Raw genomic sequence first — 72089 nt, 5'->3', positions numbered from 1 at the left:
AGTCAAAAACTACTTTTTATTAACCGACTTCAAAAAAGGAGGAGGTTATCAATTCGTCGGAATCTTTTTATTTTATTTTTTATTTATTTTTATTTTTTATGTATGTTCCCCGATTACTCGAAGACGCCTGGACCGATTTTGAAAATTCTTTTTTGTTTGAAAGGGTATACTTCAAAGTTGGTCCCATTTAAATTTGGTGAAGATCTGATGAACATCTTCGAACATAGATACTAAAACTCCTCAACGGATAAGAGTAAATTGCTCGCGATCAGTGTAATAGGTGCTATTACACTAGGTAAACAGTTGATTTTTAACCAGTCATAGCATAATTCCATGGGACCACTAAAAATTGTAAAATAAATTTTTTTACAAAAAAAATAAAAACCGACTTCGATACACAAACACTAAAAATTGAAAAATAATTTAATTTATTACCGAATATTTATTATTATGTATACAAGAGTTAATATAGTTCCATAATAATATTTTTTGGGGTCGGTGCTCGGGGGAGTCCAGAAAGAAGCAGATTATGCCTATAAGTTATCTTTCATACGGCACACATGCGTACCGTATGCCTGAAACACGCCAGAATCATCAGTTTTTGAAAATTCCATGTTTTTGACGATAAGTCAAAAACTACTTTTTGCAGAAATAGGACGACAGAGTCGACAGCCTCGACTGACTGCAGAGTTGACTGAAACCTGCCAAACCATAAACCATTCAACACCTGTCGGTGTTCCACGGCATTGCCCGTGCAACGTACGTGCTTCGCATTGACATTCGCGCGAGCGCGGGCACTCACCCGCACTTTCACTCGTCCGGCCGCACCCCGCTTTGCCCCCTCACTCCCACCGCCGGAAAACGGGAAGCAGTGACGTCTTTGCTACCGTTTTGCTGTATTATGTAATATTGTTGATACTACTTGCGTATGATGAGAGTGCTGACATATAAAAGAACCTCTCTGTCATTTATTTCATTTATTCAGATACAAGTTAGCCCTTGACTGCAATCTCATTTGTAGTGGTGATGCAGTTTAAGTTTAAGTTTAATGAATCGCCAATTTTTAGGGTTCCGTACCTCAAAAGGAAAAACGGACATATAACAGACAGGCTAAGACAGTTAAATATAAAGATATAGGTATAGTTGGTCATAGTTATGACTGCTTGCATAATAATAAGATCTCGTGCGCATGCCAGCAGCTACAATATGTAGATAAATACAAGTACCTAGGGTTGCACATAGATCAAAATTTCAATTGGAAAACTCACGTGGGGCAGGTGTGCAACAAACTGAGGTCGGTGTTAGGTAAGTTTTATCATCTCGATCGAGTGCTAAGTAAACGTACAAAACTAGTTGTATACTACGCACTTGCTGACTCAGTTATCAACTATGGCCTTAGTATTTATGGAAGAACTTTTAGTACCTACCTAAACGAAATTAAAAAATTACAAATTAGACTTTTAAAACACATTCTAGGAAAAAAAGAGAAAAAAAAGTATAAAGGGAACTATGAATGTGTTTTTAAAGATCTAAAAATATTGCCTGTACATAGTAAAGTAGATTACCTAATAGCTAGAGAACATTATTTTTCAAAAAATTTAAAAACCCCACGAAGCTTAGGGATAACGCTAGAAGTAATAGGAAGACAAGATTCATGTTACCCAAAGTCTGTAACTACTACGGTGAAAGGTTAAGTGAATATTTGGTACCTAAAATTTACAACGGCATAGAGTGGTTAAGGGAAGAGAATAAGGTCAGTGAGGGGGTGCTTAAGAAAAAGTTAAAGGAACACTTCCTTAGGGACCCCCTCACTGTTTAATTTATTATCAATTTATTATCATTATTTGTTTTTTATTTTAGTTTATTTTGTTTGTTACCTCAGATTGAGGATTGATCTCTAAAGCGTTCATTTCGCTGCAGCGATCAATCCTTAATCTGAGTATAAGTTTATAAGTTAGAATATAAGTTTACATATATAAGTACAATTTAATACGTAGATTATAGTTATTTTTAAGGAGCGCCAGCTCGCCAACAAACTGGCTCACCAGTTTGGCGAGAAAATAATAATGTAAATATTTGGTGTACCTACGCTTGTTATAAATAAAAAAAAAAAAAAAAAAAAAAAAAAAAGGAACCCTTATAGGATCACTTTGTTGTCTATCTGTTTGTCTGTTAAGAAACCTACAGGGTACTTCCCGTTGACCTAGAATCATGAAATTTGGCAGGTAGGTAGATCTTATAGCTGACATTTGGGGAAAAATCAGAAAACCGTGAATTTAGGGTTAGATCACACAAAAAAAATTAAATTGTGGTCATGAACTAATAATTAGTATTTTCAACTTTCGAAGTAAGTGTGTATATCAAGTGGGGTATCATATGAAAGGTCTTCACCTGTACATTCTAAAACAGATTTTTATTTATTTTTATGCATCATAGTTTTTGAATTATCGTGCAAAATGTCGAAAAAATACGACTGTAGTACGGAACCCTCATTGCGCGAGCCTGACTCGCACTTGGCCGGTTTTTTTCCTTGATTTCACGTCAACCATAGCCTTGAGGCCTAATATTTGACATAGACATAACTTATCGTTACAGTTTGGAAATAAGTATATATTTTCTATATTGTGTCTGGTCTGGGCTATTCTGTATCTGACTAAAGCTAAGGGAGTAAAATAGGGGTTTTAAATTTGTGAGTCGCGGGCAAAAAAAGGTGCCTACTTTCGGGCCATGGCCAGGCATCGTCTAGTCTACTCAGCCACATCATCTATCTAGATATTTTGATAATAAACAGAGCTGTCATACCTTAAATCATTTATCATCGTATTTATTTATCTAATCTAATGAACAAAAATGAAACAGTTTTGAGGTTACTTATTATACGCGCTCCGCGTATAAAAGTAACCTCAATGATACATTTTAATTAATAGTTGTGACCGCGAAAGTTGTCAGTGGCCAATAGGGTCACCATTAAGAATTAAACCTTTTGTCTCTATTGAATATTAAAAATACAAAATGTATTTTTTTAAATGAAAATATATAATATAAATATAAAACTTAAAGCTAGCTAAGATTATCTAATTACTATACAAATCATGCCCGCGTGGAATGGTGCCAAGAATACTGGCTGCATTTCCGCGCTGGACAGCCAGGCTAATCCGTTGCACATAAAATGAGCCAGCCCTTCTGTCACCAGATGAGGCTATTAATCGCGGTGAAATGTCTCGTAAATTTTTTTTAGCAGTAAGACTCCATGGCCATGGAGCATGGAGCAGTAGGTCTCAAATGTATTTTTATAGGTGGAGCATTTTAGTCGTACCGATTTTCTTTTCGGCTAAAATTGTTCAACCGATTTTGAAGGGAGGGATAGCAAATTGCTTCCCGGATACGGACATTAGACTAGGTACTTTTTATCTTAGGAACTCATAACGTTCCCATGGGATTTTTAAACACCTAAATGCACGCAGGCTTAGCCGCGGGCATCATCAAGTGTGCTATAAATTATATGTGTCGCAATATTTTTTGTTACACATTCCGTGAAAATTTCAACTATCTACCTATTACGGTTCATGAGATACAGCCCACTGACAGACAGACAGACGGACGGTAAAACGGATGGACGGACGGTCGAATGGACGGACGGACAGTGGAGTCTTAGTAATAGGATTGCCACCATTCGGGAACCCTGGAAAGTAATATAAAATTTGAAAAAAAAACTCTTGTCCACAATTAAACCGTGTAGTTGCCACCCCTAGTTGCATAGGAGTCAGATAAATAGAAACGTGTGCCAACAAAGCGGTGCACTGTACCGTTATGCGTCTGCCGATTCGAGGTCGCTTTCCCATTTCACCGACGCATCGCGGTCACCTCGATTTTATACACTCAGGGTTGCCACTCACAACTTGCTAATAACTTAAATTTTATTGCTTGATTCCTTGTTAACTTACGTAAGTACACCTTTTTACCCTATCTAGAGATCGCTTTAAAAATGCGAAAAAATAAATGTGAAAGTGTGTCTGTCTATCTGTCTGCCGGTCTGATAGCCACGACCCATCTATTTATGACGAAATTTGATTCGTACATAGCTCGCATCCCGGAAAAAGTCATTGGCTTTTACCCAGAAAATTACGGCCATCATCGATTTGGTATAGAGCTTGCATCCCGTAGGCGTATATAAGCTACATTTTATCTCGGAAAGTTCAAGGATTCCCATGGTATTTCTAAAACAGAAATTTACGCGATGTCGCAGGCATTGTCTAATAAGAAGGGTATTTGTTTGTTGGCTTATCCTTTAATCTAGCCGCAACGGATAAATGTGATTTTCACATGGATATTTTACATACAGTTTGGGACAACCCTATAAAGTTGTTTGTATACCGACGATTTAAAAGGGCTTGTTCAAATTGAAACATATTGCATGACAGAACTCTTTGATGAAATAGCATGATTTATGTTGTTTGTTTTGTAACTTATTTTATGCTAGAATTAGTCTATGTATTAAGTATGTTGTACCGACATAAAGCTGTGATAGCCTAGTCGCATTTCTCGCATACGCACACATTTACTGTAGCTTACTTCCGATATGATTTAAACACAAGCATGAGCCACTCGCCTTCGTGAAATGGAAGAACTATAACAAGCGGTTATGTCGACAGCTGCAACAATCGCGAATGTTCGCCTCAGCACAAAAACAAGAAGAAAGTGCATCGGAGGAAAAGTGGTGAAAATTGTGAAATATTTCCCGCCTCTCACGATTTAACGTTGAGGTGTGGACACAAACGGTTGAATTGGGTATTTGACTCCAATTTTTTTATTACTTTATTATAAACTAGAATAAAAATGATGACGTAAACTGAAAAAAACTAATTAAATCGATCAAATAACAAAAGACACGCTCACCCACACATCCTCTGCGCTAACCTGGTGCAGGATAGCGCGGGTGACGTGCGAGTGTGGGGGGCGTCTCCCCGCCTCATGCCCCGATTGCCATCGCCTGTCGCGTATTATAGTTAAACTAGCTTATCCGCGTGGACTACATAAATTTCAAACCCTTGGGGGTTAATTTAAAAAATCCTTTCTTAGCGGATGCCTACGTCATAACAGCTATATGCATGCCTTTTCAGCCCGATCCATCCAGTAGTTTGAGCTGCTGTGCGTTGATAGATCAGTCAGTTCAACGATCGGTACGCACTTATGCAGTATGTATGCTATGCTGTGTGTTTCGAGTTACTATAGTGAAATTATTGTCAACTAGCTGACCCGGCGAACTTCCTACCGCCTAACAGTCGATTCTTTATTTTTTTTAATACTTACAATTTTTTAAATTTTTCTCTCTGTAAGAACCATCCTCGTACTTCAAGGAAAAGGAATACAAAATATTATAAAAAAAGAATAAGCTAAATCGATTCAGCTGTTCTCGAGATTTGCGATGCGATCAGCAACTCATTTTGCGATTCATTTTTTTACAATTTATTAATAATAGTAAGATCATAATCTTCTATTACAGAAGCGAGATCTTCATAAAAATTAAAGAATTATCAAAATCGGTTCGTACTCTTAGTACTTCATTGAAAACGTATCATTTGAATGTATGTATATGTTCTAAAAGTGCTAAATTATAGCGCACACTAACATGTGTATACCGCCACCTATCGGCAGGAGAGGGAACGAAGAAAGTTCAGAACATTTAAAATTTTCCTGTATTACATGACTGATTGTATAGTAAGTATGGTTTTTCTTATTTATAATATTTTTTATGATTCTTATTCCTGCAAATTCAACACAAACAAGTGCGAGTTGAACTCACGTGAAGAGAGTTCCGTATAGTCCGCGACAAGTTGAAACGGCAATCGGGGTACGAGGCAGGAGGACGCCCCTGCACATCCGTACGACATCCGTGCTGGCCCGCACCGGGTTAGCGCGGGGGCTGTGTGGGCGTGCGGGGCGTTACCTCTCCGATTGCCACCTCGATCTGTTGCGTACTACGAATATGTAAGTTTGTACGCAGTTCTATGACCATAGACTTATTATAGCTTTTCCTGTAATATAAGTAAAGAACCATTTTTTGAGTTCCGTACGTGTCCGTCGTAACTGTCAAGAAAACCTAAAGGGTACTTGCCGTTGACCTAAAATCATGAAATTTAGTATGTACCAAATAAATAATAAAATATTTGTGGCCCTTACAACAAGCCCTTTCAGCCCTTTTTGATAGTACACACGGTACAGTTTGCAAAACTTTGTCATGTAATTTTCATGTTTTTAGGAAACAATTATCTGAAAGAAAGAAAGAAAAGACGTTTATTTACAAAACTGTAAATAAACGCGTAGGTATATTATGGTTTTGGTTCAAGTACCTACTCTTGAACCAAAACCAGATATATTTTTACCTAATATTATCGTACCGGGAATGCTAAATCGTAAAGCCATGTTCCGCTACATTGCTGCCGCGACATTGCTCGGAATGTAATGTCATATAAGCTTATAGAAATTGTATGGGGACCAGTAGTGCCGCGACAGGACTGTGACAGCTGGTGCCAGCACTGTTGCGGCAGCGCTGCTGCGTGCAGCGTAGTTCGGAATCATACCTTTATCCAAATGAGTGAACATCAAACAGCAAGCATCTCCATCAAAGAAAGTGTCACACCACGTAACGCCGGTAACTGCGTGACCCCATTCGGAGCACCTTTCTCCGGACTTTCACCGATTGTGTGGCCCACTTGCTTTGTTACGAGCGCTTATGTCGACCGTGAATTGCTCAAACTATCCCAACAAGATATTATAGCTAGCTGAATACGGTATTTGACCACTAATCCACTAAGCGCGCGTTTTGACGTTTATTAAAAAGTTACTGATTTACTTTTTAATAAACGTCAAAACGCGCGCTAGTATGCGAGATTCTATGAAATACTCGGGGCGATTGTCTAAAACCTGCATCAATCATTATTACAATCTCAATTGTTCTGATTGGCTGAATTTGTGCGATTCTTGTTGCAACAATGCATTGTAGCCAATAGTGAGCGAGCATTAACCAATCAGAGATGAATGCGATCGTGACATTGTAGCTGTCAAACAACCGCGGTAGGGCCGCTGGACTGTGACATCACATCATAATGACGTAAATTTTTAGTTTAATCGGTAATTTAAAATGGTTATTACACTTAAAACTAACAAAGGACGCGGACGCGAATCACTGAGAAATAATTTATTTTTGCTATAGTCAAATACCCAATTACGTCTGCAACTACGTATGCGTGATTACACAAATTTCAAACCCCTTAGGAGTTGAATCTTCAAAAATCCTTTAATAGAAAGAAGAAAGAATTACCGGATGTCTAGGTCATAATAGCTATCTGGATGCCTTTCAGCCCGATCCGTGGGAAGTTTGAGCTGTGCGTTGATAGATAAGTCAGTCAGTCACCTTTTCCTTTTATATGTTTGGACTAGCTTATCCCCGCGACTTCGGCCGCGTGGACTACACAAGTTTGAAACCCCTATTTTACTCCCTTAGAGGTTGAATTTTTAAAAACCCTTTATGAGCAGATGTCTACGTTATACCAAATTTCAGCCCGAACCGTCCAGTAGTATGAGCTGTGCGTTGGTAGATTATTCAGTCAGCCAGCCAGTCAGTCAGTCACCTTTTCCTTTTTTATATTTAGAAAATATAATAACAATATAATAATAAATAAGCTTTACTGTTTATATTATTTTGAGGTTTTGTACAGTGACTTATATCTAAACTAAAATCTAACAAAAGACACTAGGTCCAAAACTCAGCATAGTCGAGTATTGATAACAATGCTCAGCGCTGGTTTTCAGTTTTTAATTAATTAATATTGATCAATATTGAACACAATAGCACCGCACCCGTTGCGATATCTGTTTATTGATATTAAATCTATACTAATATTATAAATGCGAAAAATGCGATATGTCTGTCTGTCTGTCTGTCTGCTAGCCTTTGACGGCCCAACCGTTCAACCGATTTTGATGAAATTTGGAAAAACAAAGATAGCTTGCATCCCGGGGAAGGACATAGGCTACTTTTTATCCCGGAAAATCAAAGAGTTCCCACGGGATTTTCAAAAACCTAAATCCACGCGAACCAAGTCGCGGGCATCATCTAGTACAGAACAAAATAAAACAAGAACTCAAAAAAGACTTAGTAAGTAAATAATAATAAGAGTAATATTATTAATCACTGAAAAAAGTAGGTAGTAACCTGTACAACAATATAAGCATACATACCTGTAATTTAAATGAGAGCTAGATGATGCCCATGACTTCGTGTACATTTAGTTTTTTTTTTAAATATCGTGGGAACTCTTTGATTTTCCGAGCAGGGTTGCTTTTACTGTGAAAACTGTAACAATTTCTTCTTGCTTTGAGAAAAGCATCAAACATAGCAAATGTAGAGCACCATATCGGACTTTCACCGATTCTGTGTCCCACTTGCATTGTTACGACGCTTACGCCGACCGTGAATTAGCCTAACACCGCAAATCCATGACGGAATTAAAAAGTTACGATCTGACGACAATTATGTTGTTACAATCATCTGGTGACAGAAGGGCTGGCTCATTTTTTGCGCAACGGATCAGCCTGTCTGACCAACGCGGAAATGCAGCCAGTATTCTTGGCATTATTTCACGCGAGCATGATTTATACAGTAATTAGCTGATAAGGCTAGCTTTAAGTTTTATTGTAATACTAGCTTACGCCGACCGTGAATTAGCCAAACGCTGCCAAACAGGTCTCAGTGACCAAAGATTACTTAGGTATTACAAGTTAGAGACATTAATATGTTACATGTGGAGACCAAAGTCTTCGAACAGTGCGTGTTGCCAGGGATCATATATGGATGCGAGACATGATCGCTAACCATGGGCCTCATAAGAAAGCTCAGAGTCACACAGCGGGCGATGGAGAGAGCTATGCTTGGAGTCTCTCTACGTGATCAAATCAGAAATGAGGTGATTCGTAGTAGAACCAGAGGAACCTACATAGCTCAACGGGTTGTGAAACTGAAGTGGCAATGGGCAGGGCACATAGTTCGAAAAACCGATAGACTTTGGGGTCCCAAGGAATAATTGCGAACTCCGCGATGGCGGAGATGGTGCATTGTGCTCCACACAGCAACAAATTCATACTGCTTTGGGAAAAACATCAGTACCCTTATTATAAATGCGAAAGTGTGTTTGTTTGTTGGTTTGTCCTTCAATCAAGTCGCAACGGTGCAACGGATCGACGTGATTCTTTGCATGGGTATAATTTAAGACCTGGAAAGTGACATAGGCTACTTTTTATCCCGGAAAATCAAAGAGTTCCCGCGGGATTTTAAAAACACCTAATTCCACGTGGACGAAGTCGTGGGCATCAGCTAGTCAAATACAAAATGTAGAGCACCATCGGACTTTCACCGATTGTGTGTCCCACTTGCATTGTTACGACGCTTACGCCGACCGTGAATTAGCCTAACGCTGCCAAAACAGCCCCCCAATTGTGTAAGAATAACCATTTCATGGTTATCGCAATCGTCAAGAAATTCTGCCCTCTGATTGGTTGATTCGCTGTTTCCATTTTTTCACAGCCAATCAAAGGGCAGAATTCTTGACGATTGCGATAGCCATGAAATGGTTATTCTTACACAATTCAGGGGCTGGTATCCATGGCGGAATTAAAAACCAATTCCAATGACGTTATAATAATATTTAACATAAAAAATAAACAGTTATTAAGCTTCTGCTATTTTATCTGCTTCTGTTTATTTAGCTGCTATAACATTGTTACTAGGTAGGTACTTAGGCGCTACCTAGGGACTAGGTAGTCACATACCTAGTTCAAAAAACCGATAGACGTTGGGGTCCCAAGGTACTGGAATGGCGACCGGAAAGCTTAGCGTTGGAAGACTCCCCCCATTAGATGGATGAATGACATCAGGCGAGCAGGGAGCCGCTGAATTCAGGCGGCGCGAGACCGTGGCGTGTGGAAGTCCCTACAAGTCCCTAGATACAAGTGGATGTCTATCGGTTGTTGTTGATGATGATGATGACCTAGGGGCTAGCTTCTCTAGAAAATGTGAAGATGCATGATATAAGAAAGTATTTTCAGAAATACGAACCGGTCGGAGCCGGACTGGGTCACTACTCAGTTAGTTGAAAACACATAAGTATAACAAACAAGAAATAAAAGTAATTAAAAATTAAGCACCTCGGTGCAAAAAGTACGTGCGTCAATGTTTGTCTCGCGCGAATCCAGGGCGAAAGAAATTTACAAAAAAAAAACATTCTAATGTCATTTTACTTTGCGTCGAACAGCGAACTCAGTCATTGACCGCTTGCGAGTTCGACTTCGATCCGCTCGATCGTCGAAAATGTTTACATTTCGGCAAAGTGTCAGTGACACCAGAATTTTCTTTGACGACACCACTGTGAACTTAAGGCACTTTTCCTACCGCCGACGATTAGCGAAAAACTAGAAACAAGTTAGCGAGCAACGCGAAGCGAATGGGTAGTTGGGATAATTTTGTCGCTGGGCTATGTGCGAGTTTGACGGGCAATTACTCGCACTGGTCGCTTGGATAGGCGACCCTTATATTATACTTTTAATTCACGCAAACTGCGAGAGACCGCCAAAAGAGCGCCGTTGCATGAGTTTTTTTTTTGTTAGCTCTTGTCGCTGCGGCGAGTTCTCGCCACAGTGTGCATAGACAGCGATCAACTATTAATATGTTTATCTCTTTTATTGCCACGGAGTCACGGATTGTACGTTGCTTGAGCGAGAAAATAGTTGATAGCTAGTGGCTTCCTCGTCGGCGGAGGGACAAGTGCCTTGCTAACACGTGGGAAGTTCATCTTCGATTTTCTTTTTACCTTAAACAAAAGAATAATATTACTAGGTGACTATTATGACTGGGTTTCGATCACGCACCTCTAACTTTTCGGAGTTGTGTGCGTTTTTACTTTTAATAAGTAATTAAAATCATTTGCTTTACGGCGAAGAAAGCATCGTGAGGAAACCTTCATACTTGAGAGTTAATCACTACAATTTTCTCGGCAGCATGTGAAGTCTGCCAATCCGTACCTCACTTGTCCGGCGTGGTGGACTAATGGCCCTTCTTTTTCTAGGAGCGGAATACGCCCTTCCTAATAAGGTAATTCGTTTCCTTTTTAAGGTAAAATAAATAATACCTACATAGACATTTTACTATATTACTAGCTTATGCTCGCGACTTCGTCCGCGTGGACTACACAAATTTCAAACCCCATTTCACCCCCTTAGGGGTTGAATTTTCAAAAATCGTTTCTTAGCGGATGCCTACATCATATTAGCTATCTGCATGCCAAATTTCAGCCCGATCCGTCCAGTAGTTTGAGCTGTGCGTTGATAGATCAGTCAGTCAGTTAGTCAGTCAGTCAGTCAGTCAGTCAGTCAGTCAGTCAGTCAGTCAGTCAGTCAGTCACCTTTTCCTTTTATATATTTAGATAGATTTGCAGTTCCAAATGAATCTATCACTACCCATATTATAAATGCGAAAGTGTGTTTGTTTGTTAGTTTTTCCTTCAGTCACGTCGCAACGGAGCAAATCGACGTGATTTTCTGCATTGGTATAGTTAAAGACCTAGAGAGTGACATTACCAGAAAATAAAAGAGTTCCCAATTGATTTCAAGAACTTGAATCCACGTGGGCATCAACTAGTACTTACTTGATAATATTATTCAAACGCTACTTTTTTGCGGTTACTACAGCGCGCTGTCGTCAGCTGAGAAAAGTCTCAAGCTGACTTTGTACCTACCTAATACGATACTCATCTAAGTAGAACGTACGCACACGTTTTCTGAACTGTATGTTCGCTAATCTGTGGCCAGTATAATGCTCATGGACTCAGAATAGCTAGATGCCGCAAGCAGGCGTCCAGGCGTGACTGAAAAAGCCAATCGCCTATTTTACTTTCTTCCGCTGTCATTATCAAAATCATCTTGTCAAATACGAAAAATTTATCCGCCCTTCTGTCGAAGTATGTTGGCTCACTGATGCGTAGCGATTGAAACTTGTGATTGCGCGTTGTAATCATCACTCTCTATGACTAAATCACTCATGGATTTGTTTTTTTTTTTTTTTTTTTTTTTTTTTTAGTAGCGCCATAGTAGTTAAATACTACTATGGCGCTGCTAGAGCATTATGCTGAGGCCTTTTTAGCTAATTCACGGAAACGTTTTTGTTTTATGTTGTAAAATACGCTTTATATTTTCTAATTCGTAGTTTTAAGTTTAGTTTTAATTTTGTAGTTTCTAACATAATGTATTTTGCAGTTTTGTTCTCGTTTTTAGGGTTCCGTACTCAGGTACGGAAAAGGAAAAAAAGGAAAATTTCATGATTCTAGGTCAACGGGAAGTATCTACCCTATATGTTATCTTGACGGACAGACAGACAACAAAGTGCGATCCTAAGGGTCCCTTTTTTTCTCTCAGGAGATCCGGAACCCTAACATAGGCACGGTTGGTTATAATACTATTTAATGCTAATTTATAAACTCGATAGCTCACCGGTTATAGGAGCGGACTGAAAACCGAAAGGTCGCCGGTTCAAATCCCACCCGTTGCACTATTGTCGTACCTACTCCTAGCACAAACTTTACGCTTAATTGGGGGGGGGGGGGGAGAGGAATATTAGTCAGCAATTAGACTAATATTCTTTTAAAACAAAATGAACATGCGGCATCTAGCTATTCCAAGTCTGTGGTAATGCTAGTATGAAATACAACGGTGCAATTATTCAGGTCCCGCTGTTCCAGATTCGAGTCCCGTTACGCGGTGAAAGTGGCGTATCTATGCAAATTACGCAATCACATATTATTCTGTTATTTTTGTTTATAATAATAATTTCCAAAAGGGTTATCAAGTCAACCGGGGACCCGAGAGCTGGCAGCTACCTTGGTCAAAGAATTAGTTTGGCCATCCAAAGGGGTGATGCTGCTAGCATCTTGGGTACAATGCCTCGCTGCGGTGGTTTCGATGAGGTTCTAGATTTAATTTAATTTATTTTAGTTTTATTTATATATATATGTTGTTTTTCCTTTTTAGATTTAAGTTTATTTAATAGAATAATTGTCTATCTTTCCTATTGTAATTTAAGTTTAGATGAACCAAAATAATAATTATAATAATTTTTTTATTTTGCAAAATTGTGGGTAGGCAAATAACAGATAGTATTACAATAGCTAGACCCAAACACAACTTACTGCCGCAGACAGTGTGCAAAATTATAATGCAACTATACATAGATACTTTGTGTAAAGAAAATACAGTACCTACCCGGCAGAAAATATTATACATCGACCTATTGTCTCGACTATCGTTGAGACCTACAAAACGTCACATAGGTATGAGCGACAGAGACGCTCTACAAAGCCGAAATCTCATTCTAAAGATCGATGTACAATATTTCTTGCCGGCTACTGTAAGTGACGGTAATAAACTAGTTAAACTTGACTTTCAACAGTTTCCCGTATTCTTGAACGTGCGGGCCGCGGCCACAGAGTAGTTAATTGCATAATTTGCATAGACGCTGCACCGCCACTTTCTCCCGCTAACGGGATGCGAATCTGGAACGAGAGGCCTGACACTGACAGTTGGTATAGTCCATACAAAATGACGTCTCACGCGCCATTTTGACTCCATGGGTCAACTGTCATGTCAAAAGTGTGGTTCACCCACGGTTCACCTGTAAATAAGGACTAAAATCGTACTTTTGACATGATATTTATTATTTTTAATTTTCATGGCGGCTATTTTGATTTTTTTATTATCTGTTGTTATAGAGGCAATAGATATAATATACATCTTCTATATATATTAATGAATCGCTGAATGTGTTGCTGATCGCAAATCTCGAGAACAGCTGAACCAATTTCGCTAATTCTTTTTTCATAATATTCCTTGAAGATCGGGGATAGTTCTTACGGAGAGAAAAATTTTAAAAATTGCCTGAAAAAAGAATCTACTGTTAGGCGGTACGAAGTTCGCCGGGGTAGCTAGTTCCGTAAAAAATTCAACTCTTTACCTATTACGGTTCACAGGGTACATACCTAGTTCGAATTAACCGTAGGTTGGGGTCCGAAGGTGCTAGAATAGCGACCTTGCAGCGGAAAGCGCAGCGTTAGAAGACCTTGTAATAGGTAATAGTTAAGTATTATTTCTTTATATTAAAAATGTTACTCACTCAGTTAATACAGTAAGTATAAGTTGTACTAAGGTAAGTAATTAATCTTCGATCTAACAAGCCCACGCCAAACGCTAAGTGAAGCAAATCCATCCACTGTTACAATTACATCATTTCATCCGTTACAGTTATGCGGCTTAGATTCACAAGCAGAGCGCAGCTTTCCAGCGCTCTAACAAGAATGATCTAACGTGACAAAGCGAAAAAATGATGCCACCAGTCCGCCATATTGGTATGATCGCGGCCGCAAAAAAACTAACGGAATAAAATACCTAACCGCCGAACGGAGAAAGGCTTTCGATTGTCCCACATTTCACCGCACGCGAATCGACATAACAAGACTCCAAAGCGGTACAACACTAGCGTTCCTAATTCAAATCAATTTACCGTCTTAATTATCTGTGGAATACCAGCTAATGTTACTTTGACAGATTAAACAGACGTTTACGCCGTTCCTAAAACTAATTCCAAAGAAACCAACAGCTAATCTGTGTAAAGCCAGAAGAACAAAAAAAAAAAAAAAAAAGAAACCAACACGCAATAACATAACATAGATCCGTCTGGTTCTAACACATATAAATTGTATATCCGTCTCGCTCTGTAGCCGACATTGAAAAAGAAAGCACTAGTTTTTGCCGCCACCATTTTACTCGAGAGTATGTCGAAGAAAGCTACCCGAGTATGTAATATTAGAAACGTTGGTTTTATACAGTTGCATTGCATTAGTGCACGTTGCATAAGAAAATTGCATTTCCCCGACATTCTACTCGATGCTAGTGAGACAATTTCATTTTTCCTTTATGCAACCCATTTGAATAAGATTGAAAATGATGAGTCTGCCATTGTTGAGATGGCTACTTATTTTGCATCAGCATAATTGAATGAAAATAAAATACTTGTTTACTTATTTATTGTATGAATATACAGGAAAATAAATCTTTGTTAGTGAAAATCAAGAGAATTGTTTTCATTTCCTCATAGATTAGGGTTTTCTATGAAAATTCGTAGGTTTGGACAAATTTTGCAGGATATAGGTACCTAGATTTTGAGGTTCCAAGGTACTAAAATGGCGAATTCACAGCGGAAATCGTAGCGTTGGAAGAACCCCCTACTATGTGGACATGGAGACACCAAACGAGTCGCAGGGAGCCGCTGTATTCAGTCGAAGCAAGACTGTGGTGTGTAGAAGTCTCTTCAAAAGGCGCGAACCAGTAGTTAGTTTAGTTCAACCAAATACTCGTAGCACCATTGCAGATTTGTATGTTAGATAAGTAAATCGGATCGGTAACTGCATAAACAATGCAGGGCAGCACTGCTTGTCTCCCTTCAACAAATGTGTTACAAGAACCGGATTCTTGCTCCAGTTCGAGCCGTACTTTATCTGCGCCTGCCTAGTAACTACTGCCCACAAAATTCACTATTTTGGCGGGTAGTGAGAGAAAATCCAACCGTGAACAAGACAAACAACACAAACTTTCAGGCTCAAAATGGACTAGAACCCAGAGGTGTAAAGCCAGTAGAAAAAAAACTGCCTAGTAGATACAGCTTTAATCCTCTGAAGAAATACCTGTAGAAGAAGCCCTGTGCTTTAACCGCAGTGAAACTGAGTAGGTACAGACCGTTCACTACGGTTCACTATAATTTTTCCCCTGCCGTCATGTTGGCACCATTGCTTTGTTTACTTTATTCCTTAGGATCTAGGGTTTATTATTGTGTGATTTGCAATGGTACCAACATAACGTCAGGGGAAAAATTATAGTGAGTGGTCTGTAACTCTGTAGTGTGGCTGTGACGACGGTACATTTTAAATACTTGGGGCATGTGTTAGTGTTAACACACACTAACACTAACACACACTTCGATGTCTTCGAAGATGATGAAGACATCGAAGAGGGGCGGAGGGCGCTACCTGTAAAACAGAATATGATTGCTCACAGGTTTGTGTGTGTTTAGAGGTAATGGAAATGAAATGAATGGAAGGAACCTTCCACAAGAAATTGGAAACATGGTTTCTATCACAATCGGTAAAAGTAAAGTTCTCCCTTATAAATGGGAAGGAGCTTTCAGGATTTGGCGTACGTAGAGCATCGTGTGTGTAAAAAGTCGTAAGTTTTGAGGTGGGTAACTAGGAGATGTCACGGCTTTCTTGCAACTTGACTTAAATAATTGCTATTTTTAATGGCATCGTACAAGCAGATTCATTGCCTACTGTTGTTGTGCAAATTGAGTGAACTCTTAGTTTTTTAATCATTTTTTCTTTCTTTGGGGGTAGCATTTCGAACTTAAAAACACAATATACAGTTATTTCTACGCTGTAGATACGGCTATAAAAAGTTTAAAATGAAGGGCTATCTATTCTAGTAACTTACTCTATTTTTTATACCAATAACCTTCACGGCTCATGGTTCTAGCCTTTTTAACCATTTCTACTTTTTTTTTTTAATTAAAAAAGAAGTAGCCAGATATTATTTACACCCTTTAACAATAATTTATAATATGAATAATGTAATACTATACCAATAATAAAGCATAACATAATAAATAATTGCCACATCCTACGTAACACTCCATTAAAGTCAGAACGTGCCTTGGAACCGCACTATAATTTCTCGACGCAAAATCAGAAAGCGCGGCAAACTTACACCGGCCGGCCGCCATTATTATTTAAACGTCATTTTACACTAACACCAACCAAACAAGAAAAACTAAATGTTCTCTATCCATTGCCGTGTCTTCACTAAGTAATTTTTTTCAACTTTTTTTAATATAATTTTCATCATTTTCTTGTTGTATAAATCTCTCCCAAATAAATAAATCTAAGAAAATAAATTATTTTCTAAAATTAATCCGCTAACGTGAGAGACGGGATGTTATTTCTTCTTTTGTAATTTCTTTATTAACTTGAAAATTACTGAAAATACTCAACAAATCAAAATAAGAACACCTATGTTTTTTTTTCAAAATTCTAATAAATTATGTAAGTATAAGTAGAACTAGTTTAGCAGTTTTAAAACCAATCTGTCACTGTCCAAACGCACATTTTTGTAAAAAAGATATTAAACTTTATTTCCGATTTTCTAGTTTTCCGACCGCGTTTGAAGTTCAAAGTCACGGCCATATAAAATAAGCAATGTACATCTAACCGAGAGAAAGTCCCAATAAGGTTACTCACCGAACATGTTCGTAATCTCGGCGAAATGGTGAAGCGAATGTGGGTCAGTGCCTCGTATAACGGCCTGCACTGGATGTCCTCCCGCGTAACGTTACGTGTGGGAAATTATTTGAATTTGGAACGCTAAGTTTTTTTTGTACGCTTTTATCGACCGCCATTGTTCTTTTTCATTATTATCTGTGCTACAGTTCTAGTATCGATGTCAAACCTTTGTGTACCGTTATGTATTGTTGTAGAACCTTTTTGGTTTTGTTTCAAACTTGACGTTTCTAGTTTACATAAGTAGGTATGTAGTCAGATTTTTTAGGCGTGTCTTTAGAGTTTCGAAAATCTTTTACCAGATGGAAACTTAACGCGAACGCGAACGAACAATTACTTTTGTCCGTCTTTCAAATAGCCGCCAAATTTTATGTTAGTGCCATAGATTAATATTAAAAGCTGTATTTTTCTACGTCAAATTTATTACTGATTTTCAAATTTTCAAACTATAGGTACTCTATCCATGGATAGAAGTCAGTAGGAGGGCTATGACAGAAACAAAAATCTCAGTGGGCTTTAACCATTTTGAGACACCAACCAATCACAAATGTTTTTAAAAAACGTTCGAAATTCAATTCGAAAACTTAGTTTTGTTTGTGAGTGGCTGGTGCCTCAAAATCTTCCCAAAGTCAACCTTAGTGACGTCTGAATTTTAAACGGGTCGTTCATTAGTATCTAAGCGGTGGCGCTGATTTATTTGGTTCCAAAACCGTGAAAAACTTTGTTCGCTTGGGCATATCTTGTCATTTATATCGATGTACGTTGGGATTTTTCCATGACAAGCTATCAATAAAGTCGTATAGGTGGAGCCTAAATAGATTAAAGCTTTTCCCGGTTTAAGCTCTCCAAGCTGTAATATTGCTAGTAACTGTCAATGTTAAATAGCACTGCGATCGAATAGTCTTAATCGTTTGTAATTTTCTTGTAGTAAAACTTCTTTAGGCGCAACTTGAAAATTACTCAGATCTATTTATTCTTTACTAGCTGATGCCTGCGACTTCGTCCGCCGTGGATTAAGGTTTTTATAAATCTGGTGGGAGCTCTTTGATTTTTTGGGATAAAAAGTAGCCTATGTTACTCTACGTCATTTCAACTAAGTATATCTATGGTTTGTTGGTTTGTCCTTCAATCACGTCGCAACGGTGCAACGGATTGATGTGATTTTTTGGGTACCTATAGATAAAGACCTGCAGCACGGCTAGCATGGGCCGAAGATAAAAATTATATCCCCCGATTTTATCCACTGCACAGGAGATAACATTAACTTCTCCACCCCTCAGAGCACGGCAACAGGGGAGAGGAGAAGTTTATCCCCGTTTGACATTTCACGGGGACTCGGGGGACTATTTATCCACCGTCTATAGCATGGGGCCAAATAAAAGAAGATAAACTGTCCTTTTTTGACATTTGAGAGGGATAATTTTATCCTCGAGATTTGAGGTGGGTATAATGCTCATAGAACTTTAACTCAATTATTAAAAGATCAAAAAACATGTCTCGCGCTTTTTTTATTAGTTTGAAATAGAGAATTTAGAACGAAAATAACATGAGCACGTAATTAGTGATGGAAGTAATCCCTTTGAATTTCCCGACGCTGAGTTCCGACACTTGTTTCGGATGGACAAATATTATGTGCTGTACTTGTGCGAGCAGCTTAATGAAGCACTAAAGCCGATTAATTCGATGGATGGATTCATAAAAGTAAGTACCTAAGTACTTACCTATTACCTAAAACCATCTTGTGCAAACGAATAGGTACCTACTTAGGTAGGTAGTAGGTACCTACAAATAGGTCCTACATGCGGCTATTATCTATTTATTCTACGTCCTCACATCTATAAGACTCTTGGCAGATGGTAGTTACCAGTGAGATACAAGTCAAGGTCATGGGATGACTATTGCCCGCGACTTCATCTGTGTGGATTTAGGTTTTGAAAATCCTGTGAGAACTATTTGATTTTCCAGAATAAAAAGTAGCCGGTGTCCATCCTCGGGATGTAAGCTAACTCTGTAGGTACTAAATTTCATCTAAATCGGTTAGACTGTTGGGCTGTGAAAAGCTAGCAGACAGACAGGCAGACACACTTTCGCATTTATAATATTAGTATGGATTATTGGAAATATAAAATGACACAATGACTCATTATAATAAAATCATTTATTTGAACAAAATAGGCAGGAGTCTAATTTAACAAAACAATTCTTAAATTAAAATACACACCTATATCATAGTTAAATACATAATGATACACAAACACAATAACACTTTACAAATTATAATGGTTCATCATAAGTGTTTTGTAAGAGTAAATATGTTAGCCTATTATACTTTATAGACTATTTCAGTATATCCTCTTACTCTTAATTTATTATTATTGAAAATCATTAATGTATAAATTGTATGTTTCAGAATTCCAATGGAACAACCAAAGGACAGACTAGAAAATGTAACAAATAAAGAAATCTCACATATCTATGGATCAAACCAGACTGCTAACTGTTGCCCGACAATAAAAGGGAAAAAGGGATGGAATAATAAATACATATTTGCATTAAAATATATTTCTTTAAGTACCTATTACCTAAAACCACCTTGTGCAAACCCATCCTTATATCTACTACTACTACTAGGGTTCTGTAGGGTACCAATGGGACCCTATTACAGTCTCAGCTCTCCATCTGTCTGTCTCCTGAAACGTAACAGTAGGGCGATTGTCTAAAACCTGCATCAATCATTATTACAATCTCAATTGTTCTGATTGGCTGAATTTGTGCGATTCTTGTTGCAACAATGCATTGTGGCCAATAGTGAGCGAGCATTAACCAATCAGAGATGATTGCGATCGTGACATTGTAGCTGTCAAACAACCGCGGTAGGGCCACTGGTTAAAGTTGAAATTTTGTACTTATTTCTATTGCTGCTATAACAAAAAATAAGTTTCTTCAAAAAATAATTTTGCTTTAAGTACTCTTTCTGTGTGATTGAGTAACAAACACAAACTCTTAGGCATAATATTAGGAATACCAATTAAAACAATGCTTATTTGGATGTACACAAATCTCTGATGTTAACTTAACAGATCTAAAAGTAGTGCTATTATCCTTAAGAAAAGGAAGTAACAAGTTTAATGTTCAATCAAACCACACTGCCATAGAATAACTTCCTATATTCATAACTATTTACAAATTACAAAAATGTACATATCCTCTACTTACTTTTTATTTATTTATTGGCATTTATAGGAAAACTACTCGGGGCTATTGGTTTTATAAAGTACCCACTGTGTACAAAGTGGGTTAAACGACAGTCTCACCATAGTCCACCACCGACACTTCAAAGATTTCCTGCCATAAGATAAAAAACATTGGCTTGACATGCTTATAAAGAAATTAGGTTAGTTTAATAGCTCAAACCATACCAGCTTAACCAATTTTAAGTGATATTGAACTCTTCTCAGTGCAGTGTGCTAAACTGTTAGTTTTATCATCATCTCAAACAATAATGAAAATATTTTATGTTGATAAGATGTGTACCTAACTTACCTATTCCAATAGGTAGGTACCTAAAGTTATTTTGAGTTTGTTATACAAGACACACATTTAATAGAACTAAATTAATACACGCATCTCTCTGGCTGGCCCATTATGGAGTCTTCAGGTCCAATTCCTGTTGAGCATTTATGCCCAACAGTGATAATTAATATTGAACACTTATGTGCTCATATATGTGACCGACGGCACTATTGAGACATTTCCCGGTGGTCCTACATCCCGAGCTGCCTCATCATACTTGTCAGTCAGTGGCCAGTGCCCTTCTTCAAGTACATATTTCCATGTCTGCAAATAAAACAACAATTTATGCATTTCTTTGTCGCTAACAATATCAATATATTATCACTTCAATTTTGTGTACTGACTAACACAAATTGTCTTTGTGATACTTACTGTGATAGCTAGGAATTTCAACTATTCGATTATTTTTTAATTTGGATAATTCAAAAGTGGAGTTAGGTTAGGTAAACACAAACAATAACAATACTTACGTGCATAATCTTCTGTGAATGTTTTTTAAACTATTTTACGGCTCCGGCTTCTAGCTCTTTTAAAATAAAAAGCAGCCACAGACGAGTTACGAGTAACGAAAACGAGCAAAATCAAAAGCACAGATAAAAAATAATAACACTTTGACATTAACCGAGGACTAGTCTTTCCCCGCCTTATCACCGGGGATAATTATATCCAACCCTGTGCCCATGCTCGGAGAGTGGAAATAACTATCGGAGGGGATAAAAATTTTATCCTTTCCTCGGGGAGAAAATTTCCCGGCCCATGCTAGGCCTGCAGAGTGACATAGGCTACTTTTTATCCCGGAAAATAAAAGAGTTCCCACGGGATTTTTAAAAAACCTAATTCCACGCAGACGAAGTCGCGGGCATCAGCTAGTATTAGTATAGATTTCTTAATTTGCATTCATAATTTTTAATCATTCATTTTAAAACATTTGCCAAATAGTACAGCTGTTCTGAGGCCACCATTTTTATCTAGCCTTTTTATCTTTTTTAGTAGTAGTAGTAGTATCTTTGTTTAAGTACAAAAAAGAGAAAGGCAAGTTGAAATATGATTAAAAGCTCTATTGTTTACTTACTAAGACTCATTATCAAAACTAATAAATTTTATCGTGGTTTATGACTATATTTTATTTTGATTTGTAAAGGTGTACAAAGTAATGCACAGGTAAGTAAGTATACCTAGAGATACTTAATTTACTTGTAATAAATTATCTCTGTTATAAACGTTTGAAATGACACTGTATTGAGCTGTAGAGTACTGCTTTAGATGCTTCAGCTGTTATTTTTGGGTTGTGATATTTAGCTATATCACTAAACTTTTTAAAATTTCAAAGCAAAGCAAAGCTTTTAAAGCAGGCGTTAAGATATTTTAACGAGTCTTAAAATATAGGCATTGGCCACTAAAACTTTTTTACTTTGCAAAGTATCAAAATGACTAGATTTGACTGCGCACTGCAGCTTTCACTGCATGTGGAGGTGTCTAGACTATGTTCGTTATTATTAATTATTTATTAATTATCAGCAATAATTACTTCTGAACCGGTCGCGTAACTGATATCTGAGATTAACGGTCAAGATTGACCGGTTGTGTTACAAAGGAATGATTGTCGTTTTGATGTAATAGAGATAAGGGCGTCTTATCAGTACCCTTATTATAAATGCGAAAGTGTGTTGGTTTATCCTTCAATCACGTCGCAATAGTGCAACGGATTGACGTGATTTTTTTGCATGAGTATAGATAAAGACCTGGAGAGTAACATAGGCTACTTTTTATCCCAGAAAATCAAAAAGTTCCCACGGGATTTTTAAAAAACCTAATTCCACGCGGAATCAGCTACCTAGTTTATCAATAAATGCAGGTATAGTACGCGACAGGTCGATATGGCAATCGGGATGGGGACGCCCCGTAAGTACTCCCGCACAGCCCCTGCGCTAACCCAGTGCGGGATAGCGAAGGTGACGTGTCTCGATCTCTCTACCATGTAGTCCCGTTGTCCCCGTTAGCCGTATCCCCGTTAACGGGGACATCGGGATTTGAATGAAATTACTAGGTATACCTACTCCATAAGATATTTATTTACTAATTTATTAATAACAAATAAGTACAATAACAAGCGTCTGGGAAGCTTCGAGTTGTCTTCTTGTCCAAAATTTCTCAGAACTTGAAGATCAAATACTTCGAACAGTGCGTGTTGCCAGCAATGACATATGGATAAGAGACATGGTCGCTATAACTATGGGCCTCATAGGAAAGCTCAGAGTCACTCAGCGGGCGACGGTGGAGAGAGTTATGTTTGGAGTTTCTCTACGTGATCAAAACAGAAATGAGGAGACCTGTAGGAGAACCTGCCGGTCGATTTCCTAAAACCTGCATCAATCATCTTTTTTTTTAAATAAGAATATTAGCCATGTTAAATGACTAATATTCCCTTTACCTCTCCAACTAAGCGTCAAGCTTGTGGTAGGAGTAGGTACGACAATAGTGCAACGGGCGGGGTTTGAACCGTCGACCTTTCGGTTTTCAGTCCATTCCTTTACCGGTTGAGCTATTGAGGCTAAGAGGCTAATCATTACAATCGCAATTGTTGAAATTGGCTGAATTTATGGTATTCTTGTTGCAACAATACATTGTAGCCAAATAGTGAGCGAGCGTCAACCAATCAGAGGTGATTGCGATAGAGTTAACTGACATTGCTCAACGGGTTGCGAAGCTGAAGTGGCAATGGGCAGGGTACAGTGTAGGTGAAGCCTCAGGTTTTGTTAAAAGTTTCGTAAATGTCGTGAACTGTGGCTCAAGTTTCTCGCTTGATGTTGCAACCCCCGAAATGTCAAGAGCAAACGCGGCCGTTCACCCAAAGTCAGGTTTCCGCATTTATATGGCTACACGGTTACTTAATTGCATGTAAGTGATAAAGAATTCTGTTATGATTCACGTGACCTTATTTACGGCATTTTACGGCCACTAAAGTCAATTTACGTGTACACGCCCACAAAAGCAAGCCTATAGTGCCTAGCATACACAATAGGCTAACTAGAAACCGTAATGAGCTTGCAACTCCTACCCTCCGCCTCAGGAAAGTCCAAAAGTCATTTGTGAGTATGGGCATAACCTTTTATAACAAAATTGCGCAAACTATTTTGGACTTGCCCTTACACCCTTTCCCCTTGCCCTTAAGTTTAAAAAATCTATTAAAAGTATGCTCATGAAAAAGCATATTACACAATTGAAGATCATCTATAATGATAAAAGAGCGTGGATTTGACCTGCAGCTCGTTCCAGCAACGCGCGGGACTGCAAATACTTTCTTATACATAGCATAATATTTTATATCAAATCTTTGAAAAGAGCCGAAATTATGCTGGTTCTTCTCGGTAGGAAATGCATTCCGAACTAGTGGTAGACGCATCTAACGATTTAAAAATACTTACTTATAAATGTGTAAAATGACTTTTTAAGTTTTTAACAAACTTCAAAAAAGGAGGAGGTTCTCAATTCGTCGGTTTTTTTTAAATGTATGTTCCCCGATTACTCGAAGATGCATGGACCGATTTTGAAAAATTTTTTTTTTTGAAAGGGTATACTTACAAGGTGGTCTCATACAGCATTCTGTCTGTCTGCATGGCATCCCTACTTAGGTACTCACTTAGTTTTAATTTAGGAGCGAATCCAAACCTCTACGTCCGTAACTCCGTAGCCCGCTGTAACTTGTAAATGTGAAACTCACCTCTACCTGCTAAGTACCTAATATACCTAATACCTACATATTATTTTTATACAAACTATAGAGACAGAAAACTTAAAAACAACAGAGCTATATCTGAATTAGGTATACTTAAATACGTTGCCATGCATATAAACAATGCATTCAACTGAAAACAGCCTCAATAGCTCAACCGGTATAGGAGTGGACTGAAAACCGAAAGGTCGACGGTTCAAATCCCGTCCGTTGCACTATTGTCGTACCTACTCCTAGCACAAGCCTGACGCTTAATTGGAGAGGAAAGGGGAATATTAGTCATTTAATATGGCTAATATTCTTAATAATAAAAAAAAAAAAAAAAAACAGCAGTCAACGGCCTATTGCATAAGCCATTTTCCGACTGTCGCTTAACCGGACGACGGTGAAAAAAGAACGCACAAGTACCATCATTTCCTGCCGGCCAATTTTCCGCTCATGTAATATTAGCGTAAAAGTTTACAATCAACTTTCCGTACTCGTAACCTGGCATTGGCATTGCGTGCGTATACGCAACACGCACACAGACACGGGTACGCACACAGGGACAATACTACGTAGCAATACGAAAGTGTGACGTATCCCCCCCCTTTCACTCACACAAACATTTATGTATACCAATATACAAATGAAATGCAAGCGCGTATAATATCTGTGCAAACAGATACGCATCGTAGTATTACGAAATTATAGACCAGAATAGCTAAATTGTAAAAAATATTCGTTTGTCTTAAATCTCAATTAATTTGAAGTAAGTAAGTACTTTTTTAGAAATTAACCTTTTAAAAGCCATTTCGAGAACTTCCTCTGCCCATTCTCCAAAAAAGCTCTCAATGAAAAACAGATGTAATTAGATACAAGGTAGGTAGTAAATGAGAAACCACTCGGCAATCACTGAAGTTTGACTTTTAAAAGTTTAGGATCCTTTAGATAGTGTTTTGAAAGAAACGAGTCTATTTGGTGATATATTCTTTTGCACTCGAAGGTATTGAAAAATTGGGTAGCTAATTATTTATTTATTAACACATAACACTCCTTCGCGTTGTCTTCAAAAAAATTCGATTTTTTTTGTCGTCTTTGTCCAAATGAAAATCATCAAAAAGATTACCACACACAGTCTATTAGATTTTTTTGTCTACGTTACGCACACGACACAAACCCATCCGTATAGAGATAGCATTTGTATGGGAGTGTGGGTAAAGAAAGGTGTTTAGTTGAGTGAAATGGGCACAAACATTATGTGTGATGTGTGTTAGCGTTAAACGCACAGGTAATTATTAAGATAAACGGTTGATCGCATGTTTTGACAGCCGGTTGATCTAAGTAGTTGTTTATTTGCATTTCGTTCTAACATCTAATCTATAAGACTGAGTGAACTAGAGTAAGTTAGAAATACTTAGGTAAATCTAAAGAGGAAACTCTCAAGTTTTCGGATATGGATGAAGGAAGTCTTTAGGAAGTAATAGGTAATTCTAAAGATACCTATAATGGTTTCAAAGCCTACTAATGTAGGTGAAGCCTCGAGTCTCGTTTTGTTTTACAAGTTTCCTAACAGTCATGAACTATGTCTGGGATACCTACCTATAGTAGTCTATCTACTAAACTATCCAGTTGGATAGAATAGAATAGAAAATAAAGATTTTTATTCAATTAAACTTACAGCTTTTGAATCGTCAAATGCATTTACTTACCACTGGTTCGGAATGCCATTTTATCCGAGAACCAACCAGAAACTCGGATTTTTAGTATATCTGGTAATTCTACCTATCTTTAAGATATGAGTGAATAGGCATCTTCTAGACAAGCGCGCTCCAACCACGATTCTCGCCAAGCGCAAGCCTATCTCGCATTAAAAAGCGCAAGCCTATCTATTAAAAAAAAAGTAAGTAGTGATTACTGCAATACTGTTCGACGACAAAATAATTAGTTAGCTACAGCGATAAATCGTTCAACCATAATATCATTATCAAGAAAGTATTGCGAGCTATGACTTCATTGAGTCAGTCCCACTTTTCTCGGTTTTCTCTTAGTGAAAGGGCCTGAGTACCTACTCGAAGGTTCTATGCTCATGCTTGAACCGGAATTGCGGCCAGATTAAATACTATTTTGTATTAGTTATTACTGACTGGCTGTCTAACTGTCTTTCCACTGACTTCATAGCTTTGAAAGTTGAAACATTGTAATCATATTACCTATGTAGTATATGGGACAGTATTTATAAGGCAAAATTGTCGTGGTTTAAGGAAACCTTTGCCCATTTTCGGATTAAGCCGTAGCGGCTTTAAAAAAATCGTAGACATTACCCGACGATTGGAAAACGGTATTTGTGAGTAAGTATAGTAACAACATTTTGAAAATTTTATTATTTATTGCTTTAGCGGTAATAGAAATAGACAGAATTTTGTGTTTATTTTATTTTATTCAGATACAAGTTAGCCTAGTTCAATGCCTAGTGGTTAGGACGTCCGCCTCCTAATCGGAGGTCGGGGGTTCAATCCCGGGCACGCTACTTTCCTTACACGCACGCGGGACTTCTAACTTTACGGAGTTATGTGCGTTTTAATTAATTAAGTATCACTTGCTTTAACGGTGAAGGAAAACATCGCGAGGAAACCTGCATGCCTGAGAGTTCTCCATGATGTTCTCAAAGGTGTGTGAAGTCTACCAATCCGCACATGGCCAGCGTGGTAGACAATGGCCAGAACCCTTCTCACTCTGAGAGGAGACCCGTGCTCTGTAGTGAGCCGGCGATGGGTTGGTCATGATGATGATAACTGTATATGAAGACTGCCAATCTAATAATCTAATAATGATAATGACTAAGGTCAAACCCTTCTCATTCTGAGAGGAGACCCATGCTCAGTAGTGAGCCGGCGATGCGTATATCATAATGATGATGATGAATCAACAACTAGCATCATTCATAACAGCTCAGCACGCTGTGCGGGCGTGCAAACTGCAGCTCGCCAGCGCACCGAGAGGGGGGAAAGGGGGGCCTAGACCTTTCTCTCAAGTTCTGGGTCACGCCGGCTTACTTATGTAAGATTTGTACTATGTTTACGTTTGGTTAAACTAGGTACCTATAGTCCGCGACAGGTTGAAATGGCAATCGGGGTATGAGGCGGGGGGACATCCCGCACACCTGCACGTCACTCGCGCTCGCCTGCACCTGGTTAGCGCGGGGGTTGTGCGGGTGTGCGGGGCGTTGCCTCCCCGATTGCTATCTCGACCTGTCGCGTACTATACCTATTGTGAATGTTTTTGTGGCTTCTTCATCTTCAAGAAAACTGGTCAAATACCATTTGGACTTGCACATGGAGGGTTCCGTACCATCGTACAAGACAACACTACAGTGCGACAAGGCTATCTTGGCGCGTGGCGAAAATCGGAACTAACGTTGCCGTCAAGTGTCCCCTTTGTTCTTGTTTGAATATTCTAAGCCTTTTCTTCTCCAACAGCGCCCCCCTGTCAATGTCATTCAAGTGCCAAGAGAGCCTTGCCGCAAAATGGCCGCCATAAATTTTTAAAAAAAAGTAGATATACCTACATAATACTTTTGAAAAAAAATTGTATGGCGGCCATTTTGAAATTCACCATCTTGGTTATGTATTATTTGTTGTTGTATCGACAATAGAAATTACACACTGTGAAAAACTCAAACAGATAACGGGAAATGAGATACAACCCGCTGACCGACAAACGAACGGACGGACGGACGGACAGCGGAGGCTGTAATGGGCTTCCGTTGGCACCCTTCGGGACGGGTAAGGGATTCTAAAAATTCTGGTCTACCTAATGTAAATAGAAAACATCAATCATTACATAGTTAGGTAAGTACACAATGACAATGACGGAATGACATTTCGGCTTTGTAGAGCGTTGTCTCTGTCACTTATACCTATATGACGTTTTGTCGGTCTCAACAACAGAGACAATGCTCTACAAATCCGCTATCTCCTACTAAAGGTCGATGTACATTATTTTCTGCCGCGTACTGTACGGTTTTAACAACTGATAGACGTCCACAGGTGGACATCTAGATCTCTTCTCGGAATCCAGCACCCTCCTGCAACTCGTATGATGTCGTCTGTCCACTCTCGCCATTCTAGCACTTTGGGACACCAACGTCTATCGGTTTTTCGAACTATGTGCCCATTGCCACTTCAGCTTCGCAACCACAGGTTGTCATTGTAATATTAGGTAGAATGACTAGATCCGTTTAGCCTAGATATTATTATGTCTATGACCTATCACTGGCCGCGTGAAAGCGAGCCCTACCGGCTTTCCCTTCACGGCCTGCTTGCTTAAGCTAGGGGTGACACCGAAGGAAAATTAAAATATAATAGGTATACGTGGCAGGAAATAATATACGGTCAGCCTTAGAATTCGAGTAGCATTTCTATTGCAAAACTATTGCATCAAAAACCAGTCGCCCTTATCACCTTTTCTATAAACACGCCACACAAATACTCAGATGTGCGCACAATTCGCGCTGTGCAGTGTGCAGTGCAAGCGAGGTGCTAAACGAGTTTTGGCCTTTGACCTATACAATGAGATTTCAGCTTTGTAGAGCGTTGTCTCTGTCACTCATACCTATGTGACGTTTTGTCGGTCTCAATGACAGAGACAACGCGTACTATTAGTAGGGCACCAATTAGTGTTGTTACTTATACCTACTTATACCTACTATCTGCCACGAAGATTGAAGTCCACAGTTGCAGCCCTAAAATATTTTAGAGGTATTGTAAGTAAATTATTGTTAATAGATAAAGAGGTAGGTAATATAATGGTAATTTATCATCCATACTAATCGTACGTACCTACCTAGGTACCTAGTTTACTAGTATATCATCATGATCAATCCATGACCGGCTCACTACAGAGCACGAGTCAATATTGAGAGGGGCTAAATAATATAATACCTACCTAGATATTATTATTACAAAGCGCTCAGCGATGATAGCTTGAGACATCGGCCTCCTAGTCGGGGATACGGACGGGGTGATAGGTACGGGATTCGATCCCAGGCACGCACCTTTGATCTTTCGGCGTTATATGCGCATACCTAAACAATAACTTGCTTTAACGGTGAAGGAAAACACTGTGAGGAAACCTTCATGCTTGAGAAATCTCCATAAAACGTTCTCCAAGGTATGTGAGATATGGATATCCTTTTGTAATAAATATTATACTCCTCCATGTAAAACATTTTTTTCAACCGCCATCTGTATAAATTTATCTATACTGTCTACTCGCTAAATTGTTAAACCCGCCATCTATGTAAATGTGTCGGTATTACTTGTTAGAAAAATGAAAATGCGCCATCTATCGAACTAATGTAAGTTCTGTATTTATTATTATAATTTTCTTTTATAATAAGTATGTAAATCAATAATTAATATCTATCTATTTATTTTAAATTTATTTATTAAAGTAATCAAAGTTAATAAATTATTGTTATCAGGCAACCTCTACAAATGCAGTTCAAAAACTATTTTTTCGCTTTGGTCACCCAGTAGGTCAATCAAGGAAGTGCAGGGGATTTGCTGCCCAAAATTATTATTTTCTATTTAAATTTTTCAATGAAATGCAAATAATTAAATCGTTCAACCCCTCCCCAAGATGATACCGAGATGAATGTCTGTGTGTACGGCACAAGGGAACATAATTTTCGCAGGATAAGAAAAACAGGTGTGACAGCAACAGAAAATACCGCATAGAGGACCTGAAAAATAAATTCATATTTAAAATTTCATGCTGAGCTGAGTAGATATTATTTTGTAGCGTTGTATGTTAAAAGTGAAAAAGTTTCGGTGTTTTATTAGAGCGATTTTAATATTGAATAAAATAATTGTATGCCCGTAAGATTTGACCCACTTACACTTACGGTGCCTTGTGGGTTGACCTATTGGAAGTGAATGCGGACTAAAGCGAGTCATGTTATTTTTAGGATGAATCTTCGCAGATAATTAAATATTTATAGAATGTCTTTCGCAGTGCACAATTACAATTACAGTGGATATGGGATTTTTACTGATTGAAATATGGTGAGTCCCTTTGTTTAGCTGACAAAAACAGACCCCATTCATACAAACCTCTTGTTACTAAGTACTAACTATTTTAATAAAAGTTAAAGATTTAATTATATTATACATACATGTGCATAAAAATAAATATATTATTATAAAAAGATATTAAATATTATATTTTTCTATAGGTATAAACTTAGATTTAAAACAGTAGGTAACTGAACTAACAAACTCAATTAGACTTTAATAATTAAAAGTTTAAAAAATGTAAGATTGAATAGAAAATTAATAGATTTAAATTAGGTACTTAACTACTAATGTTCTTTATCATAGTAAAAGAAACACTTAAATTTTGAGATACTTTAAGTTTTTTAACCCTTTTTTACAGGTGCAATTGATACTACAAAACTCCTAACAAGAATAACAAAAGAAATGTAAATACCAAAAGCATAAGAACAGCTGAGCATGTATGGAACAATTAATAAGGGATCAATTTATCAATAGACATCCTTATATAAAAAAAATACATTTGCAGCACCGAACAACTACCTAGGTACTAGAAATATTAAAACATGATTGATGTAAACAATTTTTTAAAATCACTATTAATATTCCTAAATTAGACAAATTAACATAGAATAGACTACTTAAATAATTCAACCAAATCCTTGAAGAATTTTTGATGTAAATTTTTTGAATAGTCGTTAAAATTCTGTAATTAAGTAATAAAATTACATAACTCGTAGAATGTATAAAGGAATTATTGTTACAAAAATGGGAGGTGAAATTGTTTTTGTATGAAAATGTGCTGTATAGTATGGAGAGCATGTGTGAGAGAATATTATATTGAGACTACAGTAGGGTGGATGTGGGCCTTATGCCCTAAGGCCTGACATAGTCAGTGATGAAGAAGCAAAATGTACGCACTCTATCGTTAATTGTGTGCACGTTTACTTATCTACTGGTCGGTGCAGCGGTCTTTGATGCCCTGGAGTCTACCACTGAGAGGAACCGATTTGAAGTTTTACAAGGTATATTTTTAATTTTTTTTTTTTAAAGAATATTAGCCATGTTAAATGAATAATATTCCCCTTTCCTCTCCAACTAAGCGTCAAGCTTGTGCTAGGAGTAGGTATGACAATAGTGCAACGGGCGGGGTTTGAACCGTCGACCTTTCGGTCCGTCGCGTCAGTTTTCAGTCCACTCCTCTACCCGTTGAGCTATTGAGGCTTATTTATTTGTCAAAGGTACAACCCATACTAATATTTTAAATGCAAAAGTGTGTCTGTCTGTCTGTCTGTCAGTCTGTCCGTCCGTCCGTCTGTCTGTCTGTCTTAGCCTTTCACGGCCCATCCATTCAACGGATTTTGACGAAATTTGATACAGTGACAGCTTGCATCCTGGGGATGGACATAGGCTACTTTTTACCCTGGAAAATCCCACGGGATTTTCGAAAACCTATATATGCCACATATGCTTGTCCACTATATATATTGAATATGTAGTGGGCATGCATGGACTATGCAAGTTTCAACCCATATTTTATATACTTTTAGGGGTGGAATTTTCAAAAAGCCTTTTTTAGCAGAGGTAGATGTCATAATAGCTATCCGCATGTTTACGGATTATGACGTCATTATTCACATTTACAGCGATACAGCGTGACGTTCATGTTAAAAATAAATAAAAATCGTTTTTTTTTAAAATTATTCTCTGGAAAGATGAATTCTAGCCCCATAAACTGCCGCTATACAAATAATCTGTCTGTCTGTCATTTAATTACTACAATTCAAGACCCTTTTGTTAAACCTAAGATGGGAGATTGTTATAAACATTTTAAAATTTGCAGCGATTGAAGGCATGATAATAGAGAAGTACAATATAACGGAGGAGGATTTCCGCGTAATGGAGACGGTGGTGCTGAAGTCTGAGCCGCACAAAGCAGGGCAGCAGTGGAAGTTTACGGGAGCCTTCTACTATGCTACCACCGTACTGACCACTATTGGTAAGGATTATTACGTATCAATTTTCATGCTATCAAATTTTTTTTTAAATTTAAGTACAGTATGCGGCAGAAAATAATATACATCGAAAGAGATAGAGGTTTCGTAGAGCGTTGTTTCTGTCAGTGTGACCGACAAAACGTCACAGAGGTATGAGTGACAGAGACAACGCTCTACAAGGCCAAAATCTCATTCTAAACTTCGATGTACATTATTTTCTGCCGCGTACTGTACTCATAATAATAATTAGTCTCATAAGAAAGCTCAGAGTCAGTGGGCGATGGAGAAAGCTACGCTTGGCGTTTTTCTTTGTGATCAAATTAGAAATGAGGAGATCCGTAGGAGAACCAGTGTAACCGACATAGACGACATATTGCGAAGCTGAAGTAGCTGTGGACAGAGCACATAGTTTGAAAAATCGATAGACGTTGGGGTCCTAAGTTGCTAGAATGACGACATTGCACCGGAAAGCGCAATGTTGCAAGACCCCCTTAACAGACAGACAATATGCAGGTTGCCGCTGGATTCAGGCGGCGCAAGACAGTACAAGAGACCTATCCCCAGCTGTGGATATCTATCGGCTGATTTTGGCAGATGACTCACTACAGACAGTCGACAGGCAACATTAATCGAGTCGAAGAGAGTGGCATGAGGAAACCCCTACAAGAGACCTATCAGCATTCTATCGGTTGATGACGACGATGATGACTTATTGTATTGAAGCAGGCGTTACTTTGCGGAAGTCCATGATATACAAGGAACCAAAAGCTTAATTATTCGCTATTATCTGCTGAATGTTTTAGCAAATTAAGTTTTTGGTTCCTTGTAGGTGATGATATACATTTTATTAGCACAAATATTTTATGATAATGTTTTTTTTTTCAGGATATGGTCACTCAACGCCGGCGACGATTGGTGGAAAACTATTCACGATGTTTTACGCGATTGTTGGGATTCCCCTAGGTTTGATCATGTTCCAGAGTATTGGCGAGAGGGTTAATCGACTTAGCAGGTCAGTTGTACACTGTACAGTGTTACATTTTCATTTTCACTTTCACTTCTCTTCATTTTCACTTTCACTTGTTTTCATGTTCACTTAATTTTCATCTTGATTTATTCTAATTGCTGCTCTTAGCCAGTTTAAGCTAATTTTATTAGCCAATTAGTAGCGCAAGGCAAATCTACCACAAGTTTTGGCACTATTCCATATGTGTAAATGTTTCCACATTAATTAGTTTAGGTATGTATGTAATTATGTTAGGTAGATAATGCTCGCGACTTCGTTCGCGTGTATTTAGGTTTTTAAAAGCCCCACTCTAATTTTTCGGGATAAATCTCTGATTTAAAAAAGGAACTCTGATTTTTTGGGATAAAAAGTAACCTATGCCCATCTCCAGGATGCAAGCTATCTTTGTACCAAATAGATGATGCCTGCGACTTCCTTCATCCACCTAGATTTAAGTTTTGAAATCCTGTTGGAACTGTGATAATAACTTTCTGGCACATAAAGTAGCCTACGTCCGTCCTCGAGATGCAAACTATCTCTGGATAGGCCGTGAAAAGGAAAAAAACAGACAGACACTTTCGCATTTATAATATTAGAATGTATTGTACTTAGTTATTTTAGTAAAAGATTTTTATTATTGAAGTTTTAATATATCCCTCACATCTTCATTTTGAATTACTTTTAATTTTCACTTTCACTTTATTTTCACTTCTTTTTCACTTTAGTAATTTATATCGGACTGTTTTGTTCTTTCAGCGTAATAATCAAATCAATAAAACGCGCATTAAACTGCAAGCAAACGAGTGCATCAGAAGTAGATCTAATATGTGTGGTCACTACACTATCGTCTCTGACCATAGCGGGCGGCGCCGCGGCATTCTCTAAGTTTGAGGGATGGAGTTACTTCGACAGTGTTTACTATTGCTTCATCACCTTGACTACTATAGGTAATAAATAATAAATAATAAATAACAATAATACGTTTATTCGCTGGAATGTAGGTACATATAGGTTTTACATCAGTTGGGTTGCCACACATTCTACCAGGTCCTGGTGTGCAAATGGTAAATGAATATTATAACATTAAAATTATTCTAGTTCATTACATTGACAAAATCAAAAATTCAAACATTACTCAATCAGATGAAATAAAATAAGGATTTCCATGTCGTAGTTAAAAACAAAATAAAATATACAGTGATAACAGAGTATAAACCAGTCATTTAAAAAAAAGCAGGACAAGAGCATAGTTTGTCAGCGCATATAAAAGTCTAAATTCATCAATTATATAATAATGATTTATCCATGAAATAGTCATAAATTTTGTAATACATTTTTTTAAAAAGAAGATCACGTAGTTTCCGCTTGAAATGTGGTATACTAGGTGTGTTTTTTAGTAAGTTTAACTATTCCAAGTTACAATTTGACTACAATTTCGAAAATGAGGGTAGATTGGATTATATTCTTACAGTAGATAATACAGACACAGTGTAAAAAAACCCATACAGTAAGTAACTCTTCATGCTTGTGCCAGCTAGACTGGTCGAAGCACTTTGTGGTCATCACTTTGTCACTTTCACACTTTATCACTTTGACTACTATAGGTAAATGAATATTTAGATTAAAGTCGTCGTCTCATCCGTTAGACTTTCACCCTTGTCCCTTCCAATGTACAAAGTGTTAGATGCCCGCGACTTCGTCCGCGTGGAATTGGGTTTTTAAAAATCCCGTGGAAACTCTTTGATTTTCCGGGATAAAAGTAGCCTATGTGTTAATCCAGGATATAATCTATCTCCATTCCAAATTTCATCCAAATCCGTTCCGCCGTTTTTGCGTGATTGAGTAACAAACATCCAAAAATCTAAACATCCAAACATCCAAACATCCACACATTCACATTTATAATATTAGTAGGAGTAGGATTGTACACCAAAACCAAAACAATAGAAATATAACAAAGATAACATGTACAATAGGGTGTGTGTATATTATTGCAGGTTTCGGTGACATGGTAGCGCTGCAAAAGGACAACGCACTCAACCGGAAGCCGTCATATGTGATGTTCGCACTAATCTTCATATTATTCGGGTTGGCCATAGTAGCAGCGTGCCTCAATCTGTTGGTGCTTCGCTTCGTCACTATGAATACAGAAGACGAAAAGCGCGATCAGCAGCAGGCTGAGCAGGTAACTATATAGCTATCTCACTCCACACACACTCTAGGCAAGCTGATAATCTGTGCGAGTGAGACAGCAATACAATCTCACTTCGGTCTTCGGTCTTCATACGGAAGATGAAAAGCTCCACCAGCAGCAAGCCGAGCAGGTGAATATAAAACTATCTCACCTGTCTTTAAACTATCAGGTAAGCTGTGGAAGTGAGACAGCAATAGAATCATAATCATAGCATTTCACTTTAATCTTCATACTATTCAGGCTGGCCATAGAAGACGCGGGTCTCAATGAGGACGTTTCAGGGCAACGTTCGATAAAATTTTCATAGATTGCGCTAAATAACCCCCCACTAAAGATGAAAAATAATATGTACCTGTTTAGGTCGTGTCAATCAATGACATAGATAAAGAGTAAGAGCTAGCGTGCACTGCAATTTTCCTTACGTTTCTTCTTCTAAAGCATAGATCATATAGATATAGGTATTATTTTTCATCTTTAGTTTGTTTGTTTGTTTGTTTGAAAAGCGCCATCTATGAAAATATTATCGAACGTTGCACTGAAACTTCCTCATAGGGATCCACACGTTACCTATAATAACACAGTTCAAGACAGTTAAGGTACCTCTAACAAAACGTCGAGGCTTCGACGTCACTGGCAAATGCTTGTACAGTTCTTGCAATTCACGAAGGCGAGTGAATTTTACTTGTGGTTACGTCGTTTACATGGGCATTGCGTAAGTGTGCGTGCATGTCGGACCAATCAGTCGCGAGTAAGCGCTCGTAAACGCACACATTTAGGTTACCTTACTTATACCGATACGACTTAAACACAAGCATGAGCCACTCGCCTTCGTGAAATGCAAAAACTATACGTTTGACGCAAGTAGCCCTATTTTTCTTTGATTTCATGTCACAATAGCCATATTTGACATATCGTCGATGCAGGATCAAACCGAGAGTTTCCTCAATCTAGTTCAGTCTGGTAATAAGCAGCCCCCCAATTGTGTAAGAAGTCGATTCGATAAGAAGTCGTGTAAGAAGAATTGTGTGTCGCAATCGTCAAGAATTCTGCCCTTTGATTGGCTGTGAAAAAATGTAAACAGCGAATCAACCAATCAAATGGCAGAATTTCTTGACAATTGCGATAGCCATGAAATGGTTATTCTTACACAATTGGGGGGCTGTATCGAAATTGTTCTTTTATTATTTGTATATAATTTTGTATGCAGGCCCAGCAAGTAGCGGTACGATTAGAGGGTGACGTCATAACAGCTGATGGGGCGGTTCTGCGCGGCGTCGCCAGGGGGACTCGACTGCCTGCGCCTTCCAGACTTATTAGAGCTGGTCAGTATCTAGGCTACTATACTAGGCTATCACCGCCTATAGATACTTTGTGATATGCAGGGTGTAACCAGAACGATGGCAAAAACGAAGACAGGTGATAGTACTGATGATTATTGATTACTGATATGATACCACAAAAACTGGCCAAGTGCGAGTTAGGCTCGCGCAACGAGGGTTCCGTACAACAGTCTGCTCGATAGTTCAAAAACTATTATGCATAAAAATAAATAAAAATCTGTTTTAGAATATCCAGGTAAAGCGCTTTCATACGATACCCCACTTGATATAGTTATCTTACTTTGAAAATTGAAAATACTAATTATTTGTTCATGATTTTTTTTTGTGATGTAACCACAAATTCACGGTTTTTGAATTTATTCCTTTACTTATGCTATAAGCAGTGGCGTGCACAGGAGTTCAAGCCAGGGTATGCATTTAGGTATGAACTAATTACACGGCAGGTTAAAATGAAAAATAAGCATTGATTTATTACAATGAGGGTAAGCAGTGCTTTTATGCCTCTATGAGCTGCACGCCACTGGCTATAAGACCTACCTACCTTTCCAATTTCATGATTCTAGGTCATCGGGAAGTACCCTTTAGGTTTTCTTGATAGACACAACGGACAGACAGACAACAAAGTGATCCTATAAGGGCTCTTTTTTCCTTTTGAGGTATGGAACCCTAAAAACTGACTGAACTTCTATCAAACTTCCGGTATAAAAATTAGCCTTTGTTCATCTCTGTGACAAATTGCGTCAAAATCGACTGGGCCGTAAAAAGGTGACAGACAGACATACTATCGCATAATATTAGTATGAACTATGGATTAATGATTTTAGGCTTATTTCGTTGTTTAACGACATTAGAATGTAAATAGTAGATGTACGTACCACGATGATTTTGAGAGCTCGATCCAGTAGTTTGAGCTCTTAGTTGATAGACCAGGCAGTCAGTCAGTCACCTTTTCCTTGTATACATTTAGACTAGCTTATGCTCGCGACTTCGTCCGCGTGGACTACACAAATTTCTAACCCCTATTTCATCCCCTTAGGGGTTGAATTTTCAAAAATCCTTTCTTAGCGGATGCCTACGTCATAATAGCTATCTGCATGCCGAATTTCATCGCGATCCGTCCAGTAGTTTGAGCTGTGCGTTGATAGATCAGTCAGTCAGTCAGTCAGTCAGTCAGTCAGTCAGTCAGTCACCTTTTACTTTTATATATTTAGATTAATTAATTTTCTTTCAGGCGATTCGTCAGCCATTCCTCTGTACTCGGACGACGAATATTCGCCGAGCGTATGCAGTTGTTCGTGTAATTGTTTTGGACCTAATAAGTAAGATTTTTTTATTTATCTACTTCTTTTAATAGTAGTTTATGAAACGTATCGGCAAGCGCAGTGTGGGACGACCTCCAACCCGCTGGACTGACGACCTTAAGAAGGTAGCGGGAAGTGGGTGGATGAGGAAGGATCATGTGTGGTGGCGCGCTCTTGGGAAGGCCTATGCCCAGCAGTGGACGCAAACAGGCTAATAATAATGTAGATAGAGTACCTAATAATGTAGAGTTTCATACACTACTTTATTTAAACTCATATCTTAAAACCCAAAATATAAAATCTTGGTAACATATTATTGTGTCATAACTCATAAGCTTTTCTTGATAAATATGGCATGAAAAAAAAAATGGAAGTAAAATTCTTCACAGGATTTAGTACCTACCAAGTATACAATTTCCGCCATAATAAAAAATTTATCAACAAAAATACAGTGATTAATTATTAAAATTATATACGGCGTCTGGCGCCAAAATTCAGCAGCCGTGCGTGCGATGAATGACGTGCGAGGCGATGTAAATCATAGACAATAGAATTTGTCTTACGTAAACGGCCAATGGCGACGCGTGGACTTGCCTACGTGGCTCCAAATAACTAGAATCCAGAGCCATGAAGCAGGCCGAACAGTATTTTAATGGAAAAAAAATATTTTAGAGGATAATTATTTGTTTTTCATTTTGCTGACAAAACAGTGCTTTAATATTTTTTTTTTCATATTAAAACTGTACGCGAATAAAGTATGTCAATAAGTGACACATTTTGGTTTCGTAATCAATATTTTATGAGCGTAGATAAATAAATTAAGTGAACACACACTTATCATCACATTAACACATTTTACTTTCTTTTCCAGATCTATACCATACTGTGACCCGCTGTCGCCTGTTCAACCGACAAACATAAAGCAGATAAGAGCCAAAAACTACCGGGAACTAGGCAGCATACCGCGCTACATAGAGAAATCCTCCTCCAAAAACCATTCACAGTCTCTCAGACTTAACTCCGCATCAGGTTATCTATACATGAACGCAAAAACAAACGATTTTCAAATAGATCCGGACGATTTTCGCGAGATAGTCGCGAAACGACGCGAACAATTACGCAAAGGAATGATGTCCTACGAAATTTCCAACGATCAGTATCTAAACCCATACAAAAACAGTTTCAATCGCGAACTAAGCCCACACAGCTCTTCCTTATACTCAATGAATATTAGAAGCGGAAATCGATCAAACGATCCGTTAGTAGACGATTACGATTCCGAGAAATCGAGTTACGCGAAAAAGAAGCTAATGAAAAACATTGCTAGGAATACCAATAACAAAAGAGTAGAGAATTACTTTTACGATGACGCGGTGTTGCATTTCGATGACGAATACGCGTTCGATGGATCGATTATATTCGCGAAACGGAGAAAATCGATTGATAAAAATTGGGACGATTTTACCTGCGATCTGCCCAAAAACTCGATGTATACTGATCAAGTATCGAATGATGGTAGCTATGGGTACTATTTGCCTGATGATGAAGAACAGGGGCAGTATTTTGTGAATGATACACTGACGTTTAATTTGCCGCCACACCGAGCTAGTATTTAGTGAGCGAATGGTTGTAAAGGCAGGTTTACATAGAGATAAGAAACTTTTTTTTTTAACGCTGGAAAATGCGTTTACGCATCCCCCCCCTCCTGGAAGCCAGCCAGCTAACCAACTGGAGGGAAGGTATGTGGGACTCGCCGGACGACCGGAATACCCACTAAAACCCAGTGGCATTCCTGCACGGCGTTCCCGTGACCGGGTCACGGGAACGCCGAAGCAAACCACCGCGACCCAGTCGGCGACATCCGCCGAGGCGGACCCACCCCCGAGGTCCCCACAGCGCACGTCCGAGTCCGTGCCCTTTGCTAGTCAGAGGGACACGCGGAGAAACCTTCCCCCTGCCAGGTCATTAGCCATGGCAACAATATCCCCGAAGAGAAATTGTTACCGGGGTGCACCGGCCCGAATACTGCTCTTCCCCTCGGATGCCCGATGCATCCAAAAGGGACCAGCAGCACCCAGGCACACTGGGAGGTTACCTGGCTGGCACCCCATAGAGATAAGAAACTGTCTTATCCTTCCATATTTGCGTCAGTCATCACTTACCATCAGATGCGCACACAGTCAAGCGAAACCCAGTAGGTAATCGAAAAAAAATATTAAATTATAGGTTAGTTTAAAAAGGGCCAATTAATATATAAAAAAAGACTTAAATTTGCGTAGGTCGATCTAGCTTTTACACTTAGGGTGGTTAGATGCGTTTTTTAATTCGTATTTTCAAATTACACCTCTGCACGTGCGAAATTCCGGCCGGAATTTTTCGGAATTATGACATTATGGAATGACATTGACAAGGTGGCGTAGTTCGGGAACAAAGGCTGCCAACAAATAAAATCTCTCCCAATTTACCGAATATATTGAAATTGTCAATGTCGAAAATCCGAGTAAGTTGTATCTAATTTTAACTGAATGAGAAATTGGGAAAGTCATCCCCATTTCCAAATCCAACAGAAGAAATAATAAAAACCCTTTGAAAAAGGACCCCGGATGGGTTAGAAACTAGTCGGGCTAACGTTGACTAAATACATGAGTACAGCCGTTATATACAGACAGATATCATGTATAATAGAACTCACTCACGATAGTTTAAACGCTAAAATAATAAAAACCATTTATAGGCCATGGACTTGCAACTTATCATGTTTACCTGCTCAAATACCTACTATATTTGTCTAGTGCTAAATATAGCTATACTATAAGATGCAGACACATTTATATGCTGTGTATATTATCAGGATATATCGTGATGTTATGTATATGGAAAGGCTCTAATATTTAACAAAAACAGAGAATTTTAGATTTTTTACTTAGCACAGCTAAGGGGAGCTTAAGGAGACAGCGCGATACTTCACAAGATGGCGGCATTAGTTCCATATTTCGCCACGCGCCAAAAGAGCCTTGTCGCACTGTATGCTTAGCTGTTTTCCGAAGGGAATTTCTCATGTGTTTGAGAGGTGTAACAATGCTTCGCTTCCTGTAGATATTGTAATATAATCTAGTTCGGATCACATTAATTCTAAGCGCGCATGGCTTTTTCTAGCCGCCGATTATAGTGAAAATCGGTTTTTAAGGTAGTTTGCATAAGTGATCGTACGTGTTAAGAGGAGTTTCTATCGAGCGCGCACCATACAAACGAAATTTGATTATTAATTTACCAAATCAGTCTGTGGTTTCCAGATTTTGAAGGTATATATTCCTCCGATGAAGTCGCGGGCATAATCTAGTATTCAAACGATAAATAACCAAACTCAGTTTGTATGGAGCGCACTCCGAAAACACCTCCTCCTCCTCGTCTCAAGTGTTATTTATTACCAGGGTAATAGTATTTTCTTGTTTTGGTATCGAATCTGAGGGTGAGATCTATAGAGCGTACTCTGACTTAGCTTAGACTTAAGCTTAGAGTTTAAATGTCATAGAGCTATATCTCTCACATAAATCTGTCTCGTTTTAACTCAATCTTAAGTCTGAGCAAAGTCAAAGTGCGCTCTATAGATCTCAGCCTTAACGACGAACTTAATAAAGCACCGATTTTTTGATAATGTTTAACTGAGGAACAAAAGCGTTATGACAGTTTTCTAATAAAATCGGCCCCTTAGTATAAAAAAGCACAAAATAATAAATCCATAACCTTTCCACCACAAAAACTAATATACATCTCAATAGATAAATTATACATATAGGCGCTGATTCTGTTGTTTTTCGCTAAACTAAATTAAGAGGATCTGCATCCTTTTCTTTTTAATATTGCTAAAAAAGGACAAAACATCAATTTTACATTTAAAGACTCTAAATTTTAGTACACGCTACAAATTTAAACGATACGCTCGCGACTGGCAGCTAAAGTCACAACGTTTGACGGCTCTAAATTAAACTTAAAACTGTCAAACTATATCTGTCCTTTTCATATTATATTAGTAAGAAGAGGATGTGAATGCTCTAAAATTTAGTTGTGCTCTAAATCAGTACCATAGTGAAGATAAGACTTAAATAGGTTCACCGAGAAGATTTTTTCATTACGGAACTAGTGATTGTGCAAGAACTGCACTTGAACCAATTGAAATACCCTTTTTCATGGGAACTGGTAATGAATCTAATGGGTTGATTTAGATAAATGTTTGTTCGGCCAATCGGCTTTTTTTCGGATATTTGCATTAAGAATATCTAAAATTTATGCATGAGCATTTCAAGAATATGATTCTGTCTCATTTATACAAGGTATTAAAATTGTTTTTGGTTAAACCAATTAATATTTTATATTTATTTAGAAAATCTAATAACCGTTATTGGGTTTGTAAAACGAAAATCATAAAAATGAAATTTTGTTATGATTTCATTGTGATATTTATTTATATAGGCTGTAACCGGAACGCTAGCAAAAACTTAGCGTTATTGTTATAATACCTAAACACAATCCAATACCAATAACCATTTGCCTCATTTTGTAGTTTTTAGTGATTTAGTAATTTTTAAACTCGCAATGTATAACGTGCAAAACTCGGGTCAATGCCCCGCTTACGACGCGGCATTGACTCCGAGTGACCTACTAACGTAACGTTCGTTGACCTCTGACGTCAGTCAGATGTTTTATTTGCAATAAATCATAAACTTTGACAAAATAATAGGATTTAATTATTTATTTTTTCGCGGTTTTTTTATGTTATCATATCAGTAATCATCAGTACTATCACCTGTCTTCGGTTTTGCCAACGTTCTGGTTACACCCTGTATTAATTAGTGCTCATGAGCACACATTGAAATATAATTTCAAACTTATAAAATCTATACCTATTGTATAAATAGTGCTTTTATGGCCAAATTAAAACTAATTTGCTAATGGCGCTGATTCTGTTGTTTTTCGCTAAACTAAATTTAGAGTATCTGCATCCTCTTCTTTTTAATATTGTTAAAAAAGGACAGGACATGATTTTTACATTTAAAGACAAAATTTTACTGCACGCTACAAATTTAAACGATACGCTCGCGACTGGCAGCTAAAGTCACGAGGTTTGACGGCTCTAAACTTAACTTAAAACTGTCAAACTATGTCTGTACCTTTCATATTATATTAGTAAAAAGAGGATGCGAATGCTCTAAAATTTAGTTGTGCTCAGAATCAGTACCAATAACATGCTAAGTAATATAATTGTCAGCGCACATGACCGATTTTTTTGATCGGCGTATTAACTAAGACAGAAAAAAGGCGCACATCGCTTTAGACATTATTAGTACATTTTATGCGCAACAAGAGACTAGGCGATTACCTATGTCGCTGATTTAGGGACGTGTTCCACCGCCGACAAGGCGCTATCACTTATAAGCTATCGACTATTTTCTCGCTTAAGAAACGTATAATCGATATATGATGTATCGTACGCGACAGTTCGAAATGGCAATCGGAATGGGGACACCCTGTACACCCGCACAGTCCCCGTCGGTGCGGGATAACGTAGGTGTGCGGGGCGTCCCCCCGCTTTATACCCTGATTGCCATATCGGCCTGTTGCGCACAATACATACTCGCTTCTCGTTGCATGTCAACTTGTTTCTAGTTTTTAGCTCAACTTTTTAGGGTTCCGTACCTCAAAAGGAAAAAGGAACTCTCATAGGATCACTTCGTTGTCACGACGTTGTCAGTCACGACTGACAGACAGACAGACAACGAAGTGATCCTATAAGAGAGAGAATCAGAACACGTCTGACAATAAACCTACAGGGTATTTCCTGTTAACCTAGAATCATGAAATTTGGCAGGTAGGTAGGTCTTATAGCAGACATACAAAGGAAAAAAATCGGAAAACTGCAAAAACAAATTTGTATTTGTTGTAAATTAGTATTTTCAACTTTTAAAGTAGGATTGCTCTAACGAGTGGGGTATCATATGTAAGGGCTTTACCTGTACATTCTAAAATGTTTATTTTTATTTGTATGCATAATAGTTTTTGGTTTATCGTACAAAATGTCGAAAAAATACGACTGTAGTACGGAACCCTCGGCGCGCGAGTCTGACTCGCACTTGGCCTGTTTTTTTTTCTCGCTAATCATCAGCGGACAAGTGCATTAGATCGCTGGCTTTACAACATTGCAAAAAAAGATGCCACGAAATAAAGATAAATTACAAAGTCGATATGGGTGTCATTTCCAAGTTTTTTTCTTTTTTTTAATTTAAAAAAAAGAATATTAGCCATGTTAAATGACTAATATTCCCCTTTCCTCTCCAATTAAGCGTCATGGCTTGTGCTAGGAGTAGGTACGACAATAGTGCAACGGGCGGGGTTTGAACCGTCGACCTTACGTTTTTGTACTATGTGACTGATTTTTTTTACAAGTTCTATATAATTTTTTGTGATATCTTTATAATATTTTTAATTTAAAAGTATATAGTTCTATCGTGAATATTTAATCTTTTAAATATTTTTGCTGTGATTTTTCTAGTCAAAATATGTTTTTGCAAAATATGTGCCAAAATCAACGTTTATTATTATAAAATTTAAAATATGAATTGTTGATAATCTTAAAAATTACGCTTACATTTTTTGTAAAAAATGCTTTATTTATTTATAGTACCAACCTATTTTTTATTACTTTACGTCTCTCTTAAAAATAAGTGTCGACTTATTTCAAATAAATTATATAAATAGTGCTTATTTATTAAGAAAAGTACTGATAAATTACTATGTAGCCAAAAAAATGTAAAATTTAACTTTAAGTTTAAGAAAAATGAAGACATGCAAGTTGCAAATATAATAAAATTGGTTATAATGGGCATCCATTATGAATTTAAAACGTTAGATAATTTATAATATCGTAAAATATATTTAAATTTTTCCAAAAATCGATGCCAAAGGATTTAGAAATGAAGAAATTGAATATTTGCAAAATATTTATCATTTATTATGATATTCGGCATTTTCTATTCGCCGAATAGGTACACAATAAACTGAAATGATAAGTGCCAAATCTGTCTAAAAGTTATGTACAAAATATTAGCCTTGCAATGAATATTCGGCAGCTATATTATGTGAAGTGGTTATCCATACTAATATTATTAATGCGAAAGTGTGTTTGTCTGTCTGTCTGTCTGCTAGCTTTTCACGGCTCAACCGTTCAACCGATTTTGACGAAATTTGGTACAAATATAGCTTGCATCCCGGGAAAGGACATGGGCTAATTTTTATCCCGCAGAAATTAAGAGTTCCCACAGAATTTTTAAAAACTTAAATCCACGCGTACGAAGTCGCGGGCATCATCTTGTTTACAATATATTCTATATCCATCATCGGCATACCGTATATTGAATAGGCTTGAATTATTTAATGTAGGTAAATCACTTATAAACCGAATACAGTGCGACAAGGCTCTTTTGGCACTTGAATGACATTGACAGGGGGCGCTGTTGGAGAACAGCTTAGAATATTCCGAATATTCAAACAAGAACAAAGGGGACACTTGACGGCAACGTTGGTTCAGATTTTCGCCACGCGCCAAGATAGCCTTGTCGCACTGTACCATGTTTGAATATTCGGTATATATTGCCGAATAATTAAATTGCAATTCTAATAAATAAATAATTATTTTGTAAAATAATGTTAATCCAAACTTTAAATGGTTAGTGATTTTACAACCATATACCTAGTGTTATCTTTAACCATGACCGTATGTACGATGTTTGTGTGTCTGTATGTCATTATTTATTTGACTATTAGATTTGATATGTATGGTGAACGCGGCGTAGTAGGTTAAATGTAATTTATTATAAAGAAATTGTAAAATAAACATCGGATTTCATTAAAAAATACATTAAACCATTTTGTGTTTTAATTTGTTAAATTCAAAATAATAAAATAATCGTAATGTACGCTTTGCCGTTTTCATAATAAATAATTATTTTTGCAAAAATCGAGAAATTTAAGACAATATCGGCGGGGCGATTGTCTAAAACCTGCATCAATCATTATTACAATCTCAATAGTTCTGATTGGCTGAATTTGTGCGATTCTTGTTGCAACAATGAGCAACAATGCATTGTGGCCAACAGTAAGCGAGCATTAACCAATCAGAGATGATTGCGATCGTGACATTGTAGCTGTCAAACAACCGCGGTAGAGCCACTGATTCATTATCGACCCATCGCAGGTCTTCTATCAGAATGAGAAAGGTGTAGGTCAAGTGTGTATTGGCAGACTTCACTTCGGAACATTTTGAAGAATTCTCAGACATGCAGGTTTCCTCACGATGTTTTCATTTGCAACATCGAACCCCCGACCTCCCGAATAGAGGATGGACGTTTTAAAAATGCAACTACTAGCATACAGACGAACGAAATATTATAATGGTTTCATCTACAGAATTAAACAATTATGTAATTATTGCAAGTACTTTAATTATATAAGTGACATCTAGGACTGAAGTACTAAACCACTTCGCTAAATGGCGAACCAAAGGTGTGCAGAAAAATGCTTGGTTCCAAGTTTGAAAGTTACCTCTACCACAGAAGATAATTATAATAGTACTAACATACCTCTACAATCGTCTCCTAGATGACGCTGTTTTAATAATATTTTTTCTTATTTTTATTCTTTTCTATAAGTACAAAATACTTTTATTATATTAAGCCAAAATGTTAATAATTGTTATTTGAAATAATTAGCAATTATTATAAAAAAATGTAATTATATAAGTGGTCATAGCCAGTGGCGTGCAGGTCATAGAGGCATGAATGCACTGCTTACCCCAGTTGTAATAGCTCAATGCATATGTTAAGCTATATTACAAATCTTTGTGTAGAAAGTGGTGTATATCCGGATAAATTAAAAATCTCAATAGTAAAGCCACTTTTCAAAAAAAACGATAAGGAAGATATGGACTGCTATCGACCAGTGTCACTTATACCAATTTTCTCTAAAATAATAGAAAAGTACATCTTTATCAACTTTAACGAGTATTTTGAAAAGAACGGAATATTAACGGAAGAACAAAAAGGCTTTAGGAAAAACCAATCTATCAATTTGGCAATATACCACTTTCTAAAAGGCGTTATGAGCAGTGTCGATAAACGAAAACATGTATGTGTTCTTTATATGGACCTTACTAAGGCGTTTGACTATGTGGCCCATCAAGTATTGATTGATAAACTTAGTGTATATGGGATTAGAGGCAACAGTTTATCACTTATTAATTCGTACTTGATGGGTAGGCAACAAATGACCCAAATAACAAGATTAGCATGCAGAACAGAAACAGCATATATATCGGAGTCAAAAAGCGTAACCACTGGAGTACCGCAGGGAAGTATATTGGGTCCATTGCTGTTCATAACATATATAAATGATTTCCCCAAGGTAACAAACCATCAGATGATTTTATTTGCTGATGACAGCACAGTGATATTTATAGGTGACAATTTAAATACTTTTGAAGATGATATTAATAATACAATAGAAAATATTATAAACTGGCTAACATGTAACAATTTAATCATAAATCTGGACAAAACTAAAATAATGACTTTTGTAAATAGACGTAATAAAATATCATTGGACATCAATTATTTAGGTAAAAAAATATCAGAAATAACACACACAAAATTTTTAGGGTTACATATCGACGACGGTTTAAATTGGAAAATCCATATTGATAATTTGTGTATGAAGTTAAATAGGTTTTCTTTTGCACTACACATGCTCTCTAAAGTTGTAAACCAGACAGCAGTGTTAATAGCTTTCAATGCATACGTAACAGCAAATATTCGATACGGTATCATATTTTGGGGAAACTCGACTGACAAAGATAGGGTTTTTAAAAGTCAAAAGAAGTGTATAAGAGCCATATGTCATTTGAGCTCCACAGATTCGTGTAAACCATATTTTGATAAATTTAAGTTACTTACATGTCCAAGTTTATACATTTATGAAGTACTTGTATTCATTAAAACAAATGTTAAATTGTTTAAATATTCTGAGAATGAGCGTAGACAGAATAAACTGTGTCCTATGCAACATACAACCGCACTTTTTGGTAATAGTATCTTTAATATGGCACCTCAGTTGTACAATAAACTACCAGCATCATTGGCTGACCGAAAGCTAAACATTAAAACTTTTAAATATAAAATTAAAGAATTTTTACTACATAAAAGATACTATTCCATTAAAGAGTATTTAACAGACACAAATTTATAATAAGTTGTAGCATTTTTTATTTATTTTATTAGCAGTCTTTAAATTGTATTGTATTATATTGTTAAATCTAGTAGGTATGTATAAAATATAATTATTAACTGTATTAAATAATAGTAATAATAGATAATTCAATTGTAATTTAAGTCAGTAAGTTGGTTTTAGTTTTTAGGAGTTAGTTTTATTTTTTTGCATGCCATAATATGGCTATTTGTGGTGAAACTATAATAAGTGTAACATCTGTATATACATACATACCCACATGTGCAATAAAGAATATTTGATTGATTGATTGATTGATTGATATTTTTCATTATGACCTGCCAGTAAACAGGTTCCTACCTAACTAATGCTTACCCTGGCTTCAAACCCTGTGCACGCCACTGGTCATAGCTTAGTGGCCATAATAATTATACCACCACACAAAAAGCCGTGTGGCGCGCCGCCTTAGTTTCTATACCATGCTAATTTTTATTTATAGAACACTAGCTTATGCTCGCGACTTCGTCCGCGTGGACTACACAAATTTCAAACCCCTATTTCACCCCCTTAGGGGTCGAATTTTCAAACATCCTTTCTTAGCGGATGCCTACGTCATAATAGCTATCTGCATGCCAAATTTCAGCCCGATCCGTCCAGTAGTTTGAGCTGTGCGTTGATAGATCAGTCAGTCAGTCAGTAATTCAGTCAGTCAGTCAGTCAGTCACCTTTTCCTTTTATATATTTAGACTACGGGTAGGTATGGGTTTAATGAAAACTGCCATACTTATCTCTTCTAACTTATCCAGCTTCCATCCTAGACTGAATCCTTATTTACCTACTATCAGGTGGTAAAACCCGCGGTATCGCGTTGTACCTAAAGGGATACGTTGTAGGACAATAAAATAAAACAAAACAACAAGATAGGCAGGTATGGGTTATCATCATCATCATCATCATCAATTCAACTCGTCGCCAGTCCATCTACTCAGCATCTCGCCTCAGAATAAGAAGGGTAAGCCATAGGTATTCCACCACGCTGACCAAGTGTGGATTGGCAGACTTCACACACCTTTGAGTACAGTAGGTATGTAGAAGCCTCAGGTACCTACCTACCTACCTTGGTTCATCTTGATGATGATCAATCCATCACCGGCTCACTACAGAGCACGGGTCTCCTCTCAGAATGAGAAGGGGTTTGGCCATAGTCTACCACGCTGGCCAAGTGCGGATTGGCAGACTTCACACACCTTTGAGAACATTATAGAGAACTCTCAGGCATGCAGGCTTCCTCACGATGTTGTCCTTCACCGTGATATTTAATTAATTAAAACGCACATAACTCTGAAAAGTTAGAGGTGCGTGCCTGGGATCGAACCCCCGACCTCCGATTAGGAGGTGGACGTCATAACCACTACGCTATCACAGCTTGTCTACCTTGGTTACCTAGGTTTATTCCTTACGATATTTTTCCTTCACCGTTGAAGAAAATTGCCTATAACTCCTTGAACCCCAGACCCATACCCAAGTCTTGGCCACAAAGTTACCACGCGATAGGTAGGTAAGTATAAGTACCTACTACCTAGGTATCTAAGCTAAAAGGTTTTCTCCTTTGTTACTTGTTTGTTACTAAGCAACAAATTAAAAACAACCCTCTCCTACAAAATAAAACAAAAACGCCTCCGTTTAATTCCAAAGTTTATTCCAAAAACAAATTGCTTACAAGAAAATTCAACGAAATTGTTATAAATGCGAAGCACTTTTTTCAACAATTCGCCCTGAATGGTGGATTTAATAAATACTTGAGTAGGAAAGCTGTTATTTTCCTTTGAGACTGGCCAAAGAGAATAGTAGAAGAAAAATGGGACCACCCTCCGGGGGCCGGGGTGGCTCCCCCTGGCGGGTATTGCTTTGAATAAAGAAAAGTTAAAATTTTCTTTAAACACCCCCTCGAGGGGTGGACGCTATCTATCTTCGTTTAAGTATTGGCAAAAATGACCCCCTCGGTCTATCTTTCTCCCTCGCACTTACTTATGTCATTGGCTGGTTTTTAAAAGCGCCAAAGAGGGGTGTAATCAATGGGCCTAAGTTATGATTAAGATATTTTGTGACAATTTAACTAAAGCCCTACTAATTTTTTTTTTTAATCTTCATTCTATTTCCTTTATCCATAGTAGCTATTATTCCCCACAACTTTTTGTTTAGATTGTTTCGATTTTCTTAAACCTTTGTGGTTTTCCCAGAACAAAATTTTCCGTCAGCAAGATCCAATAATAGGAAACCACACGTTTACGACTGCACAATATACCTATGTTGTTCTTAGACGACTGCCCAAAAAAAGTGTGTAAGTAATGTTTTAGAGTTCAATAATAAGTAGGTAGGTATGTAGGTAGATATGACGTGATTTTTACATTTATTCCACTATCTAGATGACTAAACAGATTTGAATGTCGGTATGATATCGTTAGAATCCGTAGGTTTGTTACCTACTGGCTATCGGCTGTATCCATTTCAAAATGTGAAATTTTTCACTTTTTTTGTCAGGGCAATCGTGTATCTTGATTTTTTCAATAATGACTTATAGTAGTACCTATTGGACTAGCTTAAGCTGCGTATCTGCCCGCATATTATTTTGTTACACCTAATCTGAACTGAAATTGCACAAAAAATAATAATATGTTTTTTGTGCAATTTCAATTTCAAATTATATTATAATGTGTGCCATATCAAGAGAGAATATTATCAAGTGTGGGTAAGCACAAGTAGGTAGATAAAGTGTGACATTCCACGCGTTAACAGGTGGGTCACTGTGAATTTTGGTACCGTCAGCAAAACCAGTTTTAACTATTTAATATATTGAAACTACAAAAATACACAAGTATAAATTTCAATGCTTATATTTATTTAAACAGACAGCTTGATTACTTAAATAGAAATAGATAATAAGTCTGAAAAGATTTTTGCAAGTTTTTTTAGGGTCGATCTTCGTAAAAATTGAAAATTACTAGGTAGATATGGTGTAGGTAGAGAGCGTAAGATTTTACTAATGGAAATATTCTTATCCTTCACATTTTTCCTGTAACAGATTAATAATAATAGGTACCTACGACTTAGGTAGGTATGTTCAGTTTTCCACAACTGCTTCAAGTAATATTTTTAAAATTCTCCAGTTATTTTTAGGCTCTAAAATCTGGTGATTTGATAAAATAAAGTACTATATAAATTTATAGGTATTCACTTCTTTTTCTGCTGTCGTTACATCTGAGCTGAAAGTTAACGCGATTTAAGTTGTTAAGAAGGAAAGTTCGACGATTTTCACTTACGCTCAGAATTCCGTTCACTTTCACACAAAACTTTTAAGACATACAAAAATATTCTTTTAAACTTTTCAATAAACATTAAGTAGTAAGTAGTACAACCAAGCTTAAATTTAGTGTAACTTAGCTAATAAAAGCAAGTTTAAATTAGTATTTTTTTTATTAAATAGCTTTTTTGATTCTTTTATTATTTTAATTTCAAGCTATTTAAAAAATAAAATATTTAGGGTCAGAAACATAGAAAAAAATCTTTGATAATCTCTAATATACAAAGGAAGAGTAAAAACAACATTAAAATAATGTTCTACATACATTCTGAGCCTAAACTAAAAGGTTACATTACAGTACGGTACGGCATAGTGAAAAATGAGTTCGTATTGAGCTATTTCAACAAGGGTAGGCAGCGTGTTTACGCTTCTATGAGGTACATGCCACTAGGTAATCTAATAGCATAAAACAATCAAGATAGTTAAACAAGTTAGTCCAAGTGAATAATAAAAAATTTATGTTCTTGGTACAAAATTGTTAAACCATAATTTATAACGTAGATCTTTTCTATGAAGAGATTTTCACAAATTCCACGTCCGAGTGAAACTAGGGCGGGGCAGCTAGTCTTACAATGAAAATATTTAAATCTACAGTCTTCAAAATAACAAACATTATTTCAAGAACGCTATAGCCGGACGGTCGAAGTAATTTTCTTTTAACAAAATTGAAAGCGGCCTGAATATTTCTTGAATAATATCTCGGCGGAGGTACTAGATAGAGCTATTTATATTTTTCCTCCCCCTCGTTTCTTTTGGCGATTATTATTCTGTATTCCGATGGCGGGAGGGGGAGGGGGCGCCGCCCCGTGGACTCTTTCCTTTTTGCTTCTTAAGTCCATCTTGAGACGGGACAGCGGCGTGTCTGGAATAGATAATTGTAAAATTAATAATATTATTTCATGTAAGTAATTCAATACAATATCGGTAATGACTGAAAAGAAACTAAAAGACTTCGTAAAAGAACTAAAATTATTAAAAATATATGTAATAAATAAATTCAATGCTTATTATTTTGTTTTAAAAATACATATATTCATCTCACTAGCTCGGCCTCGGAAGGGCTTTTTTTGCGGTTCGAAATCTGCGTGGAAAAGTCATTCGAAATTAGGACGTGACGAACTATGGTGTATGGATTGCGCACCTAACTTTTTTTCGTCTGTTAAAAATACCATCTAACAAAATTAAATTTAAGATAAATTTTCTTGTTTCCAGTTCGCATAATTTTGAGATGAAAAGTTGTGTATTTCGCACGACTGCAAAATTATTTGTGCTCGTGCCTATGAATTCCTCGCTACGCTCAAAATTACATTTTTAAACCGTAGAATTCTTTGCGTTCTCTGGATTCCTCACACCACATAATAAGTTTGCAGCCTTGCATAGCAAATAACTATTACCAAAGTACTACTAAAAATATTATCAAAATTAGAACAAAATTAACAGAATTAGGCGAAGACGACTCGATAGCTGCTCTATGCCCTGCTTCTGTCACTTACCCCTTTTACTGGAAAAACCGTGGCACCTACCCGGAAGGGGTACGATATTTAAATATAAGAAGAGCCCCCTTTTTTCAAGGGAGGCCTCCCCCAGATTTATAGATCTGGCCTCCACGGCGTAATTACTTATCTTTGAGAATACGAATCAATCGTCCTTCATTTCAGAAATCGGTCTGTGTTTTGTTAATCTTGAACCGAACTGCCTATATTTGAAGTCGGTACTGTGTAGAATGCTAATGTGTAAAGCGGGTGGGTTTGTTTGATAATTACTCGAACATTTTGCATTTTGTTTGGGGATTACTTAGGTAATTATCTTAATTGATTGGTGAAACGTGGAATTTAGGTAGGTACCCGTTTTAGATACCTTTTCTTAATCAAATCAAATCAGAATATTTTTTATTCATTTAAACTTTAACATTTTTGAATCATCAAATTATAGACGCATTTGACGATTCAAAACCACTGGTTCGGAATGTCTTTCCTACCGAAAAGAACCAGAAAGAAACTCGGCTCGGCGGTTGCTCTTTTCAAAGATTTGATATTATTCTTATGCCATGTTAGTTAGTTGCAGTCCCGCGCATTGCTGGAGCGAGCTGCAGCAGATCAAACCGACGCTCATTTATCATTTACATAAACTTCTATTGTGTAATATCCTTTAAAGTATCCTCCTTTTTCAGGAGCATATTTTAAATAGATTTTTAATTTTGAACTGAATATGAATTGAATCAAAAATGAACTTGGTGAACATTTTATGTATATGGCAAGCGTACCTAGCGTGGGGTAGGTACCCTTCAGCACGATGGACCGACGATGGACGGGGTATGGTGGCGTATATTAGGGAAGGCCTATGTCCAACAATGGACGACGGACGTCCCTGTGGACGTTCCTTGTTGGCTGATGATGATGATGATGAGTATTTGAGAAAAACTTGACACTTGAAAGGCATGCTCCAGCTCAGGCTGTACAACCTGTATGATGGTTAAAAAGAACTGTATTTTGTAAATTTTGAAGAAAATAAAACAAAAAACATATCTAAAAAGCTCTGGTTGGAAAAATTTCAACAAGACGCTTTCCCGCCCATCCAAGTGTCACCGGCCGTTAAAAGAAAGTTCCCCCTAATCGGTTACGCGCCATAAAGCTGGGACCGCAGTCGCAGCCAGTTGCGGTTGGCTCGCCAGCTCACTTACAGCGATTTATTGATGAGAGCCATTTCCTCGCCATTCTCAAAGAAAACTTATTTTTCCTTGCTAAGATCTATCCTTTAAGATGAGATGAACTTTTGTCCTTTTTTGAGAAGATATTTGAAAACTTTGAATGGTTTCTACGATTGCTATATAACTTAGAGATTCTAACGGTCGCCGTCGACTAGTCGCCCGGCCGACTAGACGACAGTGCATACTGCGTATCTTTTCATTCAGAGGAGACCCTTGCTTGTAGTGGGCAGGCTATAAGACCGGCCTGGTGAGATTACAGTAGAGGGTTAAATTTTGGTGCAAGGCTCCAAGTTAAGCTACTACTGCCAAAGGTAAGGTAGTCCCCCCTACTACCAAGATATTGTCTGTAAATTCATCAGTGCGTTTTTTGTGGGCTCTTCTCAGAGCTGGGCGCGTTTCGAACCCTCGTAGCTTTAGTTTTAAGTACGTATTAATTATCACCACTATATCATCTTACAAATTAAAATTTTGACAATCAGGAAGCGTAAAAAAATTTACCTACTCTGAATAAATAATTTGAGTTTGAGTCCCTAAAGATTAAAGTCTTCAAACAGTGCGTGTTGCCAGTGATGGCATATGGATCCGAGACATGGTCGCTAACTATGGGCCTAACTGGCCTCATATTGAAAGCTCGGAGCTACTTAGCGTGCGATTGAGAGGGCTATGCTCTACGTAACCAAATCAGAAATGAGGAGATCCGTAGGAGAACCATAGTAACCGACATAGCTCAACGGGTTGCGAAGCTGAAGTGACAATGGGCAGGGCACATAGTTCGAAAATCACATAGACGTTGGGGTCCATCGCACCGGGAAGCACAGCGAAGGAAAACCCCCCAATACGTGGACTGACGACACTAAACGAGTCGCAGAGAGCCGCTGGATTCAGTCAGCACAAGACTGATGCGTGTGGCAGTTCATACAAGAGACCTATGCCCAGCAGTGGACGTCTATCGGTTGACAATGAGGATGATTGTTTGTAAGCAAAAGTAAAGCATGACATTTTAAAATATCCATCAACCCCTCGTTCCTTTGAGTGGAAACATCGATAAAAATACAATGAGCGAAATAAAACAGCGTCTTATAAAGCGCCCGGGGCCAGGGGGGGCGGGCAGAAGGGGGAGGGATCGCCACTTTTCTTTCTCTCGCCAGAGCCATTCTTGAAGGTGCGATAGAAAATTATTGATATGACTGAAGTCTAAATCTAAGTACCTACCTACAAATTTTTGCAAAAATATTCGATCGTCAAAACCTAAATAGCGCAAAGCTAAACTAAGGTTTTGTTACTCATATGAATGGGCGAGACAGAATGACCACGTGACCTACCGACAGTTTCGCTAATGTCTCAAATCACGCCACGACGTCTGTACGCTTAGTCCTACTCTGTGCGCTTAGTACGAGATTTTATGTCTCACCAACGTTGATAGTATTCAAACTCAAACTCAAACTCAAATCATTTATTCAGAATTGGTAAAATTTTACGCTTCCTGATTGTTAAAAAATTTTATTTGTAAGATTATGTGATATATGGTTCTGATAATTAATACGTACTTCGAGTGTCAAAACATTTCCGCATTATAGTAAAGTGGATCTATACTTCCTTGTTTTAAAGCTCAAGCTTGTTTACACATCTACAGCCAGTGCTTCAAGCGAAAACGTAGAGAAATTAAATTAAATACATTGAATTTTTGACTTTAACTTAAGGATCTCGAGGTCCATTTTACTTTGACGTTATTGTGTTTCGACTCTCGAGTTCTAGCAACATTGGTGAGACGTAAAATCTTGTACTAAGCGTACCTACTGAGGGTTTAAAGTTTTTAAAGAATCAGTAGTTTACCTAATTCATTTGAATTTACTCGTATCCTTTGTAAACGTTTATGAAAATTTTCAAAACATGTAAATATCTTTATATAATTATAAAAATGAATCGCTGAATGTGTTGCTGATCGCAAATCTCGAGAACAGCTGAACCGATTTTGCTAATTCTTTTTTCATAATATTACTTGAAGTACGAGGATGGTTCTTACGGAGGGAAAAATTTAAAAAAATCCTGATAAAGAATCGACTGTTAGGTGGTACGAAGTTCGCCGGGGCACCTAGTGTACCTACTATAAATTAGTTTCCTTGATATTATTCAATTCTACAAAGCCACATCCACACTAGTCCACGGCCGGGCGCGACGGGTGTTTTTTCTCATTTTATATTAAAATCGGGCGAGCCAAGGAAATTGTCAGTCAGATAGGAAATTGCCTGCGACGTGCCGACTCGTGGCCAGCCTTAGGTACACACTTTTAAATAGTGCCTCTTCAAAGTCTCAGCTCTCTTTCCCTTGTGGAAGGAAGAGATTCTAAGAAGGTCGATTTCCAGAAAATAATAATTACCTGAGACATCAATTAATTGCCTTTAGGCAAAGGTATACACACTTTTAAATTGTGCCTCTTCATACACAGTACACACGTATTGTTTCCATTGAGAAAGAGATTCTGGACTTGATTCCCAGAAAAAAAAACGGCTAAGTCAAACTCGCGCACGGAGGGTTCTGTACTATACAGTCGTATTTTTTCGGCATTTTGCTCGATAATTCATAAACTATCATGAATTAAAAAAAATCTGTTTTAGAATGTACATCCGGTAAACCCCTTTCATATGATACCCCACTTAGTATAGTATTATCTTACTTTGAAAATTGAAAGTATTAATTATTTGTACATAAACAAAACACATTTTAGTTTTTTTTTGTGACAAATTCACGGTTTTCGGATCAAGTTTCGGATTTATTCCTTTACTTGTGCTAGCAGTGAGAAACCAAGAGTAGATTATAATTTATACTAGCTGCCCCGGCGAACTTCGTTCCGCCTAACAGTCGATTCAAATTTTTAAATTTTTCTCTCCGTAAGAACCATCCAACCATCCAACTTCAAGGAATATTATAAAAAAAGAATTAGCGAAATCGGTTCAGCTGTTCTCGAGATTTGCGATGACCAACACATTTAGTTATTTATTTTTATATTATAGACTAGCTGATGCCCGCGACTTCGTTCACGTGGATTTAGGTTTTAAGCATCCCGGGGGAACTCTTTGAATTTTCGAGACGCCCCGCACAGTGCACACCCGCACAGCCCCAGCGCTATCCCGGCGCGGGATAGCGCGGGTGACGTGTGGGTGTGCGGGGCGTTGCCATTGCCATCTCGACTTGTCGCGTATTTACTTTACTTAATCACTCAAGAAAATAAAATATGTATCTACTTAATTCAGCTAATGAAAATTACAACAATCCTAAAATAATTATTTTTACGACAAAAAACATCACCATTTAAATACAAAATTAAAGTTACAAGGCGCCCATAGATTTTCTATCTTTTCTTCTGCCAAAGACAGTTTTCACCCGACCAGTTGCAAAAGACCTACGATTATTCTTCAACTTACCCCACAATGGTCCTTTTTCTGTATAAAAGGGGAGGATGGGGAGGTCTGGACGTAACGGTCGGTTATTTATTTTATTTTGTGCGTCATTTTTGCCTCGACTCCCCTTTCTCGCGGAGCGTTTTTGTAGGACATTCGATGCTGTTGCTTTCAAGTGGCCTGAAATTTAAATTAAAAATATTTTAGTGGAACATTTTACAGTACAGCAGAGTAATTGTCTCTGTCACTCATACCTATTTATGTTTTGTCGGTACCGTCGACAGGGACAATGCTCTACAAAATCTCTTTCTAAAGGTCTATGTACATTATTTTCTGCCGTGTACTGTACCTACGTAGTTCTAATGTAAATCGGAAAAATTTACCTTTAATAACTAAGTATTAATTTATTTCCTATAAAAGTAGAGCATTAGATTTGCTACGCATGGGTATGCGTCTACGCCTGCGCTACGCCAAAGTGTAGAGCGTGCGTAGACGGCACGTGTGCAAATTGCAATATCAACTTTTGTTTAAAAACATTAATTTAGCTATATATTATATGGATGACGACATAGGACTCATTTTACTCTTAACAGAATTTGTCATAAAGTTGAGGAAAAAAAAATCCAATAAATCATTTTTGTAAATGCGAAAGTGAGTTACTCTTGCAATTTGGAGATGGGCATTGTATGATACTTTTATCCAGAAAAATCAAAGAGTTCCCTCGGGATTAAAAAAAATTAAATAAACGCGGTATGTCCGCGCATAACTACCTTTTTTACATAGACATCACCTTCTAAAATGCCCTTTCCAATGATTGTAAGCTTATTTCGTGTTTTAATGACATAATTTAATGTAGATAACGGGTACATCTATTGCACGGGTCGTGGTGACGACGGGTAATTGGATTAAAATATTGACAAATAAAAACGCCAAATTAATCGTGGTATGTACCCGTGTCTACATTAAAATATGCCCCTTCCAAGTTATCCCGCTTCCATCTTAGACTACACCATCACTTACCATCAGGTGAGATCACCGTCAAAGGCTAACTTGTATCAGAATAAATAATTAAAAAATGAAAGAGGCGACGTTCACAACCCTAGGCGAACGTCCAGCTATCTTTTTGCGAGACTTTCAATTGTATAGATAACAGAACAAAGAAACGCACCCCCTACCGTGGGAGGAGGGGGGAGTGGGGGTGGCATTTTTACTGTCTTGAGACCCTCTGATTGGAGTGACGCTTAGTGTTTAATTAAACGAAAAAACTGCTGTTGTTTCATGTTGTTTACATTGCGGACCTACTTAGTAGGTATTCATCATGATCAATCCATCGCCGGCCCACTGTTTAGCTGGGGTCTCCACTTAGAATTAATGGTTAGGTCATAGTCCACCACGCTCACCAATGAAGTAGCTTTTGGTTATTTTGTGTAGTAGGTTCAATAGGTAGTCCAAATATATACCTAAAAGGAAAAGGTGACTGACTGATCAATCAACGCACAGCTCAAACTACTATGGACGGATCGAGCTGCATGCAGATAGCTATTATGACGTAGGCATCCGCTATGAAAGGATGTTTGAAAATTCAACCCCTAAGGGGGTGAAATAAGCTAATTTAGAATAATTTTCCTATTTTAGGATATGTGATTGATTACCTACCTAATTTTTAAGACCCCATGTAAATAACATACATGTACCTACCATATCTGATAAAATAAATAAATGATTATGATTATGATTAGGTAAGTAACACTCACGAAACTGAAAAATATTATTTCAGTTAATAAAAATTACTCATCATCATCATGATCAACTCATCGCCGGCTCACTACAGAGCACGGGTCTCCTCTCAGAGTGAGAAGGGTTTTGGCCATAGTCCATAGGCCATACCACGCTGGCCGTGTGCGGGTTGGTAGACTTCACACACATTTGAGAGCATTATGGAAAACTCTCAGGCATGCACGTTTCCTCACGATGTTTTCCTTCACCGTTAAAGCAAGTGATATTTAATTACTTAAACCGCACATAACTCCGAAAAGTTAGAGGTGCGTGCCCGGGATCGAACCCCCAACCTCCGATTAGAAGGCGAACGTCCTAAGTACCAGGCTATCTCAGCTTATACTTAAATACTTAATTACTATTATTTATCAAGCGTGGTGTACTACGGTCAAACCGTTCTCATTCTGAGAGGAGACCCGTTCTCAGTAGTGAGCCGGCAAAGGGTTGTTGATGATTATTATCCAAGTAGGTAGGTTGGATACAAAATAATCTATTTATGTAGATGCCTTTTAGATAGGTACAATCAACAAATAAAGGCAAAAACTTTCTTAAAAAATGCAAATTACGTTCACGAGCCGTAACAAAAACCGTCAAACGCTATCATTACCATTCCAATAACATCTGTAACCCCACCCATCGAAGGATCACCCTTTTTTTCACCCCAAGAAGACAGAGACAGCTATATACAATAATAAAAAGCAAGAGCAGGACGCCGAGTTGACCGTTCCTCGAATTTTAATTTTCTTACTATTTGAATCTTAATTTTTCGCGGGGTGATCTTGCATTCTTTTCTAACTTATTAAAAAGGCATTGCCGTTTCTTTCTGGCCTTTTTTTGTAGGGGCCTCATTTCTATTGAAGGCAGGTCTCTTCATCTTGTTTCTCAAGATAAAGTTATTTTCATTTTTTTTAACTCTAATTAGAAACGTTGTTCATTATTTTACCATAGGACGTTTTTATATATTTTTTACTTCAAGATATTCTGTACCTAAAATGTCTATGAAAAAAGTCTGGAACTCCACCATCGGTTTGAATACGCACAGGTCTCCTCTCAGGATGGCCATAGTCCACCACGCTGGCCAAGTGCGGATTGCCAGAGTTCACACACCTTTGAGTACCTACTCTCAGGCATGCAAGTTGGCTCACGATGTTTTCCTTCACTGTTAAAACGAGTAATAGTTATAACCCCCGACCTCCCAAATAGTCTTAACCACTAGGCTATCACGGTTCTAATTAGTTTAAAATAAGTAAGTAATTCCTTTAAAAAATTATACCAAAAAGGAAAACGGCAAGCGGCGCAAGTAGGTAGGTATGCCTTTCTTGTCGAGAGTTACATTTTTGTTCCGTTTACTGTGGAGACCCTGGGGCCATGGAGTCTTAGTGCTAAAAAGTTTTTACGAGACATTTCACCGCGATTAATAGTCTCATCTGGTGACAGAAGGGCTGGCTCATTTTTGCGCAACGGATCAACCTTGCTGTCCAGCGCGGACAGCCAGTATTCTTGGCACCATTTTATGCAGGCATGATTTGTATAGAGTAATTAGATAAGGCTAGCTTTAAGTTTTGTTGTAATATTAAAAAACGAAGGAAAAGTTTTATAATCTTTGTCCAGCGCTCTACCCGCGGGCTACGCTAGGTAGCTGTCTATATCCGGGGGCGGGCGTAGCTCAAATTGTCTTAATTTTTCATTTCGACCTCCCTCTCGCCGCCCGGCTCATAATTGTTTTTAATTTAAGCGCGGAATGAGAAAAGCTGAGGAGTTTGCAGAGAAAACTGAAAAATTGCTACAACGAATTGGATAGATTAAAACAATTAATGAGCTTTTGCGCAAATACTGAATTAGAAAAAAATACCGCGCAACATACAGAAAGACAGGTGGTAGTAAGTGATAATGCAGTCTAAAATGGTAGCGGACTAACTTAAAACGGGTATGTCAGTTTTTAGGGACCTCAAAAGGAAAAAAACGGGCCATGTGCGACTCAGGCTCGCGCAACGACACGACCTTTTCAACATTTTGAACGATAATTCAAAAACTATGATGCATAAAACTAAATAAAAATCTGTGTTAGAATGCACAGGTTAAGCCCTTTCATATGATACCCCAGTTGATTTACTTATCTTACTTCGAAAACTGAAAATACGAATTATTAGTTCATGACCACAATTTTTTTGTGTAACGTAATCACAAATTCACGGTTTTCAGATTTTTCCCCTAATGTATGTTATAAGACCTACCTACCTGCCAAATTTCATGATTCTAGGTCAACGGGAAGTACCCTGTACCTAGGTTTATGACAGACAGACAGACAGACAGCAAAGTGATCCTATAAGGGTTCCGTTTTTCCTTTTGAGGTACAAAACCCTAAAAAGGAACCCTTAAAGTATGTGTATGCTTTTCCCAAGGAAAGGCATACTCATACACATACACATAGTACATTAACTTAAGACTAACTGAAATGGTTAAAAAACTCGTTTCAGATGTCACAGGTCATATGAAATAATATATGCATAGAGCAATATTTTATTTGCATATAAAGTACATAAATGTAGAGGTAGCCACATTTGTTTTAATGGCGAAAGTAAATTCAAACCACGACGTCGGCCATTAATATCGCTTGTAAATGTATTTTGCGGAGTTTTGTAAGAACGCCAAATGCAAAGAAAACATTAAAGGCGAATTGAAACATATTTTCTGGGTTTTGTAGCGGAAACGGATGGAGACAGACAGACAGAGTCGCTGGAAGCGCGCCAAAACACTGGCAACAAACAATGCCCTTTTTTAGGCAAAGGTTGGCTAGTGTCCATCCTATTGTAAAAAAATTTAATGGCGTATAAAAGTATAAGTATTCTTTTTTATTAATCGATGACAAAACTTTACTGCAATCTCACCTAGGTATGACGATACGCTTGCACCCACATACCATACCTATACACATCCACTCAGACACACAGACAGACATACATACACATGCTTGAGAGAGACCCCGACCTCGAGCTTTAGATCCCGGGCAGAGTTCTTAGAGTGAGAACTTTTCAGAGTTAAATATCTAGGTACGTCTTAAGCAATGAAATAACCTTTGCTCAGCGGTCAAGTAAAACATCGTGAGGAAACCAGCATGCCTGAGAGTTCTCCAAAATGTTCTCAAAGGCGTGTGAATTCTGTTAACCCGCACTTGGCCAGCGTGGTGTATTATGGTCTATCTACTACGCTGTCCAAAAGATGATGTATTACTGAAATAGTTAGGTACCTACTTATTAATTCATTATTTTTTATAATATTATACTACTACATTTTTCTGTATTGCGTGTAAGTACTATTCAACACACCTAGTTTCTCCTTTCACCAAAGCAGGTAGAGATTGCTGTGAGCAATAGCATACAATTATTTTTTAGTTTAGTTTCTTTGTTTTTGTCATGTTATGTAATATTTTTTGTGTGCAATAAAGTATTTTTATATATTTATATATTTATATATTTTATATACTATCTATCTATCTATCTATCTATCTATCTATCTATCTATCTATCTATCTATCTATCTATCTATCTATCTATCTATCTATCTATCTATCTATCTATCTATCTATCTATCTATCTATCTATCTATCTATCTATCTATCTATCTATCTATCTATCTATCTATCTATCTATCTATCTATCTATCTATCTATCTATCTATCTATCTATCTATCTATCTATCTATCTATCTATCTATCTATCTATCTATCTATCTATCTATCTATCTATCTATCTATCTATCTATCTATCTATCTATCTATCTATCTATCTATCTATCTATCTATCTATCTATCTATCTATCTATCTATCTATCTATCTATCTATCTATCTATCTATCTATCTATCTATCTATCTATCTATCTATCTATCTATCTATCTATCTATCTATCTATCTATCTATCTATCTATCTATCTATCTATCTATCTATCTATCTATCTATCTATCTATCTATCTATCTATCTATCTATCTATCTATCTATCTATCTATCTATCTATCTATCTATCTATCTATCTATCTATCTATCTATCTATCTATCTATCTATCTATCTATCTATCTATCTATCTATCTATCTATCTATCTATCTATCTATCTATCTATCTATCTATCTATCTATCTATCTATCTATCTATCTATCTATCTATCTATCTATCTATGCAGATTGCCAGAATTCACTCTAATTCTGAGAGAAGACATAGTACCTACTCAGCTCAGTTTCAGATGATGAAAAATCGCAGGAAAATGATTCTAAAATGATGATGGATTTTAAAATGATTCTAACAAATTTTGAAATTCACAATTGGTAAAAAAGGACACAATTATATACCGACAGTGCCATGGAAACAGATGTAACTTACCTAAGGGTGAAACTTTTTGCAAGAGGGAGAAATGGGACCCCTTTGTACTTTTTATCGGGCCCCAATTAACAGGAAGTGTGCCAGAGACGTTTTCATTATTTTTATATTTGCCAACTGAGCATACTAAAATCACAGACTGAAGAAAAATCATCATCATCATTATCAATTGACAGACGTCCCCAGGACATAGGTCTCTTGTAGGGACTTCCACGTGTTAGGGTCTTGCGCCGCCTGAATCCAGTGGCTCTCTGCAACTCATTTGATGCCGCCTGTCCAGCAAATGGAAGGTCTATGCATGGGTTGTAAAGCTGAAGTGGCAATGGGCAGGTATATAGTTCGAAAAAACGATAGATGTAGGGGTCCCAAGTTGCTAGAAAGCGCAGCGTTAGAAGACCCCCTTAGTGGACAGACGCCATCAAAGAAGCCGCAGGGCGCTGCTGGATTCAGGCGGCACAAGAGCGTGGAGTTTGGAAGTCTCTGTGTATCCTGTGTCCAGCAGTGGACGTCTATCGGTTGAAGATGATTATGATCTCTATGACTGTTGAGTCAAAAAGAGTTAGATGCACAGGGTCAATGTGCATTCAACCGAAAAAAAATACTTAAAAATAACTTTTAAGTCCAAGCAATCTTTCAGGACAAATGGCGTCAAAAAACTAAGAGATTCCAAGGATTGAGCCAAACTAGATTTATTTTTCTCCCCCTCGCAAAAGTTTGCTCCACCCCAAGCGGGTAGATATGGGGGTGGATACCTACTCCTAATTACGTTTATTTTAATTTTTTAAGTTTTGAAATATATTGCACGAAACTAATTCACTTGTTATAGCTGTGATAGCCTAGTGGTTAGGACGTCCGTCTTCTAATCGGAGGTCGGGGGTTCGATCCCGGGCACGCACCTCTAACTTTTCGGAGTTATGTGCGTTTTTAAGTATTTAAAATAATATCACTTGCTTTAACGGTGAAGGAAAACATCGTGAGGAAACCTGCACACCTGAAAGTTCTCCATAATGTTCTCAAAGGCGTGTGTAGTCTGCCAATCCGCACTCGGCCAGCGTGTTACACTATGGCCATAACCCTTCCCACTCTGAGAGGAGACCCGCGCTTTGTAGTGAGCCGGCGATGGGTTGATCATGATGATGAATTTATTTGTTTGTCTTATTATTGGCACCTACTGGCACTGAAAATACATTCCAAACTACTACAAAGATACGATTACAAAGATAAGGTATTACAAAGAAATATTAACTAAAATTCGGTTGAAAATAAAAAAAAATTAAATTTTATATGCACACAAAGTTACGTATTGCTGTGTATATGTGTGTGTGTGCGTGTTATCACGCAGATACAATGATCATTTTTTAAATTAAATTTTATATGCACAGTGCGTGTGTGTGTGTTTGTGTGTGTGTGTGTGTGTGTGTGTGTTAAGTAAAATGGTGAGACTTTTTTTAAATAGTTTCTCGCTAATAAACTAAGAAGATATTATAGGTCCTATCCTATCTATTAGCTTTATAAATATTGGAAAAGCATGAGGTCAAAGAGTGATCACCGTCCATAAATAGGTAACATGATTATGACGGGAACAAATACGCTACATCCGGCGCTTCCCGTAGCACCGGAAGTGTGCTATTACGTCACTTCCGAGACCTAGCACAGCAATTAGCGATTGCAAGGTTTTCACAAAAAGCTTCTTAGAAACCATCACAAGTTATCATTTTTCTTGAATTGACATTTTAGATTGGTCATGATGATGATGTAAGAAAATCGGTAGTACAGCAGTTTCCAAAATTAGCCAAAACAAACACGAATTCAGCGTGGCAGGGAACCTTAGTTTATAATAATATGTAGGTACCTAGTGAAGTCAGAGAAAGAAAGAGCATTTTTTTAGACCGCAGCGCTGTGCGAGCTGAATTGCACCTTATTGGGTCGTAGCACGAATAGCTATTTATATGAACATCTTTGCGGAGTACCTAAGCCTTTTGTAACTAAAAGGTATAACTAGCATATGCCCGCGACTTCGTCCGCGTGGACTACACAAATTTCAAACCCCTATTTTACCCCTTTTAGGTACTGAATTTTCAAAAATCCTTTCTTAACGGGTGTCTACGTCATAATAGCTATCTGCATGCTAGCTTAGCTTAGCTAGCTTATGCTCGCAACTTAGTTCGCGTAGACTACACAAATTTCAAACCCTCTATTTCACCCCCTTAGGTGTTGAATTTTCAAAAATCGTTTCTTAGCGGATGCCTATGTCATATTAACTATCTGCATGCCAAATTTCAGCCCTATCCGTCCAGTAGTTTGAGTGGTACGTTGATAGATCAGTCAGTCAGTCAGTCAATCAATCAGTCAGCTTTTCCTTTTATATATTTAGATTCTGTGACAATACTTCCGTTTTATATGCGTTTCATCTATTTAAGTGGCTAATCTAAAAGACGGGTATCCGAACTTTAAACATCTATTAAACTATTTCGCACTCCGAACGTTTAAAACTTCGCGATGAAAAATTCGACTTTCGAACACGGACCGTTCGCAAATTAAAAAGTTTCCAACACTTTCCCTCTCGAACTCGCAACTATTCCCACCGCCATTTTGGTTGAGCTTAACTTTTTAATTTTCACTCTGTCATGACGTTTCGGTATAAATGGGCTTTGGTTTACAAAAAAAAAAAAAAAAATACATAATTAAGTATCTACTCAAAGTCATGTTACGGCAATTTAAATCTGTTCCCACGAAATCGCGGTATCTTTGTATTGTAAGTCACTCATAATTGAGTCTAAGTACCTTCGCCTAGCGACCGCTTCCGGGTATTCTCCCGTGGAAATTTCAAAAAATTCGGTCATATGGAACAAAAAATCTTATAAAAAAAATTTGAATAACTTTTTTGTAAAAATAATACTTGAGGTAAAGTCTTGAGGTAGTTGAAAATAATAACACGAGAGTATACCTACAGAAAATATAACTAACTATAAATGGCAATAAGTAAAATTATGAATTTCCGGCAAATCAAAGTTACTTAAGTATTGAAAACCAAAACTAATTGATACTACTGATTCATGGCAACATTTTTGTACCCTATGGGTAGGTACACATTATAGGTAATTTTTTAAGCCATTTTTTTGGCGGACTCTTAATAATAGGTATAGGGGCTACTTATATTTATTTATTTTTACCAATATGAAAAGAATTTATACCTAATCGGTACCCTTATTATTAATGCGAAAGTGTGTGTTTGTTGGTTTGTTAGTTTGTTGGTTTGTCCTTCAGTCACGTCGCAACGGAGCAACGGATCGACGTGATTTTTTTGCATGGGTAGGTATAGTTAAAGACCGGAAAATCAAAGAGTTCTCCCGGGATTTTAAAACCCTAAATCTACGCAAATGAAGTCGCGGGCATCAGCTAGTCCATCATAAATCTTTATGGTTAACTCAATATGAACCTTGCGCAGTGGCGCAATTATGATTTAAAAAAAAACAGACCCGTGTTCCAAATACGAATTCAAGCAATCCTATAAGAATCTAACCCTTCTCGCCTATCAGAGCGATTACCTACTGCTAACACGGTCTCGCTAATCCACTGTAGACTTACCAACTAGATTTATACTCATCCCCACCTTTCGTTGCAAGAAGCGCGCCAAATTACAACCTTTCTGTGCTATGTAATTCGATTTTTGAATTTAAAAAATTGGCAGTCTTCAATAGGGTAGTAGATAGAAGGGAAACTTAAAACTATGAAATATGAAACAGTTTTTTTTAAGTTTTAAAATTACTTGTATCAAAAATTCATAATTTGTAAATTAACATTAACATATTTTGTTTAGTATTTACATCTATCGGCACTTTGATCACTATTAACATTTAGAATGTCAGTGACGTTGAAGTTGAGAATGAGAAGGGTTTGGCCATAGTCCATCACACTGGCGAAGTGCGAATTGACGTGTACGGATAAAGGCTACTTTTTATCTTGGAATGTCGAAGAGTTAGTTCCCTTGGGATTTTTAAAAAGTAATTCACGTGGACGAAGTCGCAGGCCTCATCTTTGACAAGCGAAGAATATTTTTATAACAATAGCTATTTTATTTAGGTATTGTAATTATGTAAGTATTTCATAGTGCTGTGATAGCATAGCGGTTAGGACATCCGCCTTCTAATCGGAGATCGGGGGTTCGATCCTGCGCACGCAGCGCTAACTTTTCATAGTTATGTACATTTTAAGTAAATATATATCACTTGCTTTAACGGTGAAGAAACCTGCATGCCTGAGAGACCTCCATAAAGTCTACCAATCCGCAAATGGCCAGCGTGGTAGACAATGGCCAAAACTCTCACTCTTATAGGAGACCCGTGCTCTGTAGTGAGCTGGCGATGGGTTGATATGATGAAGTATTTCAGATGTTATTTTTAATCTGTTTTGAGTTCCAGGCTTGCAATGAACAATGTTTATCTTATCTATATTCCGAAGGGGTGCGTCCGAAGACAGGCAAAAGAAAATTATTCCTTGATTGTGACCCCTCGCTTTCAAATGAAAGTAATGAATCTGAAACATTAGCTCATTTAGACAGCTATTCTTTTGTCTTTGGAATTTGAATACCGTTTTACTTTATGCATTTATTTTTGCTAGTCTATTTTTTTGTCTTGCAACAATAATTCAAAGTCCGTAGCTAACTTATGATTCATTTTATTATACTAGCTTATGCTAGCGACTTCGTCCGCGTGGACTACACAAATTTCTAACCCCAATAACCCCCTTAGGGATTGAATTTTCAAAAATTCTTTCTTAGCGGATGCCTACGTGATAATAGCTACCTGCATGCCAAATTTCAGCCCGATCCGGCAGTGAGCTGTGCGTTGATAGATTTAATTATTTTGCTTCGTCAAAATTCTGTTAAGTAAGTAGTATTGAATCTACCACCGACCGCCCAGTTCGGAAAGTTTTTTCTTAAGCGTAGGTCGTAGCGCGAAATTCCACTTGCTACGTTGGTGCTACGGTCTACGCCTCGATCTACATGTAGTGATTTGTTTTGAACTATCTATTCCAACTAATATTATAAATGCGAAAGTGTGTCTGTCTGTCTGTCCACCATTCCGTTCAACCAATTTTGACGAAATTTGGTACAGAGATAGCTTGCATCCCGGGGATGAAGGCTACTTTTTATCCCATAAAATCAAAAAGTTCCCACGGGATTTTTAACAAGCTTAATCCACGCGGATGAAGTTGCTGGCATCATCTAGTAGATATAATAATTAATAAATAATTAATACCTAATAGTAAATAGGAATAGTAGTAAGATATAGCATATAGTGCTATTATTTTATTTTCAATAGTCAGGTTATATGTATACAAAACTAGCTGACCAGTCCTGACTTCTTTTGCGTGTTTTATTTTAGTACGAGTTCTATGCCCCTACAAAATCTAAATATATCAAAGGAAAAGGTGACTGACTGACTGACTGACTACACACAGCTTAAACTACTGGAAGGATCGGGAAAAAATTTGCTATGCAGATAGCGATTATAACGCAAGCTTCTGCTAAGACCTTTCTTAGCGGATGCCTGCGTTAGACCTTTTTGTAAAGTCAACCCCTAAGGGGGTGAAATAGGTTTGAAATTTTTGTAGCCCACGCGAACGAAGTCGCGAGCATAAGCTAGTAGGTCTATAATTTTATTGAGATTAGCGTCAAATATTACTTTGATGTCCTTTATGGTAAGTTATAAGCATACGTTTCGACAACCGTTTTTTTTTAAATAATACACTAAAATACACAAACGCCATTTTGAAAGTAAATCAGACGACGACGGAAAATTTCCCGATCACAAGAAACGAAGAAAGTAAAAATATTGAATAGGGAGAGGGCTCGCCTTGCTTGGGTCGGAGGGTCTTGGGTACTTTTTTAACGCCCACAAGGTAGCCCTCTTTTTTCGAAGGGTGAATTTTGCAATTTAAATTTTATCTCTTCGAAATGAATGTCCGGATTTTGCTGGATTCAAAATTTGTAAGGAACTGGGGAGACATAAAATATGCTCCTAATCTTTGCCATTATTCTTTTAAGCCACTTGAAATTAGATTTTTTTATTAGTGCATCTCTTCTTCTTTATGCTCGGGTTAGAAATCATACCAACTTAGGTAGGTAGGTACCTACTATGCCTATGACACCGCTTTTAGCTTTCGCTTATTAAAGCGTAAAGAAAATCTACCTACTTGAAATGAAGTTTATAGAATTTAGATTAGTAGTAGGCTACTCAGCGGGTTAAGATGTAGGAACGTTGATGTGATTTAAGTTAGTCAGTACAACGACCAACTTAATTAGTCAAAACTAATTTGGACTGTTTTTTGTAGTTTTGACCGGATAAGATTTTTGACTGTAACATATAGGTAGAATTAGATTTTGTACAGCTAAGTAAAGTTTTGTAATGAAAATAATATGTTCACATTCTCTTATCTAACTCGGGAAAAGCAACTAATCTATAAACCTTGAGCTGCCGGATGTTTTTAGACAAATCGATGCTGTTAAACACAAAATTGCTTCCAAAAGTTTGCGCCGCTCTGAACGATGTGTCACTTTGAAAAATTCATTCCAACTATCTGTAACCTATACGATTTACATAGATATTGTGCGCAACAAGTTGGGATATGGTCGCATTTTGTATTTTTGTATTTATTTATTTATTAAAGAAGAATATTTGCAGGTTACAACAAGTTTGGTGCATTCATAAACTTTAAATAAGTTTTTCCGTACACCAGTGCCGTCGACAGTCGATAGGTACCTACACGTAACATTAATTTATTGTTATACTCAATACTTAACAGCTAACTAACAATTACTTAATATAAACTAACAACATTAAGTTAAATGTGGGTTATTTTAAACTTACTATACATTAAAAAGTATTTTAGAATTAATATACATAATAGGTAAAAAACACAATCATTTATATAATGTAGGTAGGTAAGAAAACGTTCATTATTGAACAGCTATACGCCTTAGTCAACTGTCACCCTCCCGCACCGGTCCACTACCGCATATAAGCGAACCTACTCATGCGCTATACTTATAAATAATAGGTAGGTACAAAATAAAACATTTATTCGAGAAAATGAAGCCTACATTTTCCGAGAAACATTAAAGTTCCTTTTCGCCCCTCTTTAATTAAAAAATCGTGTCGTCTCTCAAATAAAATCAATTCCTTCCTGGTTCGTTTCAAGTTTTTTGACGCACCTCCTTTCCATTTCGGATTTATTCGTAATTATATTTGCTTAATGATTACGAAGTTTTGATAGGCCTCCGAAGGGGCGAAGTGACGCTACCCGGTTTGAAAAGTACTAAGTAAATAGTTAGGTTTTATCATTTTCAATATGAATATTGAAAACCTACGTTATTTTTAATGCAGGTTTTACCACAAATTTATTTTTATTTTTAAGATAAGGGAAACGCTGGTATAGTCGTCAGTGTACCGATACCCGTCAGATTGTAAAAAATGGTCAGCTATTAATTTCTAGCACAAACTAAATGAAAACTTTTTATGGCAACATATTTGTGATAGTATTTTCCATAAATTAGTATAACAACATTTAATCCAAACTATAATAGCGTTGGAGAA

General features: G+C 37.4%; 1 protein-coding gene and 1 long non-coding RNA gene across 3 annotated transcripts; one reads left to right on the top strand and one right to left on the bottom strand.

The window, feature by feature from the left end:
• Positions 1–20642: 20642 nt before the first annotated feature.
• On the bottom strand, positions 20643–21762 carry LOC138403984 (uncharacterized). Of its 2 annotated transcripts, none has more exons than XR_011238097.1 (2): positions 21372–21762; positions 20643–21263 (listed from the first exon to the last, which is right to left on the bottom strand). It is a non-coding gene; the product is annotated as an uncharacterized lncRNA (long non-coding RNA). The 2 variants fall into 2 exon arrangements; XR_011238098.1 differs by having other exon boundaries at positions 21470–21762.
• Positions 21763–30256: 8494 nt separating this feature from the next.
• On the top strand, positions 30257–46522 carry LOC117993180 (potassium channel subfamily K member 9-like). Its single transcript, XM_034980930.2, has 10 exons — positions 30257–30423; positions 30683–30779; positions 31150–31792; positions 32611–32766; positions 33650–33776; positions 34527–34717; positions 35768–35955; positions 37172–37286; positions 38536–38623; positions 39477–46522. Exons 3-10 carry the CDS (start codon positions 31666–31668, stop codon positions 40219–40221), a joined length of 1737 nt encoding a protein of 578 aa, XP_034836821.1. The 5' UTR covers positions 30257–30423; positions 30683–30779; positions 31150–31665; the 3' UTR covers positions 40222–46522.
• The last annotated feature ends 25567 nt before the right edge of the window (positions 46523–72089 follow it).

Source organism: Maniola hyperantus, chromosome 23, assembly GCF_902806685.2.
Source record: "Maniola hyperantus chromosome 23, iAphHyp1.2, whole genome shotgun sequence".
Taxonomy (NCBI): domain Eukaryota; kingdom Metazoa; phylum Arthropoda; class Insecta; order Lepidoptera; family Nymphalidae; genus Maniola; species Maniola hyperantus.
The sequence above is the reverse complement of the archived record's forward strand: the minus strand, read 5'-3'. Positions and strand labels throughout refer to the sequence as shown.

Excerpts from the sequence above, each read along its gene's own strand:
- LOC117993180 (XM_034980930.2), top strand. The coding sequence starts at position 31,666 with ATGAAGAAGCAAAATGTACGCACTCTATCGTTAATTGTGTGCACGTTT. Across the intron at positions 35,956-37,171 it reads ATCAGCAGCAGGCTGAGCAG|GCCCAGCAAGTAGCGGTACG; the intron begins GTAACTATATAG and ends TTTTGTATGCAG. Across the intron at positions 38,624-39,476 it reads AATTGTTTTGGACCTAATAA|ATCTATACCATACTGTGACC; the intron begins GTAAGATTTTTT and ends TTTCTTTTCCAG.